The sequence below is a fragment of the Triticum urartu genome, chromosome 5A (assembly GCF_056163025.1).
Source record: "Triticum urartu cultivar PI428250 chromosome 5A, HENAU_Tu73, whole genome shotgun sequence".
Classification (NCBI taxonomy): Eukaryota; Viridiplantae; Streptophyta; class Magnoliopsida; order Poales; family Poaceae; genus Triticum; species Triticum urartu.
In genome coordinates, this window is record NC_141877.1 from 364,264,104 (window position 1) to 364,336,192 (window position 72,089).

Here is a 72,089-nt window from a genome sequence, read left to right on the forward strand (position 1 = left end):
GGCGCCGACCGGGCGGCGAGCAGCGGCGGGGAGCGGCCGGGCGGCGAGGAGCTTCGGCCGGGCGGCGGGGAGCCCCGGCCGGGCGCGAGGAGGCGGGTGGCGGCGGCTGGGCCCGGGGGGCCGGGGACGGGCCGAGCGGGCCCGCGCGGGGTGCGGCGGCGATGTGGGCACGCGGCGCCATGTGGCGGTCCGTGGATGGCTGGCGGTGGAGCGGACAATGTCCGGCCGTCCGGATTTTTGTCCGGCGGTCAGAGGAGGAGAGGGGCTAGGGTTTCGGGGGAGGAGACCCGGGATTTGGAATGGGGGGGGGTCTATTTATAGGCATAGAGGGAGCTAGGAGAGTCCAAATGAGGTGCGGTTTTCGGCCACGCGATCGTGATCGAACGCTCTAGATGATGGATCAGAGTTAGGTGGGTTTTGGGCCAAATTGGAGGGGTGTTGGGCTGCAACACACACGAGGCCTTTTCGGTCCCTCGGTTAACCGTTGGAGTATCAAACGAAGTCCAAATGACACGAAACTTGACAGGCGGTCTACCGGTAGTAAACCAAGGCCGCTTGGCAAGTCTCGGTCCAATCCGGAAACGTTTAACCCCCACACACGAAAGAAAGCTAGAAATGACCACCGGAGAAGGACGAAGCGCCGGAATGCAAAACGGACAACGGGGAAAATGCTCGAATGCATGAGACGAACACGTATGCAAATGCAATGCACATGATGACATGATATGAGATGCAAGACAACGACAACAACACACGGAGACAAAACCCGAACCCGAGGAAATAAATATAACTTAACGCCGGAAACGGCAAGAGTTGGAGTACAAATTGGGAAAGTTATATCCGGGGCGTTACACCAAGCCCCTGGCGCCTCCCTCTTTCCCCCGTAACACCTCTCCCTCTTGTTAGAGCTTGGCGAAGCCCTGCCGAGATCCCGCTGCTTCCACCACCACGCCGTCGTGCTGCTGGATCTCCATCAACCTCTCCTTCCCCCTTGCTGGATCAAGAAGGAGGAGGTGCCTTCCCAACCGTACGTGTGTTGAACACGGAGGTGCCGTCCGTTCGGCGCTCGGTCATCGGTGATTTGGATCATGACGAGTACGACTCCATCAACCCCGTTCTCTTGAACGCTTCCGCTCGCGATCTACAAGGGTATGTAGATGCACTCCTTTCCTCTCGTTGCTAGAAGACTCCATAGATTGATCTTGGTGATGCGTAGAAAATTTTAAATTCTGCTACATTCTCCAACACTTTGCTGCATCATCCCTTCCTCTTCGGGGAAAACCAACGCAGTGCTAAAAGAGGTAGCAAGAAGGATTTCTGGCGCCGTTGCCGGGGAGGTCTACGCAAAAGTCAACATACCAAGTACCCATCACATACCCTTATCTCCCGCATTACATTATTTGCCATTTTCCTCTCGTTTTCCTCTCCCCCCACTTCACCCTTGCCGTTTATTCGCCCTCTCTCTCTATCTATCCTCCCTCTATTTGCCTCTTTTTGTCCGCTTGCTTTTTGCTTGCTTGTGTGTTAGTTTTCTTGCTTGTCACGATGACTGAAGATAATACTAAATTTTGTGACTTCACCAATACCAACAACAATGATTTTATTAGCACTCCGATTGCTCCTCTTACCAATGCTGAATCTTGTGAAATTAATGCTGCTTTGCTGAATCTTGTTATGAAAGATCCGTTCTCCGACCTTCCTAGTGAAGATGCCGCTACCCATCTAAATAGCTTCGTTGATTTGTGTGACATGCAAAAGAAGAAAGATGTGGATAATGATATTGTTAAATTGAAGCTATTTCCTTTTTCGCTTAGAGATCGTGCTAAAGCTTGCTTTTCGTCTTTGCCTAAAAATAGTATTGATTCATGGAATAAGTGCAAAGATGTTTTTATCTCTAAGTATTTTCCTCCCGCTAAGATCATCTCTCTTAGAAACGATATTTTGAATTTTAAGCAACTTGATCATGAACATGTTGCACAAGCTTGGGAGAGAATGAAATTAATGATACGTAATTGCCCTACTCATGGTTTAAATTTGTGGATGATTATACAAAACTTTTATGCTGGATTGAATTTTGCTTCTAGAAATCTTTTAGATTCGGCCGCGGGAGGCAATTTTATGGAAATCACTTTAAGAGAAGCTACTAAACTCCTAGATAAAATTATGGTTAATTATTCTCAATGGCATAATGAAAGATCTACTAATAAAAAGGTGCATGCGATAGAAGAAATTAATGTTTTGAGTGGAAAGATGGATGAACTTATGAAATTATTTGCTAATAAGAGTGTTTCTTCTGATCCTAATGATATTCCCTTGTCTACTTTGATTGAAAATAATAATGAATCTATGGATGTGAATTTTGTTGGTAGGAACAATTTTGGTAATAACACGTATAGAGGAAATTTCAACCCTAGGCCTTATCCTAGTAATCCCTCTAATAATTATGGTAATTCCTACAAAAATTCTTATGGAAATCATAATAAGATGCCCTCTAATTTTGATTCTAATATTAAAGAATTTATTACTTCGCAAAAGAATTTTAATGCTATGATTGAAGAAAAATTTCTTAAGATTGATGATTTGGCTAGGAACATTGATAGAATTCTCTTGATGTTGATTCTTTGAAACTTAGATCTATTCCACCTAAGCATAATATCAATGAGTCTCTCAAAGCCATGAGAATTTCCATTGATGAGTGCAAAGAAAGAACCGCTAGGATCCATGCTAAGAAAGATGCCTTTATAAAAGCGTGTTCTTCTAGTTCCTATGAAAATTATGATGAAGATCTAAAAGTTATTGATGTGTCCCCTATTAAATATTTGTTTTGCAATATGAATCTTGATAATGATGGGACTGAATATGATCCACCTTTACCTAGAAGGCATTCCAAGAATTCTGAATCTTTTGATCTTGATGCTAAATTTGATAAAAGTGGGATTGAAGAAATTAAAACCCTAGATGTTGCTAAACCCACTAATGGATTTCAAGGAATTTAACTATGAAAATTGCTCTTTGATTGATTGTATTTCCTTGTTGCAATCCGTGCTAAATTCTCCTCACGCTTATAGTCAAAATAAAGCGTTTACTAAACATATCGTTGATGCCTTGATGCAATCTTATGAAGAAAAACTTGAATTGGAAGTTTCTATCCCTAGAAAACTTTATGATGAGTGGGAGCCAACTATTAAAATTAAAATTAAAGATAATGAATTCTATGCTTTATGTGATTTTGGTGCTAGTGTTTCCACGATTCCAATGACTTTGTGTGATTTGTTAGGTTTCCGTGATTTTGATGATTGCTCTCTAAATTTGCACCTTGCGGATTCCACTATTAAGAAACCTATGGGAAGAATTAATGATGTTCTTATTGTTGCAAATAGGAATTATGTGCCCGTAGATTTTATTGTTCTTGACATAGATTGGAATCCTTCATGTCCTATTATTCTTGGTAGACCTTTACTTAGAACGATTGGTGCAATTATTGATATGAAGGAAATATTAGATTCCAATTTCCATTAAGGAAAGGCATGGAACACTTTCCTAGAAAGAAAATTAAATTAACTTATGAATGTATTATGAGAGTCTCTTATGGATTGCCTACCAAAGATGGCAATACCTAGATCTATTCTTGCTTGTTATGCCTAGCTAGGGGCGTTAAACGATAGTGCTTGTTGGGAGGCAACCCAATTTTATTTTTATTCCTTGATTTTTTTATCCTGTTTAGTAATAAATAAATTATCTAGCCTCTGTTTTCCTTGTGTTTTTTTGTGTTTAATTAGTGTTTGTGCCAAGTAGAACCATTGGGAAGACTTGGGGAAAGTCTTGTTGAAAAAAAACAGAAACTTTACCGCTCACGAGAACTGCTGTCATTTTTATTTGGAGAGTTATATTTAATTAATTATTTTTGCAGATGACTAATAGATAAATTCCTCACGTCCAGAAATTTATTTTAGAATTTTTGGGGTTCCATATCTTGCGCTAGATACAAATTACTAAAGACTGTCCTGTTTTTGACAGATTCTGTTTTTCGTGTGTTGTTTGCTTATTTTGATGAATCTATGGCTAGTAAAATAGTTTATAAACCATAGAGAAGTTGGAATACAGTAGGTATAACACTCATATAAATAAATAATAAGTTCATTACAGTACTTTGAAGTGGTCTTTTGTTTTCCTTCGCTAACGGAGCTCACGAGATTTTCTACTTTAAGTTTTGTGTTGTGAAGTTTTCAAGTTTTGGGTAAAGATTTGATGGATTATGGAACAAGGAGTGGCAAGAGCCTAACCTTGGGTATGCCCATGGCACCCTCAAGATAATCTAAGGACACCTAAAAGCCAAAGCTTCGGGATGCCCCGGAAGGCATCCCCTCTTTCGTCTACTTCTATCGGTACCTTTACTTGGAGCTATATTTTTATTTACCACATGATATGTGTTTTGCTTGGAGCGTCTTGTATGATTAGAGTCTTTGCTTGTTAGTTTAACACAATCATCCTTGCTGTACACACCTTTTGAGAGAGCCATACATGATTTGGAATTAGTTAGAATACTCTATGTGCTTCGCTTATATCTTTTGAGTTATATAATTTTTCTCTAGTGCTTCACTTATATCTTTTAGAGCACGGTGGTGGATTTGTTTTATAGAAACTATCGATCTCTCATGCTTCACTTAGATTATTTTGAGAGTCTTAAATAGAATGGTAATTTGCTTAAAATCCTAATATGCTTGGTATGCAAGATTAATAATAAAACTTTCTTATGAGTATGTTGAATACTAAGAAAATTTGTGATATTAAAGTCATGCTAGTTGAGTAGTTGTGAATTTGAGAAATAATTGTGTTGAAGTTTGTGATTCCCGTAGCATGCATGCATGGTGAACCGTTATGTGATGAAGTCGGAGCATGATTTATTTATTGATTGTCTTCCTTATGAGTGGCGGTCGGGGACGAGCGATGGTCTTTTCCTATCAATCTATCCCCCTAGGAGCATGCGTGTAATACTTTGCTTTGATAACTTGTACATTTTTGCAATAAGTATATGAGTTCTTTATGACTAATGTTGAGTCCATGGATTATACGCACTGTCACCCTTCCACCTTTGCTAACCTCTCTAATACCGCGCACCTTTCGCCGGTATCATACACCTACCATATACCTTCCTCAAAACAGCCACCATACCTACCTATTATGGCATTTCCATAGCCATTCCGAGATATATTGCCATGCAACTTTCCACCATTCCGTTTATGACACACTCCATCATTCTCATATTGCTTAGCATGATCATGTAGTTGACATCGTATTTGTTGCAAAGCCACCATTCATAATTCTTTCATACATGTCACTCATGAGTCATTGCATATCCCGGTACACCGCCGGAGGCATTCACATAGAGTCATATTTTGTTCTAAGTATTGAGTTGTAATTGTTGAGTTGTAAGAAAAATAAAAGTGTGATGATCATCATTATTAGAGCATTGTCCCAGTGAGGAAAGGATGATGGAGACTATGATTCCCCCACAAGTCGGGATGAGACTCCGGATGAAAAATAAATAAAAGAGGCCAAACAAGCCCAAATAAAAAAGAGAGAAAGAAAAGAGGCCATAAAAAAAGAGAAAAGGCCCAAATAAAAAAATGAGAGAAAAAGAGAGAAGGGACAATGTTACTATCCTTTTACCACACTTGTGCTTCAAAGTAGCACCATGATCTTCATAGTAGAGAGTCTCTCATGTTATCACTTTCATATACTAGTGGGAATCTTTCATTATAGAACTTGGCTTGTATATTCCAGTGATGGGCTTCCTCAAATTGCCCTAGGTCTTCATAGCCTGTTGGATGCACACCCACTCAGTTTCTTTTTGAGCTTTCATATACTTATAGCTCTAGTGCATCCGTTGCATGGCAATCCCTACTCACTCACATTGATATCTATTGATGGGCATCTCCATAGCCCATTGATACGCCTAGTTGATGTGAGACTATCTTCTCCCTTTTTGTCTTCTCCACAACCACCACTCTATTCCACCTATAGTGCTATATCCATGGCTCACGCTCATGTATTGCGTGAAAATTGAAAAAGTTTTGAGAATGTCAAAAGTATGAAACAATTTCTTGGCTTGTCATCAGGGTTGTGCATGATTTAAATATTTTGTGTGGTGAAGATAGAGCATAGCCAGACTATATGATTTTGTAGGGATAACTTTCTTTAGCCATGCTATTTTGAGAAGACATAATTGCTTTGTTATTATGCTTGAAGTATTATTATTTTCTATGTCAACATGAACTTTTGTCTTGAATCTTTTGGATCTGAATATTCATACCACAATTAAGAAGAATTACATTAAAATTATGCCCAATAGCATTCCGCATCAAAAATTATGTTTTTATCATTTACCTACTCGAGGACGAGCAGGAATTAAGCTTGGGGATGCTTGATACGTCTCCAACGTATCTATAATTTCTGATTGCTCCATGCTATATTATCTACTATTTTGGACATTATTGGGCTTTATTATCCACTTTTATATTATATTTGGGACTAACCTATTAACCGGAGGCCCAGCCCAAAATTGTTGTTTTTTGCCTGTTTTAGGGTTTCGAAGAAAAGGAATATCAAACGGAGTCCAAACGGAATGAAACCTTCGGGAACGTGATTTTCTCATCGAATACAACTCAGGAGACTTGGACCCTATGCCAAGGCACGTAATAGGAGGCCACGAGGTAGGGGGGCGCGCCCTACCCTACCAGGCGCGCCCTCCACCCTCGTGGCCCCCTGTTGCTCCACTGACGTACTTCTTCCTCCTATATATACCCACGTACCCCCAAACGATCAGATACGGAGCCAAAAACCTAATTCCACCGCTGCAACTTTCTGTATCCACGAGATCCCATCTTGGGGCCTGTTCCGGAGCTCCGCCGGAGGGGGCATCGATCATGGAGGGCTTCTACATCAACAGCATAGCCTCTCCGATGAAGTGTGAGTAGTTTACTTCAGACCTACGGGTCCATAGTTAGTAGCTAGGTGGCTTCTTCTCTCTTTTTGGATCTCAATACAATGTTCTCCCCCTCTCTTGTGGATATCTTCGATGTAATCTTCTTTTTGCGGTGTGTTTGTTGAGACCGATGAATTGTGGGTTTATGATCAAGCCTACCTATGAATAATATTTGAATCTTCTCTGAATTCTTTTATGTATGATTGGTTATCTTTGCAAGTCTCTTCGAATTATCAGTTTGGTTTGGCCTACTAGATTGATCTTTCTTGCAATGGGAGAAGTGCTTAGCTTTGGGTTCAATCTTGCGGTGTCCTTTCCCGGTGATAGTAAGGGCACCAAGGCACATATTGTATTGTTGCCATCGAGGATAACAAGATGGGGTTTTCTTCATATTTCATGAGTCTATCCCTCTACATCATGTCATCTTGCTTAAGGCGTTACTCTGTTTTTACTTAATACTCTAGATGCATGCTGGATAGCGGTCGGTGAGTGGAGTAATAGTAGTAGATGTAGGCAGGAGTCAGTCTACTTGTCTCGGACATGATGCCTATATACATGATCATACCTAGATATTCTCATAACTATGCTCAATTCTATCAATTGCTCAACAGTAATTTGTTCACCCACCATAGAATACTTATGCTCTTGAGAGAAGCCAGTAGTGAAAACTATGGCCCCCGGGTCTATCTTTATCATATCAATTTCCTACTACTTAGTTATCTGCTTTGCTATTTACTTTGCCTTTATTTTACTTTGCATCTTTATCATAAAAATACCAAAAATATTATCTTATCATATCTATCAGATCTCACTCTCATAAGTGGCCCTATAGGGATTGACAACCCCGATTTGCGTTGGTTATGAGGATTTATTTGTTTTGTGCTGGTACGAGGGACTCGCGCATAGCCTCCTACTGGATTGATACCTTGGTTCTCAAAAACTGAGGGGAATGCTTATGCTACTTTACTGCATCATCCCTTCCTCTTCGAGGAAAACCAACGCAGTGCTAAAAGAGGTAGCACTGCCCCAGAGAGTTCTTCAAGCAACTCATCACCAATTGGCATTGGATGTTTGCTACCGTAACTGCATTAAGTTGCAAACAATCAATACAAAACCTCCACAATGCATCCTTCTTGCGCACAAGTAAGACTGTCAATGTAAGTGGACTAGAGCTCAATCAAATGGTACCATTGCACATCATCTCTTTGATTTGTCTTTGAATATTGTTGTGGGTTGTAACTATACGGTCGTACATTGATAGTATGTGAACCTAGAACCAATGTAATTTAATGATTATGGGGTAGCCGGGGAAGGGTGGTAGGGATGTAGGTTCCTAGAACAAATCACTAAGCTCATCCAAGACCTGCTGCATTGCTAGTGGAACTAGTTTTGCGGTGATTTCTGTTAATTCCATGGTGCAAAGATCCTGTTCCTGGTTAAGAATTCACTCCTAGTTGAACTACTTCTTGGCGTAATGGACCTTGAAGTTGTTCTCTTAGCAAAACCCTCTTGAACCTTGTCTGTATGCTACATGTGTGTGTGTGCGATGTGAATCTTGTTAGACCTTGTGGCTCTCTTGGTTTGCTTTATATATAAAAGCGGGGCGAAAGCCTTTTTAGGTATAGACCTTGAAGCTATACCAAGTAACATGAGGCATGTGGCTTGTCATGAACACCACCCATGTGATGTGATGCCCTTGATGAGTCAATCGCATCCAACGCTTGTACTAGTCAACCCACATAGGACTATGATCCTCCAACTAATCAGCACCAATAATCAAGTCATAGCAACCCAGAGGAAGCACTTTCACATCTTGCTGGAAGGCAAAACCCTGTGTCCACCGGGATAATTGGGCCACCGTTTTAGAATGGGTCATCTTAGCTCCTCCAACAACTACATGTGTAGTTGCATCAATGTCTTGAGTTGGAAGGGCTAGCTCCTCAACAAGTGCAGCATCTACAAACAAACAATTGACCCTTGAATCAACCAAGATCGGTGATAATCCATAAGTATAGGGGATCAATTTTAGTCTTTCTCGATAAGTAAGACTTTCGAACCAACGAGGAGTTAAAGGTAGAATTAATATTCCCTTCAAGTTATCGACCATCGATACAACTCTACGCACACTTAATGTTCGCTTTACCTAGAACAAGAATAAAACTAGAAGTACTTTGTAGGTATAAAGGGATAGGTTTGCAAGATAATAAATAACATGAAAATAAAAGTTAGGTGTTGTTTTACTAAAAGAACAATTAGGTTAGTATAGCGAGTGTGGGGAAGTGGTGGTAGGATTTGTGGAATTGTCCCTAAGCAATTGACTAAGTTACTAGACCGATAGCAAGTTTTATGTGGGAGAGGCCACTGCTAGCATCCCGTCCCTTATCTAGAATTCTATGCACTTATGATTGGAACAATTAGAAAGCATCCGCAACTACTAAAGTTCATTAAGGTAAAACCCAACCATAGCATTAAGATATATTGGCCCCCCTTCAATCCTGTATGAATCAATTTCTATGTTAGGAAGAAGCTTCTGTCACTCTTTCCCTCCAATGCGTAGTCCTATAAACATACAACTAACCCTAAGGTGTGATCCACATGTGCACGCATATGATGGGCACCAAAGGACAACAACATAGCCACAAGCAATTTAAACCAACCATAGCAATTCACCAATCACCCATAGGACAACAAAAATCTACTCAAACATTATAGGATGGCAAAGCATAAATCACCATGTTCAAGTAGAGGGTACAATGGGTTGCAGGAGAGTGGACCGCTGAATGTAGATGAAGGGAAGGTGATGGAGGTGTTGATGAAGATGACGAAGTTGTTGGAGTAGATCACTGTCACACAATGATTGCCTCGATGGCGTTCTGGCGCCACCGGGAGAGAGGGGAAGAGAGCCCTCCCCCCTTCTTCTTCTTCTTCTTCTTCTTCCTCTTCTTCTTCTTCTTCTTCTTCTTCTTCTTCTCCTTCTCCTCTTCTTCTTCTCCTTCTTCTCCTTCTTCTCCTTCTCCTTCTTCTGATTCTCCTCCTTCTTCTTCTCCTTCTCCTTCTCCTTCTTCTCCTTCTCCTTCTGCTCCTTCTTCTTCTTCTCCTTCTCCTTCTCCTTCTCCTTCTTCGTCTTCTTCTTCTTCTTCGTCTTCTTCTTCTTCTTCTTCTTCTTCTTCTTCTTCTTCTTCTTCTTCTTCTTCTTCTTCTTCTTCTTCTTCTTCTTCTTCTTCTTCTTCTTCTTCTTCTTCTCCTTCTTCTTCTTCTTCACATTGGCTTTTATTTCATAATTAGCCCGCGGTTGTGATAAAATGCTAATTCAGTTGCTTTAGTACTATGCTAAATTTCTACAAGAAACATTTGAAATCGTCACGATAGAATTGCTTCTGTTTTGGAACTAATCAAACAAATAGGAAGAACACAATATTCTTGCTATGATTCGCATCAAGAAACTTATAAAAATGGCAATACATGAGATCGGTTCTTACCACAAGAAGTGGATGCCTTCAGTTTTGACTCGTTGAGGTAAGGAAGCAGCATCACCTGCCAGCAGGGATTCGAGGATGGGCGAGATCGGAGGAAGCTGCGCCATGTGTGGAGGAGGGCTCATGGCATGACCTATCCACCTCGAGAATAACAACAAGCAAGCACGCACAACTGTTACCCCTGCCGTCGACCAAACCTCATTGCCTACTGGAAGGAGCGGCTATGGTGGCTCGATGGCATGGTTGTGCTGCATGTCATCCAACAGATTGGCGATGGTGCGATGCTAGTTCTCCCCAACCCTCACTTCTCTGTAACTCTTCCACGAATTGTGTTATCTGGAAGCAACACACAACCTGTTGAAGATACTCGGGGACGGCGGCCAGCTCGCACACAACCTCCAATGACGCAGGTGTGGCACTGGGAGGAGGAGGGCGTTGGATTATGCAGGAACGGCATCGGAGAAGGACTGCAAGGTCAGGAGGATCCGGCCTACCACACTTGTTGCCTCTCAATGTCCACCTCTTTAAGGAGAACATGAGCAAGGGAGAAAATCGGTGGCTACATCCTAGGAAAGGAAAGAGAGCGGGAGAGATGAAGGGGATTGACGTCCATGCATATGTTTCCTTTTCCTGGTTTGTTTTCCTTTTTCTTTTCTTCCCTTTTTACGTGTGTACCGAAGAATCTCTAATCAATCTCTGAAAAATCAAATCTAAATTAATCAACTATACCATAAGTTCCTCAATCGCATTAATTAATATTTTGGGCAAGGTATGGAAACGTTAATTAATGTAATTTTTGAGAAGTATGGAAATATTATTTAATGTGATTGAAGAACTTATGGTATAGTTGATTAATTTATATTTGATTTTTCAGAGATTGATTATAGATTAATCATAATTGATTTTTTCACATAAATACATTACGAATAAATGGAAGGAGTATCAGACGTGATTCGGTTTTAGCATGAAAGGGGTGGTGGGAGGTGAGACAAAAATAAACCAGACAAAAATAAACTGGACGAAAATAAACCAGGACTATTCAACCAACTCGTCCATTAGAAGTAGAGAAAACGAGATGCACTGTCAGTATTACACGACTGACTGATGTATAGCCGGCAGGTCCGCTCTGAATCCATGGATTCATTCACAGCCAGCTATCCGGGAGTCCAATGTTCTGGAACCTAATGGACGAGCCCTTGCCCCCTTGCCGGCCGTGATCTCCGGCCCGTCACCATCGATCTCCTCCTCGTCGCCTTCGGACGACAGCATGAGCAGCGGCGGCGCTGGTGGCGGGGGCAGGGCGAGGGCGCCCTCGTCCCACGTGAGGAAGTGCAGCGTGATGGGGCGGAGCGCGTGGCGGTGCAGCAAAAGCTTCTGGCTCAGCGGCACGGTGTCGTAGCACCTGACGTCGCCGGCGGTGGAGACCATCCACGACAGCACCTTCTCCCCTCCCACCCTCGACACCACCAGCAGCCTGCCCGCCCGCTTCGCCGCCCGGTGCAGCTCGAGCAGCCCCGACCGAGTCGACGCCACACCCGGCGTGCTCTCGTCCGCCACCGATGACACGTAGATGAACCCCTCCTCGGTCCGGCTGATGGTGAAGCCGAGCCTAGTGTCCCCCTGCCGCAGCGCGATCTCCACCGCCATCTCGCCGCCGGGGCCTGACGGCGCGTACCACAGCCGCACCGCGCGCACCATGCCGATGTCCACGCCGTGGTAGTCCTCGAACCCGTACAGGCTGACGTTGGACATGTTGGCCAGGTCGGACAGGGACCCCATGTTCACCGTGGACACCGCTGTCTCGCCGGAGATCTTGGTGAGCAGTGCCTCCGTCTGTACGCTGGCGAGCTCGACGGGGACGCCGGAGGCACGGGACGAGGCGAGCCAGGCGTCGGCGCGGGTGAGGGTGTCGTCGAACGTGTTGTAGCGGGTGTGGGTGCCGTCCGTGGCCTTGGGCAGTAGCAGTAGCGATAGGAATTGTTCCAAACCCTAATCTGTTTGACATGGTATCAGATGACGCGTTCGGTCCGTGCCGTGCTTCCATTTCCTCTGCCGCCGCCACGTCGGTCTTCGCCGCCGCGCCGCCTCCGTCAACCCTGGCGATGGAATCACTGTTCATGGTGTCTACCCCGCTCGCCTGGGCTCGTCCGTCCGCATCAGGGTCGCGTCCTCCAGCGCCCCGATCGCCCGCGCCTTAGATCGCCCGCGATGCCGCCATGGCGTCGCACGCCTTTGATCCCGCGCAGCCATCCAGAAATCCATCGCTCGCGTACGGTGCTCCCATGCAGGATCGCAGCGACCCATCCCTGGCGTACGTTGCCCACATGCAGGATCGATGCGATCCATCCCTGGCAGCCGTCAACGCTGGCTACGGTGCCCCCATGCAGGATCGGGATCGCGCCCCTGCGTAGCTGCCTTACGGCGCCGCTGCGAACTCTGCTGCGCCGCTGGCCTCAGTCCCTCGTGACACTCCCGTCCAGGTGCCGTACGGTGGGCCATATCCAGCGCCGTACGTCACGCCGTCGTCACCGTATGTCGCGCCGGCACCGTATGCTTCGTCCTCCACGGTGCCCTACGAGGCGCCGTATGGCGCGCCCTACGCTGCCTCTGTGCCGCATGTCACGTCGCTGCAGCTCTACGGCGTACCTCCTACACCGCCCTACGGTCTTCATCAACACTACCGTACGTCTCCGTCGGCCAATGCGCTGATTCCGTACAGTGCTCCTCCGACATACGACTCGCAGCTCTCCGCATCGGTGGCTGAACCAGGACCTTTCCACTTCGCTCACCTGGTGACGGTGAAGCTCTCTGCTGACAACTACCTCCTGTGGCGCGCTCAGGTGTTGCCGCTGATGCGTAGTCACTACCTTGAGGGGTATGTCGATGGTACGCTGCCGTGTCCCCGGCCATGGTTCCGGTGCCCTCGGCTGCTGGTGGCTCCGTCAAGGTGTCCAACCCTTCTCATCGTCAGTGGATCGCTCAGGATCAAGCTATTCTGGGTGCCATTCAGTCCTCGCCCACACCCTCCGTGGCCGGCATGGTGGTCTTTTCCGCGACGTCGAGGGATGCATGGGCCACGCTCGACTCCAGCTTTTCCTCGCAGTCGGTGGCCCGTTCCTCTGCCATTCGTAACCAGCTGGGTGAGGTCAAGAAAAATGACCTCTCCGTCACGGCCTTCTTCAACAAGGTCAAAAGTTTGGCTGATACACTGTCGTCTATTTGGAAGCCTCTTCGTGACGAGGAGTTCACTTCGTTCATTCTCAATGGGCTTGATCAGGACTATGATTCTCTCATTGAAAACATTAATGGATGTGACACACCGATGCCGCCTCGCGATCTCTATGCACGCCTTCTCAACACAGAACAGAGGCTCGCTGCTTGCCGCTCCATTGGCGTCTACACGGAGGGCCCTTCTGCGAACGCTGCTCTCCGCGGGGGCTCCCGCGGTGCCAAGCAGAAGGCGCCGCCGACCTCAGGCAACCAGCCCCGTCCGCCCGCTCCACCTCCGACGGCTGGTCGCAAGCGGCTCCACTGCGAGGCATGTGGTGGTGGGGTTGAGTGTCAACTTGCGGCATCGAGGGGCACTTGGCGTCTCGCTGCCATCGTCACTTTAAACGAGATTTTCTTGGCATTGGGAACAATGGGAAGGGCAATGAGAAGCAAGCTGCTCTCACTACAGCGGATCCCGGGTTCACTCCTTCATACTCGGTGGATCCTGCCTGGTACATTGATACGGGCGCTACGGACCATTTGACGAGTCAGCTTGACAAGCTGGCCACTCGCCAGCCCTACACCGGTCATGATCAGGTCCGCACGACCAATGGATCAGGTATGCCCATCTCACATGTTGGTCAGGCATCTCTTCTTTCATGTACCACTAAAACCTTGTGTCTGCTTGATGTCCTTTGTGTTCTGTCAGTCACACGTAGTTTACTCTCGGTTCCTAAATTAACTCGTGACAACAATGTGTTTGTTGAGTTTCACCCTTTCCATTTTTTGTTAAGGACCGGGGCACGAGGGACGTTCTTCTTAGTGGTCGAGCTCGCGATGGCTTATACACACTTGATGTGCCATGAGTCTCTCAAGTTTTCAGTGGTGTTCGGGTGTCGTCGTCGCAGTGGCACTCTCGCCTTGGCCACCCCGCTACTCCCATTGTGCACCATGTGCTTCATCGCCATCATCTTCCCGTTGAGTTGAATAATAAGGAGTTTCTAGTGTGTGATGCTTGTTAACAAGGCAAGAGTCATCAGTTGCCTTTTTCTGTATCAAGTCATGTTGTCACGGCTCCTCTTGAACTTGTGTTTTCAGACGTGTGGGGCTATGCCCAAACTTCTGTTAGTGGTCACAACTATTATGTCAGTTTCATCGATGCTTTCAGTCGCTTTACTTGGATTTATCTTATTAAGCACAAATCTGATGTGTTTCATGTCTTTATGCAATTTCAAGCACATGTTGAACGATTTCTTAAGCACAAAATTATCCATGTTCAGTCAGACTGGGGGGCGGGGGGGGGGGGGGGGGTGAGTATCATAACCTTAACACCTTCTTTCAGAAGCTTGGCATCTCACATCATGTGTCTTGTCCTCATACACATCAGTAGAACGGTGCAGCTGAGCGCAAACACCGTCACATAGTTGAAACTGGCCTGACACTTCTTGCACATGCCTCTATCCCGTTTCGGTTCTGGAGCGATGCTTTTGTTACTGCCTGTTTTTTGATAAACAGGATTCCCACACGACGCCTTCACATGAAGTCTCCGCTCGAAGTGTTGCTTAATGAAACTCCAGATTACTCCCTCCTTAAAGTGTTCGGCTGTGCGTGTTGGCCGCATCTTCATCCGTACAATAAGCATAAACTTGAGTATCGATCTAAACAATATGTGTTTCTTGGGTACAGTCCTCTCCACAAAGGTTACAAGTGTCTTCACATCCCGTCAAATCGTGTTTACATTTCTCGTGATGTTGTGTTCGATGAGACTGTCTTCCCGTTTTCCACGCTCACATCACCCACCGATACTCCCGTCAGCGAGTTGCACTCTTTTCCAGTTTTGCCTAATCAATTTGTGGATGCTGCATATTCTCCTCTGTTGTTGCCTAACCATGGTGCAGGGACTAGACGAGGCGCTCGACTTGAGCTTCTGGATGATGATATGGCCACAACTGGGCCAGTTGCTGTTATGCCGGATGAGGCGCTCGACGAGGCTGCCCCCGCCACTACCCCGCTTGACCCCGACGTCAATCACGCGTGCATGCCCCATGCACGAGGATCCAATGGGGTGACCGATTCGCTAGGGCCAGCGGCCTCGCTGTCGCCTGGGCCGGCCGAACCTGCGGAGCTGTCGGCCAGGCCGGCTGGACCCGCGGCGCTCTCCCCTGAGCCGGAGGCCTCGCAGGTCACCGAGTCTTCGTCGCCTGGTCCGTTGACGCCGGTCACGCCCGGTCTGTCTTCACCGACCCTAACCGTGCCACCGGATGCGCCTGTTGACTCGCCCGCCGGTGCGTCCTCCTCGCCGTTGATGGATAGTGGCTCCTCTGGTATGGCAGCTCCAGCGCCACCTCCGCCTGTCGTCCTGCGTCCCCATACTCGCAGCAAAAGTGGCAGCTTCCAACCGAAGAAGCGCACTGACGGCACTGTCGCGTGGCTTGTGGCCTATGTGGCACATGCTGAGGCTGACCCTACGACTGAACCACGACATTTTCGAGCAGCGCTTGGCACCCCACATTGGCGTGCTGCGATGGAGCAGGAGATTCATACCCTTCAAAGAAACAACACTTGGCGTCTTGTTCCACCTCCATCTGGTGTTAATATCATTGAATCTAAATGGGTATTCAAGGTGAAGAAACATGTCGATGGCTCCATTGAGAGGTACAAGGCACGCCTGGTTGCCAAGGGATTCAAACAACGGTATGTCATTGATTATGAAGACACATTCAGTCCTGTTATTAAACCAACTACTATTCATGTTCTTCTCTCTTTGGCTGTTACTCACGGATGGTCGCTTCGACAACTTGATGTTCAGAATGACTTTCTCCATGGAGTTCTGGACGAAGAGGTTTATATGCGTCAGCCGCCAGGTTTTGTTGACCCTGCTCAGCCACATCATTTGTGTCGCCTTGTCAAAGCTCTCTATGGTTTGAAGCAGGCCCCACGTGCGTGGCATGCCCATCTTGGTGCTGCTCTTTGTGCGCATGGGTTTGTTCCTTCTACAGCAGACACGTCTTTGTTTATTCTACAGCGACCCGAGGTGACTATGTACATTCTGGTCTATGTTGATGACATCATCCTTGTCAGTTCGTCTGCTTCTGCTACAGATCGGCTTGTGTCCTGTCTTGGTGCTGAGTTTGCTGTTAAGGATCTTGGGAGACTGCATTATTTTCTGGGCCTAGAGGTTCTTCATTCTGATGGTGGCTTGACTCTTACTCAGAAGAAGTACTCTCAGGATCTCCTGCGTCGTGTCGGTATGTTGCAGTGCAAGTCTGCTATGACTCCCATGTCTGCTGCAGACAAACTGACAGCTCTTGCTGGTGACTTGCTTTCTCCTGAGGATGCCACAGAGTACCGCAGCATTGTGGATGGACTGCAGTACTTGCTCATTACTCAACCAGACATATCATTTGCAGTTAACCGTGTGTGCCAGTATCTTCATACACCACGTGATTCTCACTGGTCAGCTGTTAAGCGCATCTTGCACTATGTTCGTCACACTAGTTCATATGGTCTCCATCTTCAGCCTGAGTGTTCTGGACTGATCTCAGCATTTTCTGATGCCGACTGGGCTGGTTGTCCTGATGATCGGCGATCCACGGGGGAACATGCTGTGTTCTCTGGGCCTAACTTGATCGCCTGGCAAGCTCGCAAGCAAACTATGGTGTCTCGGAGTAGTACCGAAGCTGAGTACAAAGCTGTTGCTAATGCCATAGTTGAGATCATGTGGGTGCAGTCATTGCTTCGAGAGTTGAAGGTCTCCCCAACTCAGCCACCTGTTCTTTGGTGTGATAACATTTGTGCAACATACCTTTAATCCAATCCAGTATTTCATGCCCGAACGAAGCACATCGAAGTTAACTATCATTTTGTGAGGGAACGTGTTGCTCAGAAGCTCCTTCAGATTAAGTTTGTTTCTTCGAAGGATCAGCTTGCTGATATTTTCACTAAACCCTTGCCCTTGCCTTCTTTTGAAGGATGTCGTCGCAATCTTAACCTTCTGAGTGTTTCAGGACATAGTTAAGATTGAGGGAGGGTGTTAGACTAAGTATATATTAGATATACTTGTTGTAATATAACCGGTATTTGTACGGTTCCCTCTTATAAATATATGACAGCCGTACCCACCAAGGGTATCGAGCATTGTTCCAAACCCTAATCTGTTTGACACTCTGGCACCGGCAGCAGCTCCTTCATCTTCTTCTCCCACGGGAACGTCTCGTACGCCGACGCGATCTTCCAGTCCCGCAGCGCCGCTAGCATCTTGTCGTTCTTGGAACCTTCAGTTCACATCATCAAATCTTTCCAAAGTTAATCTAATTTGCACCCCAATTTACTTTCATCTCATGTGAGAATGTTTCACTAAATGTAAATTCGATTCAAACAGTGCAAATCTGACAAAAGAATGTGAGGTGACAGATAGAACCAGCTGCCCAAATGGACCTAGAATGGAATAGTTCCGTGGTATTCATTTAACAAACAATCAGTAGTTTACTGGAGCAGATGCAATGTTGGTATTTGGTTCTTTGGCATTCACAAGTGATATGTCAAACAACCATATGCTTGCAAGTGGCACTTTAATTTAAATTCTGAGCTGCAAACGTTGCAACAAGCATGAGAGATCGTGCCGATGTGTTGGAGATCTGCGAGGGTTCGTAAACAAAATCATGTTGACAGAAATATAATTGTGTTGGGCAACAAGAACTTCAATGGTCTATCTTCAGCTGTAAATTTTTGCGACATCTCCACATGCATCATCCAGATGCAGAGGCTGGGGTATATTCTTTTTTTAAAAGCTATAAACTAGAAAGGATTTTGGTTTATGACACGACGTCTTGTGATTGCCATGGCCATTTCTTGGCTCCTCGTTTGGAAGTGGAGAAGGGGCTATTGCTTAATCGTTGGTTACCATGTCAGCTAGTCACTGGAAATTATGATGATAAAAAATCATAGCCACGTTGGAATGATGTCAGTACGCTATATTGCGCTATGACAAAATTTGATAGTTAAACAAAGAATTAGGCCAGCGAACGTAAACGAAAATCAGAAGAGCCCTGAAATTAGCCCATACTACCGGGGCCACAAAAAACCGGTTGAAAAATTATTCATTTTTTTTGCTAATTCTCAATCAACTGAGATTCTCTTAATTCTCCGTTGATGCCAGGAACTGTCGATGAATCGTTGTGATCCATGCTTTAACGTTTTCTAAATTTTAAGAACAAATACTACATTTTTCTTGTACTAGATAAACAAATTATTCCGAGAAGGTATATACCTTATACTCCCTCTGTAAATTAATATAAGACATTTTAGATAACTAGAGGGAGTAAGAGCCTGTTCGGAATTCTGCCAGCTCCGTGAAATCTAGATACAGTAGATCAACAACACCTAAAGAGTTGGTTTAAGGGCATAGGACAGTGGGGACACCAAGACACTCGGCAACGTAAAGAAGCAACTTACTTATCCTACTGGGGAAAATAGCAGGAGTACCATTTGTAACACAGTTTAATTGCATCATGTTACTGGAGGCATTAGATTAACAATAACACTGGTTAGACATGTGTCACAACCTGATTTTTGGCCCTTTCCTTTTCTTTTGATTTTCTGAGGTTTTTGCTTGAGTTTTCTTTTTCCGTGGCTATGTGGTCTGGAAACTGAAGAAGAAGCCATCTTCTTTCTTTCCATAGTGGCTTGTCATCCCCATCTCCATTCCTATACCTTGCCATTTTCATCCTAGCTAAACCCCAATATTCTTTTCCTTGGGAATATTCTTTTTCTATTAAAGGAATAACCCAATTTGCCCTAGGTTGTGAAGCAACCTATATTTCTATCACTCCCAAAATTCCCAAATAATTCTGATTCATTGTTTGGGTCATATCTTCTTCAAATATTGCAAAATATTTCATTTTCCATGTTCCTCATCATGCTTAATTAATTCCTTTCCTATTCTATCCTGAATGTCAGATTGTGAAGCAGGTGCCATTTATCTTTGCCCAATTGACCCCAAACTTTTTGGACACCTTTTCATGTCCATATAATTGCCTCATGCCTAAATTCAACTTAATTTGCCTAGTGAATATTCCTGAGCAATTTTTCAAAGTTCCTGTCTGAAGGAATTGTTTGTGAAGGAAGTACTAGCTAGGTTAATCCTATTGATTTGAAAATTTTGCATGGTCCTTCATTTTATCAAATGAAAGGCCTCCTCAAGATTTGAGATCATGCAATGCATCCATGTGAGCTGAGCATCAATTCTTTGGTTCTGTCCAAATTTTCAGTTAATGAAGCAAGTATATTTTATCTTGCTCCATTACATTTGAAAATTTTCCCAGGCCTTCTCCTACCCATATAACTCATCTCCACAAGATTTGGAAATATTTCATCTAGCCATTTTCCCTCAGGATTTTTCCTAAGTTTCTATATAGAGAAGTGCTATATGAAGGAAGGACTAATTTGGCTTGGTCAAATGGCATGAAATTTTTATGGCACTCTCATATGCCCAAATAATCCTTCCGTGCCCATTTTCATCAATTCATCACTCTATGTGAGTGCCTCTTCATGTTCTTGTTTCTGGACCAAGTTATGTGGTTGTTAAGAAACTATATTAAATACTGGTCCAAATCATCTCATAATTGACAGGATTATAGTCCTTCCTAACCTAAACTCCCCAGATATCCTATGTGGCTCTAATCTCACCTCAGTTGATAACTGTTTCATGATCAAGTTTGCAACAGGAAACTTCAGAGCTCACTTACCATTTCACCACGGAGTCTTTGACCGAGCTACCACCGCAGTTGAAAGCTACCTAGGAAGGACTAAACCCCAGACATCATTTGGCATGGCTTGTGGCACCGTGTGCACCAGTGCATGTGGTGACCACCGCTTTGGTGTGCAATGGCCACGTCCAGAAAGTTGCCTAGCTCCGGCCCCTCCCCCTCTCGTCGTCTTTGCGCGCGTAAACATGTCCAACAGTTTCACCAGGTCGTCGCCATCCCCCTGGACTCCTCTCCCCCTCCGTAAGCCTCTCCGTCAGCGCTCGTTGCCGCACACCCACGGGTGAGCAGTGCCGACATGCATTAATGGCGCTTGGCTACTCCCCCCTCGACCTCTTCTGCTCCGTGAGCTCTACGGCTCGTCCGCACCCCCCTTCGCCGCGTTCCCGAGCCTTCCCGTGATCGCTGCGCGTCGCAAGAGCTTTGGCCGAGCTCGAGCGGCGGCAACCGGCTTGGCACCTCGCGCCACGGCCATTTAAGTTCCTCCCCTTGGCCTCTTCTGTCTTGTGAGGTTCGTCCGCTCCCCGTCGTCATGATCCCGCGCCTCCCCGTGATCGTTGGCCGTCGCCAGAGCATAGCCGGATGCGAGCGGCGGCACCCGAGCCACGGCCACACGTCCACGGCCTCCCCTCCTCGGCCATGCCTATATAAAGGCCACCCCGAGCCACTCCGAGCTCATCAGCCTCCTCACCGCGCTTGTCTAGGCCCTCCCCACCTCCTTCCCATGATCGCTGCGCGTCACCAGAGCTTCTCCTCCACCCCCATGACCACAGTGCCTCTTACCGGAGCCCGGCTAAATTCGCGGCAGCCGGCGCCCCTCCCTCCTTGTCTCCACCTCTAGTAGGTCCCTCAACTTTGGCGAACCCCTCCAGAACCCTGCCGCTCCTTGTCCTACAGCATAGCCCCGACACCATCACCACCCGAAGCTCCCCTCCGCCACAGCCGTGGCTCCGCCCTTCCCCGTGCTCCTCGGCGACCATTCTGCCCACAGACGGGTGTGGATGCCTCCCCTGAGCACGCCGGTAGGTCGAGAGTCACGAGAGGTGGCCGGAGTCACCGGGAATCTGCGTCGGGCCGCCGGCCTCGTCTCTGCATCGTGGGTGAGAGGGAGGAGGAAGAAGGAGACCTGCCAGTGGGGCCCCCCTCCCCGTAGACTCCACCTGGCAGCGAGATAATCCCCGGCCCCGCCTTTGATGACGTGGATAAGTGGAAGCGTCAACCCACAAAGTATGTGTTCGCTTTCAGAAAACGCATTCTACTTTCACTTCGGCCCGAAATGCGTTTTCTCCGATCTGAAGGCGTATTCCTCTAAATGCGCTTTCTATTTTTCAGCTCAGGGGCCTGTTTGTAGAACTCTTTTTATAGAATGGTCCCTAAACTTCGTCGGGCTATAACCTTTTGCTCGAGACTCCGATTGAGGTGAATCCAATGCCCACATCTTTGTCTCATCGAGCTTGTTCTGTTGGTATCATTTTCACTATGGTTTGACATATTGGAAATGACCACTTTGCCCTTGCCCGTAAACAGCCCCCTCCGCGAGAGAACTGTTTCCGGCTATTCTTTCCGCGGCTTCACCGCACTTCTCCCCGGAGCCTTCTTCATCCCCATGCAAGCCACAACTACCATTTGCATGATAGCCATGCATTAGCATTGATTTTCAACTTGAATCTTTAATAACTGTATGTTTGTTTTGTTACTGTTGTTATTTCGGTTATTCTTATGGATCGGTGATTACCGTCATGCTATGTTTTCTTGCACTCTGTTATCATGTTCTACTTGCTAGTATTATTTTCATATTTCCATGCTTGATAGTAGTACATGTTGGGTTGGTCATGTTCTTCGGTGCATGACTAACGTCGGTTACCGAGTACCACTGAGGCAGTCCTAGTTTAGGGGGTCTTCGGACAGCCGGACTATATCCATTGGCCGGACTATTAGACTATGAAGATACAGGATTGACGACTTCATCTCGTGCCCGGATGGGACTCTACTTGGCGTGGAAGGCAAGCTAGGCAATACGCATATGTATATCTCCTCCTTTGTAACCGACCTTGTGTAACCCTAGCCCCTCCGGTGTCTATATAAACCGGAGGGTTTTAGTCCGTAGGACAACATACAATCATACCATAGGCTAGCTTCTAGGGTTTAGCCTCTCCGATCTCGTGGTAGATCTACTCTTGTACTACCCATATCATTAATATTAATCAAGCAGGACGTAGGGTTTTACCTCCATCAAGAGGGCCCGAACTTGGATAAAACATTGTGTCCCCTGCCTCCTGTTACCATCCGCCTTAGACACACAGTTCGGGACCCCCTACCCGAGATCCGCCGGTTTTGACACCGACATTGGTGCTTTCATTGAGAGTTCCTCTGTGCCGTCACCAGAAGGAAGGATGTATCGTCTCATCTTTAAAGACAGTACTACTATTGGGGGAGCTTTGGCTGTCGGCCAAACTATCGGGCTAGGCGGGTTCATCATGACCGCATGTACGGCCGCCGCGCCGACGATGAATTCTCGGGTCATCAAAAACAGCCTCCACGTCAAATCGGCACTCACCGAACAGATAAATCCAATGGAGCTCTCCTCCTTAAACGAGCTCTTGGATCGCATCGCCGGCTTGGGAGTCACTACGAACTATGATAGGATTGGGCTTAAACCCGATCAAAGGGAGATTAACTCTCCATCGGTCACCCATCATATTGCAGTGGTGGAGGACCGATGCGGCGACCTTTCCTCTATCTTGAGGACCAACTATGTCCGGATTTCCGAGCTCCCCGAGCCGGACGCCCGTTTGCGGGAGGACAACATCCAATCCCTGAACTTAGAGTCAGACAGCGGACCAGGATTAGCAGGTAACATCCCGGAACCGGAACTTCCAAAATTGGAAACTCCTCGGCCCCTGGATCCCAGATCGGGTAGGGGTTTGGATTCAATTCCACCCACCCACCCAAACACAAGCGACCTTTCCCATATCAGGCAAGAGCCCCAAGAAAGAGTACATCATTACTAGGCCAGATTCCTCCTTGCGATGAACAAGGTTAAGGACTGTCGCGAGGAAGACACAATCTTATTTTTCTGTAATAATTGCATGGACAAGGGAATACTTAACGCCATAAATCGCCGTGAGATAACACACTTTGCTGACTTGGCGTCCATAGTACGAAAGTACTGTGCGATGGAAAGTTCCTAGAAAACCGAAAGAAACTTTTGGGATAATCCGGCCCTGAACACAAACCCAGTCCGAAATAAAAGGGTGCATTATCACAATACACCCAGGATAACTACCAAAAAGAAAAAACCCTCTACAGGGCAAGGAACCGTACTGGAGGGATGGCTCAACGGACCCTGCAAAATTCATAGCACAGCAGATATAATACCAACGCACAGCCTTAGAGCATGTTGGATACTCCGGCAGGTGGCCAAAAGTGGTGAGGATCTTCTTATCCCACATACCACAGAGCACCATCCAGTGGATAACAATACAGTGTTAACAATGTTCGAGACCTTTGTGTCAAATAATAGACACAAGTGAACACTCCGCAGCACGGCCGAAATCTGCCACGTAGCAGCAACAAATCCATGGAGTGACACGGCCATTACCTTCAATGCCAGTGATGAACCCAAATTCCGAACAGCCCGAGCACCAGCTGCATTGGTCCTCAGTCCAATAGTGGACGGCTTTCGACTCACCAAAGTACTCATGGACGGCGGCAGCGGACTAAACCTCATCTATGAGGAAACCCTTCAAAAGATGGAAATAGACTGGAACCGCATCGAGCAAAGTAGCACAACCTTTAGAGGAATTATCCACAGTCAGGAAGCACGCTGTGCTGGGAAAATCACACTAGATGTGCTATTCGGCACGCAGAAAATTACAGGTCCAAAGAAATTACATTCCAAGTGGCCCCGTTCAGCAGTGGCTATCACACTCTTTTAGGACAGGAGGCGTTCACAATCTTCCAAGCCGTACCCCATTATGGGTACATGAAGCTTAAAATGCCCGGGCCCAACGGAATCATCACTCTCGCTAGTGATCCGGACATAGCACTCCGCGCCGAAAACAAAACAGCAGCATTGGCCCTCGAAGCATTATCCGAAGCCCTCTCGGCCGAGGAGTTAACCACGCTACGCTCCACAGTGGACGGGGACGATGTGATACTCGACAAAAGATCCAAGTCCACCTCTTTTAAACCAGCGGATGAAATAGTCAAATTCCAAGTCCACCCAATGGACCCTACCAAAATAGCCTCCATCAGGGCATAGTTAAACCCCGCTTGGACTCCGCACTACGAGAGTTCCTGCTCGAGAATTGGGACATATTCGCCTGGCATACCTCAGACATGCCAGGAATCCCACGCAGGCTGGCCGAGCATAGCCTCAATATCCTAAAGGGATTCAAGCCGGTCAAGCAAGCTCTTCGGCGTTTCTCCGAACCTAAGAGACATGCCATGGGAGAAGAACTAGCCAAGTTATTGGAGGCCGGATTCATCAGAGAAATAAAACATCCGGACTGGCTAGCAAACCTGGTGATGGTACCAAAGAAGGACAAATCCTGGCGCCTTTGCGTAGATTTCAAAGACCTCAATAAAGCTTGCCCAAAGGATCCCTTCCCCCTCCCACGCATCGATCAAATTATTGACGCTACCGCAGGACATGAGTCATTGTGTTTCCTCGACGCTTACTCCGGTTACCCCCAAATCAAGATGGCGGAGTCTGACCAAGCCGCAACGGCATTCATCACACCATACGGCCCCTTCTATTTTAACACAATGCCTTTTGGACTCAAAAACGCCAGCGCAACATATCAGTGCATGATTCAGACATGTCTGGAGAAACAAATTGGCAAAACAGTAGAGGCATACGTAGACGATGTGGTTGTCAAAACCAAACACGTCGACTCTTTGATAGACGACTTGAGGCTCACGTTCGACAATCTCTGAACATATGACATCAAGCTCAACCCGGAAAAATGCGTTTTCGGCGTACCAGCCGGAAAGCTCCTGGGATTCATTGTCTCCAGTAGAGGTATTGAAGCTAATCCGGCCAAAATTCGAGATTTGTCACAGTTGGCTACCCCAACAGACCTCAAACAAATCCAGAAGTTAACTGGATGCGTGGCGGCTCTAAGCTGCTTTATCTCCCGCTTAGGAGAAAAGGCTTTACCCCTTTATCGCCTCCTTCAGCGCACCGAACACTTCGAGTGGACGGACGCGGCCACAGCCAGATTGGAAGAAATAAAGGCAATTCTAGCAACCAACCCGATCCTGGCCATGCCAAACATCGACGAACCAATGCTGTTGTACATTGTGGCAACTCATCAAGTTGTAAGCGCGGTGCTCGTTGTCGAACGGGAAATGGACGAACACAAATTCCCTCTTCAAAAGACGGTATACTATGTATCCACTGTCCCCACTCCATGCAAATCACGGTACCCACATTACCAAAATATAGCATATGCGGTATTCATGGCATTGCGGAAACTACAACACTACTTTCAAGAGTGTTCGATTACAGTAGCCTCGAAAGTGCCACTTAATGATATTATCAACAACCGCGACGCTACGGGCTGGATTGCCAAATGGGCCATTGAGCTCCTCCCATTCGACATAACATACAAACCTCGCCTAGCCATCAAATCGCAAGTACTGGCCGACTTCGTCACCGAATGGACGTAGGCCGAACTCCCTAAAGAGTATGGCGCATACTCCAATTGGATCATGCACTTCGACGGTTCTAAAATGCTGGCCTGTCTAGGGGCTGCCGTCGTCCTGATGTGCCCAACCGGAGATACCGTCCGGTACATACTACAAATATTATATACAGACTCCAACAATGCAGCCAAATACGAAGCTCTGTTGCATGGTCTTCGGATGGCAGTCTCCATGGGCATTCAACGCCTGGAGGTGCGTGGGGATTCAAACCTCGCAATATCCCAAATAAACGGAGATTTTGACGCCAAGGATCCGAAAATGGCGGCCTATCAAAATGCCGTCCTAAAAATGTCAGCTCGGTTCGAGGGACTCGAATTTCACCATGTGGCTTGGGAAAACAATCAGGCGGCGGATATCCTCGCCCCGGCGCAAAACGCGACGCCCCCCCAACATATTTTTGGAAAGGCTTTTCAAGCCATCCGTAGTATGGGAAGGGGACACCGGTAACAGCAGTCCGGACCCGGCCAAAATACCCGATACCGAACTCTCTGACACAATTGGAGGCTCCACCATCGAAATAACACCGTCAGCCCACGAAATAATGGCCATTATTGCCCCCGTGGACAGAACCATTCCTGGCCTACCTAACTAGACAGGAACTTCCGAAGGACCAAAATGAGGCACGCTGCATAGTGTGGCGATCCAAGGCCTACAGGGTCCATGAGGGAGAATTGTACAAGAAAAGCACTACCGGAGTCCTTCAAAGGTGCATCTCCAAAGAGGATGGGCGGAATCTTTTGGCAAAAATTCATGTCGGACTCGGCGGTCATCACGCTGCAGCCCGGGCCCTTGTAAGCGCAAGGCCTTCCGTACATGATTCTATTCGCCAACGGCCCGAGTAGACGCACAGGACTTGGTCCAACATTGCGCCGGTTGCCAGCTCTTTGCAAATCAAAGCCACATGCCACCCACTGCCCTCCAAACAATCCCCATTACATGGCCCTTTGCAGTCTGGGGGCTTGACATGGTTGGACCCCTTAAAGGGGGAACCCACAAGAAAAAATACTTGTTGGTCACGGTGGATAAATTCACCAAATGGATAGAGGCCAAACCAGTTAAAACAGCCGAATCCGGACCGGTGATAGATTTCATATCCGGGGTTATACACGGTTATGGCGTCCCCCACAGTATCATCACTGATAATGGCACGAACTTCATGGCCGACGAGGTAAAACTCTGGTGCAGCAAAATGGGCATCAAGCTCGATTATGCCTCAGTCTATCACCCACAAACCAACGGTCAAGTCGAGAGAGCAAACTGTCTTATAACGAGCGGCATTAAACCTAGACTAGTGCGTTCCTTAACAGAGTCTAACACACACTGGGTAGGGGAGCTCGACTCCGTACTCTGGGGGCTGCGGACCACGCCGAATCATAGTACCGGATATACACCCTTCTTTATGGTGTACGACGCAGAGGCAGTCTTGCCCTGTGAAATAATTCATGACTCACCTAGAGTGCGCATGTACGAAGAAAGAGAAGCGAACTCGATCGACATGACAGTCTGGACACCTTGGAGGAGGAGCGCGACGTAGACAAAGCCCGTTCAACATTTTACCAGCAACAGGCTCGCAGATACCAAAGCAGAGAAGTATGGGCCAAAACTTATAACATTGGTGAACTAGTTCTACGCCTGCCGGATAAGAAAAAGAACAAGCTCGAGCCCAAATGGGAAGGTCCCTTCATTATCGACCAAGTTCTGACTGGTGGAGCATACCGACTGCGGGATGCATCGACTAGTCGACTCGAGCCGAACCCATGGAATGCGGCCAGGCTCCGAAGATTCTATGTCTAGCACCGGACTCTATGTTAGTCCCCTCTCTTTGTCCATTTTTTCACAAATATATTATCTGTCTTGTTTTCCTTTCTTTCTTTCTTTTCTTATTTCCCTAGGCCTTCAAGGGTCACCTTGTGCCTTGTTTGCACATTACAGATGCGCTAGCCGCACTCTTCATACCTGGGGGCTTCTTTCACAAAAGCTTAAATTATTTATCCGGGCTTCATCCCAACACATGTGTTATACTTCCGCATGTACCTTTTTTCACCATTATATGCATCGATATGACTTAAGTTTTGGCCAAGCTAGGTTGTCTAGCTCTTGTATTTATGCCCTACGTTCCCGTTAATTCGGCTAGGGCATAAGGGGAGCACCTCTGCGATTGTTACTGCCGGGTCAGCCGGATGTGTACCTTAGACTGGGTGAAGCCGAAAGCTAGCGTTCTTAAGGGAATATTCGGTCGGTGAACAAAAGATGATTTTTATTTTTCATATCTGCCCCCAGATGTTTTTCCTGTGTTTCCTATCGCAGTCCGGACATGCACGTTAGGGCATGCTTGCCCAGGGAAAGGAACCCTTAACGGAACTATTCTCCCTGGAAGATGTTTCTTACTACCCATGTAATATAACATAACTAGTTGGGCACTTGTCTGATAAAGCACTAATGAACCCTATGCCTAGTGTCCACGCATACCCCGGTTCTTATATAACTGAGCGGGTATTCGGATACACTCCGGACTATTGGGCCCGGAGGCTGAAGCGAAAATGTCCACAACGACAAATGATCTACAATCCAGCTAGAAGGCATTATACATGTCACTTCAATTACATAGTCATGCAGACTGACTAAATTCTTCTTCTATACCATCCAACAGGCGGTCTAGCTTACAATCCTGTTGGGAATACTCTGCGGCTAATTCTACTTGACCATAAACTAAGCTAACGGGAATTTCTTTTCCGTTGGGCCCCGCAGGTCCGACCTCGGCCATGTGATTTGGGTCTGCTTTGGTATACCGCGTCTTCACCATGGCCCAGGCTTCTCTGGCACCTTGTCGGCAGGCGGATATCTTCCATAATCGGAAGCGCCGCCGCGCTCCTTTGAGCTTGTCCGCAAGCTCCGCAACACCCTCTGGAAGGGAGATGGATGACCACAAAGCCTGGGCAACACCCTGCATCACCTGCCGAACTTGTTCGTGCAGATGTGACAGCTCGGACAGAAGATCACCCGCAGACCCGGGCATTTCCTCCGCGGGACGACCTGTCAGCATGCCTACGGACATAACACTGTTAGTTGGCTTCTTCGCCGAATACCTTTAAAGGATTCATTCAAGCACTTACTAAAAATGCCGCATCGAAGCCTCTTATTCTCCTTTTCGGAGTCTGCAAGCTGGCCCCGAACGTCTTTTAGTTCCACGTTCAGCCTTATATTGGCGTCTTCGAGATTGTTTTTCTCCCGCCTAACCTCAGTCAGTACGCGTTTGCCAGCTTCTAGTTGCGGCATAACATGCTGGTCTCCCGGATTTTCTCCGGATTCATCTACAAAATCTATTGTTAGATCTGCAGCCACGCGCGCGCACTATATGGTAACCATCATTCTTTAAAATGTTATGAGCGGGGGGCTTTTTCTGTTCCTGCAATGCGGCAATAGCGGCCCGCAGTTGGGTCTTGCATTCCTCCAGCTCCCAGGACAGCCTAGTATTCTTCTCTGTAAGAACCTGCACAAGAAGGATGATCCTTAAATCAGTTCTGGTAACTGTTTCAAGTCTCAGGGGCTACTGATACATATAAATTGTCAGATTCACTCACCCATACATCCTTTACATACTGATCCGTGGCTCTGGCTAGACCATCTTGAGTGGCACAGAGGTACGCTTCTCTAGAATTGAAGGTATCAAACGCCTCTGGTGAGAAACAAGCGTCACGGAGTACGGCCCGGCGGCGCCTATGATTCATGGCGCTTTCCACTTCTGAGTTTGTAGCAGATAACCTATCCGCATCCTCTGTAGGGGGATTATCCGGTGCCTGCCCCATATCGGCTTCTGCCTCCGTGTCCGGTCCTGGTGCCCGACTGGTGGAAGCGTGATCGGCGACATCACCGGACATATTCCGGCGAGCGTTTTTTCTGTTAAAGAAACACATGCGTCATTATACTTTGAGAAATACGACAACCACGGAGCGGGGTTTGTTGTACCTTTGTGCCGACGTCTCCGTCCTAACCGCCTTCCTTTTTGGCCTACCTGGCCTTGGCGGCTCCTGTTGGCATGTTGCTGCAGGGCGTCCCGAATGCCTTCCCTGTAAAAAGGCCATGTGAATATGGTGGGTGAAGTGTCTAAAAGGGGATCCTACTTTTTTGAGTTGGGACTTTTTGGTTTTTTTACGTGCGATGCAGGGAGCAGTCCGGGATAGTCGGCCGTAATGGCCACCATGGCATCATCGCAGCTCAACTGATAGAACTGCCGGTTTATCAGCTCCACGGAGATAACCGGATCTTCCTTGAGTCCGGAGTCGAGGGCCCGGTCATGGTCCTCCGGTTGTGGAGAAGGGCTGCAGACCTCCTTTATGGCCTTTCGCAGTTCCTGCCGTAAATTGGCAAGGTGAATACTTACAACAAAAAACGCGGGAAGATGGAAGTAAGGGGGTATAGCTTACCCAGCTTGGAGGATTGTACATGGAGAATCCGTCCCGTGGCTTGATGCGGGTGAACTCCTCCTCCTCTCCCTTGAACAGTTCGAATAGCATTTTGGCTAATGCGGCAGCATCGCCCGAACCCTTACGACCATAGAGGGTGGCGTCATCCTCCCCGTTGAAACACCATAAGGGATGCCCACGATATTGAAGTGGTTGCACTCCCCGCATTATGCAAATCGACATAACTTCAGTTATTGTCAAACCTGACTAAGCCAGTGCCTTAATCCGGTTCATCGGATAGAGGACTTCTCTGTCGTCTTCCGCCTGGGGCTCCACGGGCACCAACTTCGGCGCTTATTTAGAGGAGCATTGTTGAACTCAGGGAGACCCTGCCGAACAGGGTCCGGAAGGGGAACGTCCTCCATATAAAACCATTCCGAAGGCCAGTCTTCGGACGACTTCTTTGGGGTACCGGACAGATATCCGGTATCGGCGATGCGCCATACTTCGGCTCCACTCACTTGATAAAGTGGTTCCCTTTGTGTGCGAGGGACAAGGAAAAATAGCCTTTTCCACAGCTCGAAGTGAGCCTCGCAGCCCAGGAACAACTCGCAGAGAGCAACATAGCCGGCGATGTGTAGGATGGAGGTAGGGGTGAGATTGTGTAATTGGAGGCCGTAGAACTCCAGGAGCCCGCGGAGGAACGGATGAATTGGAAATCCGAGTCCCCTTAGTAAGTAAGGAACAAGGCAAACCCGTTCCCCCATGGAGGGACAAGGAAAGTTCTCCGCTTGCTCCCCGCCATTATAGGTGGCGAGCCCGGCTCGAACGGGCACCATGTATGCCAGAGGAAGAAATCCTTTGGTCCGTAGTTCGACCAATCGATTATGTGGAACTGAACACCTCTCCCAATCACCGAGCTTAGGGCTATGGGGGCGGGAGGAGGAGCTGCGGAGGTTGGCCATGCTGGAATGGATCTTTCCGGAATGCGCTCTGATGGATTCTCGCTGAGGGGAGGATGGTGTGGATCGGATCTAAGAATCCCAATCCCTTTAATAGAAAATTTATTTATCTGGCTAGGGGGTGAATATAAAAATGCCCTGGTGCCTAGTATTCAATCGAGAAATTTCCCTTATTGGGCGCAGAAGCCAAGAGGATCAACATTTATGGGGCCGGATACTGTTTACAAACATTTGGAAATTGGAGAAGAACCCGCCTTGCAATGCCGAAGACAATACTGCGCGCCGGACTCGTCGTCATTGAAGCCTGGTTTGGACGCTACTGAGGGAGTCCTAGATTAGGGGGTCTCTGGACAGCCAGACTATATCCATTGGCCGGACTGTTAGACTATGAAGATACAGGATTGAAGACTTCATCTCGTGCCCGGATGGGACTGTACTTGGCGTGGAAGGCAAGCTAGGCAATACAGATATGTATATATCCTCCTTTGTAACCGACCTTGTGTAACCCTAGCCCCGGTGTCTATATAAACCGGAGGGTTTTAGTCCATAGGACAACATACAATCATACCATAGGCTAGCTTCCAGGGTTTAGCCTCTCCGATCTCGTGGTAGATCTACTCTTGTACTACCCATATCATTAATATTAATCAAGCAGGACGTAGGGTTTTACCTCCATCAAGAGGGCCCTAACCTGGGTAAAACATTGTGCCCCCTGCCTCCTATTACCATCTACCTTAGACGCACAGTTCGAGACCCCCTACCCGAGATCCGCCGGTTTTGACACCAACAACTGCTGATATGCATTGTTCCTTTGCTGTGTGTTGGTTAAGTGTTTACTTGGTAATGTTATTGATGTGTTCTTGAATGGTATTTATTGTTGATGTTAGTGGTCATGTTATGCTATGAGTAGTTTTGTACCTGTGATATTCATGCTCGTCATTATGCCATGCTCAGTTGGATATGATTCATTGTTGATATGGTTGATAGTTATGTTGTACCCTCATGCTCATGTTGATATCATGCTCATCCATTGTAATTGCATCATGTTATTTTATCATGGCTCGGCATATTGCATTCAAGTTTAACCGGATTAAATTGAACTTGAACAACTGTTGGCTGAGTCATGGTGCCACCATATTGAGCTGACCAGTGCAACCACACTTGCCTTTATGGGAGGGTCCTAACTGGGTCTATTGTTGTGCCTCTCATCGATGCCTCAAATGAGGGAAGGTTATGAGCGGGCGCTACCTTGGCCAGGTAGGACGACATAAGCCTTGTGGCCTGAGTTTGGTTATGTGCACATGTCCCCCTTTGGGACCGTTTTTGTTTTGCCACGACGGTGACCGTGAAGCCTTTGGTAGGCACTGGGCCACCCAGGACTGAACCCCAAGGGGGTGTTGGTCAGAGTGGCCGGGAGAGTGTCATGGCAGTAGGACGTTTTTGTCAGAACGCTGTTGGTCCACCCTAATGGGAGTGCGAGGCCATGGGTTCTGTGGTGTGGGTAAAGTGCGCTACCTCTGTAGAGTGTATATTAAATCTATCGATGGCCGCGTCCGCAGATAAGGGCCCAGTTCGTAGTTGGTCGCACTATGGGTCAACAGTAATAATAATAACTTGCTTAATAAAAACCCTGGTTCGATGATTAGAAAGAGATTGGTTGTGATCGTGAGATGATCTCCGCGGTATCGAGGATACCGAGTTGATGGATATTTGTGATTGTGATTGTGAGATGATCACCGTGGTATCGAGGATACCGAGTTGATGGATGTTTGTGATTGTGATCGTGAGATGATCACCGTGGTATCAAGGATACCAAGTTGATGGATATTTGTGGTGTTATGTGAGAGTCAAGGGTAAAGATCAAGCTCCTTGTGGTCATGTAATGATTACTACGGTATGGTTAATACCAAGCTTGATTGGATGCTGACATGATCGTATGATATCCGTGTTGGTTACAAGGTAACCCGAAGAGAGTAAGTTGGTGCATGATAACATCATCATGTTGCATGATAGTGCATCATGTTTATATGTTCATGCCATGCTCGTATTGTTATAGTTGTATCATGTTTTTCATGCCATGTTGTTCTGATAGTATCATGTGAACCCTTGTTAACCTGTAATTGCCATGCTATTGTCTGTCTTGATTGCTTTGGTTGCTGTGGGCTTGCAAGTACATTCAATGTACTGACCTGGTGTGTCATGCCAGTTTGCAGGTCATGCCGGATTTGATTACTTGTTTGCCGTGGATCCCTTGTTTGCGAGCTAGGATAAGCGTTCCAGCTAGAGTCCCTGCGGAGTGGAGTTCATCACTGTCATCGTTGTTCCGCTGCTAGAGTTATTCCGCTGCATCGTGTTGTTCCGCTGCTTGCATGGAGAAACCGTGGCAGGCGTAGTGTCACGGTGCCGATGTAATCCCCTTGTATCCATATAGCTTGTAATAAAAAGCTGATTTGTTCTATGCTAAGCAGTGCCGTATTCCAGAAGACTTCTCCTCGATCTCTGGGCTAGAATATGGGGCGTTCCGGTTTCTCTGAGCCGGGGTGCCACAGGCTTGGTATCAGAGCAGGTCTGGCTGTAGGATGCCCAAGCCCGCGCGAACGTTAGAAAGTGGTAGTATGGAGCCTAGTTGGTTTGTTGCATTTGTTTGTCGCATAGCATGCATATAGATTATTATTTAGTCGCTAACAATTAATCTTGTGAGTGTAGGTGGCATCAGTTTCGATCCACTACCTGCACCCTCCTTCTTAGCATGTCTACTCTTCGGTGTTTGGCGTCATCTCTGTCCCAGCAGAGTGATGTCCTGGTGCCATGTGTTCCAGACACCATTCACAGGAATAATGCTCAGGTATCGCATCGATATCTTTCCATCACCCACCCATATTATTTCAGTGATAGACTTGTCTCTATCCCGAATCGTGCCATCCATCTTGTCCTTTCGGCAACCCTTACTGCTATTTGTTATCAGAAAAGGGCAATGCCAGCAAAGCCTTGCTTTTCCTCCCCTATTTTTCCCTGTCATTCCAGTCTTTGGACATGTGGTCATGACCTTTGTGTTCCACCACATAATCACCAAGTCTGTCCTCGCCTCCGTATCCATCCGGTTGCGACCGGTGTTCAGCCAGTGCTTGCTGTAGCCTTGGCTACGCCAACTCCTTCCACATGTAGATTCACTTTTCGTGCACACCGTCACAACATATTAGACCGTAATACCAGAGTTTCCGCAAGATTTGGGTGATTAGGTATGCATGCATATTATTGTTGTGAGTAGTAGTAATATGTGACATTGCTTGATTTATATTATTTGTATGCTCTGTGTGTTTTTGCTTTCGTTGTTTCTTTTTCTTCTTTCTTTGGGCCCTCGGTGTTACATATTTTCCCCTCATTAAAGTTGCTCGTCAACCGACGTTGGACCCAAAGAGTCAGCAAGGAATGCATATATTTGGAAATTCAGCTGAACAGAATGAAATTCTCAGCCGACTGTAGTGAAATGAGAAATATCTGATTGTGATGATGATAATCAAGTTTGCATTAATGTGCACTTCTCACAACAGTACGGATAATCAAGTCACCCCCAATGTTCATCCTTCATAGCAGAAATGACCAAATCATCGAGAAGATAAATTGTGTGCAAGATTGATGGTATATTCTCAGTCAAAGGTATGATTCAGATGCAAGCTTTGATTCTTTGTTGAGGATGGTTTTGAAACCCAATATACCTGGAAGAAAGCAAGAATGTGCAATGTATTCGATATTCAGAGAGGAGGATAGTCCAGCAAAGCCCCGGTTCATACAAATAATCCACAGCAGAAATATTAAGATGGTATGTATATCTGGTAATCGGTCTGCATATCACAATGAGAAAGCTTCTGGGGTAAGCAACCTAGTCTTCCCTCGCAAGCTACCAGAGAAGCTTCCAACGCCAGATTCCTCTATCTTCCTCAGTATGCTATAAGGATGACTTCCCGTGCAAGGTAACCTATCTTCTTCAGGAAGCAACCGCAAAAAATTTCGGCATAAGGCACCGAGTCTTCCCTAGCAAGTCTTTAAGGGGGGAAGCTTCTAAAGCACGATACCCAGTCTTCCTTAGCAAGATACTCTCGATGGTCTCCAACATAAGTCATCCAATCTTCCTCAGTACGACATTGGTACAAGATATGACACGACAAATTGACAACATATGGCCGTGAATCCCAAGAATCAGGTTCGCGACAGTTTGGTCAGAAGCAAGAATCAGTTAGGAAACAAGTCTGCCTCAGGAATTAAATTCTCATTTATATTGTGAGCATGCTGCCAAGCTCTTGCAAGTCAGTAGTATGATGATGACGGCAAGGTGAGAATCCGGAAATCTCATGAGTCATGTCAGAATAAGAAAGTCCATTATACACCTCAGTTGGTGATGCAAGAACCGACAAGTGTTGGAGAAAGACAACATGGGACAGCAAATTTTGTCAGTACTCAGTCAGGCTAGATTTCTCATACCCGACAAGGTGATATCATTCGTCACCACTTGGTATGTTTTACAACAAAAATGAGTTAGATGCAAGCACATGTGAACCCGGTATAGTTCCCACGGTACATGAACAAGGATAAGTTATGCTTGCCAAAGTATTGCACCCGATAGTCCCTATGGCCACACGAAGAATGCGATATGATCAAGCTATTCCAGCAAAGAATCCACAATAAGAGCATAGTAATGAAGGAGCAAGACCGGCAATGCAGGTATGAAAATTGTTGCATAACCCACATGGTGCAGATACCCTGGACAGTCTGAGTCACTATGGATTGCCATGAATATTCATCAAGGGGGTCCACTTAATTTTGGTAAAGACGCCATATCAAGGAAATACCCACTCAGTTAATAGTATATGCTCAGATTTATCGGTATCGGATATCTAGGTCTGTCAAGTCAGACCAAAGGTCAATCCATGTTGATTCCAGTGACTATGGTAAAACATCACACAATCTACTATCCTCATGGATATACTGACAAAATGAATGATCAGCATGAGGAATAACAGTCTCGAAGCATGTGCCCTCACTTATGTGAATCACCAAAGGATAGCCTAGCTGGAACAAAAAAATTCCGCCAGAGTCACCGTCAGTCAAGGATGAGGATACTATCATATAAGGCCATACCCCTTATGCAGGCCACGTCATGCGACAATAAAATATTTGGTATGAATCTAGGACTCAAGACAGTGGAGCCAGTCAGAATGATTCAGAAATTCCTGCGATAAGTCAGAATCTGTCAGGAAAACGGTTATGACTCACCTCACTACTTTGAACCCAGAAAACCTGTATTTTGTGGAAGAACCCAGTGCAAGGAGTAAGAGCTTGGGTGTTCATCACGAAAAATCTGATCAACAATTCATGGAAGTTTGCCATTACAACCACAACAATCGAAAATCACTCTCGGATTTGTGAGACGAACATATGTTCCAGTCATAATAATCAATCACACTCAGCTAAGTCAGCGGATATGAAAAGAATTGGAGCCAGTATAAGCATGAAAATGTGAGGTAGGATATGTCAGGATATGGATACAGTGAAGCAAACCACCCCAGAGCTAGTCAGGTAAGTCAGATGAAGAATTTAATGTGAACAATCAATAAAGGAAAAAGGATACCTGAGTTGGAAACAGTCTCCTTAAGTTAGTATATGCATACTTGTTCCCTGAGCAACCAAATATCGAGGACGATATTTCTTTAATGGGGGAAGAGTTGTCACAACCTGATTTTTGGCCCTTTCTTTTTCTTTTGATTTTCTGAGGTTTTTGCTTGAGTTTTCTTTTTCCGTGGCTATGTGGTCTGGAAACTAAAGAAGATGCCATCTTCTTTCTTTCCAGAGTGGCTTGTCATCCCCATCTCCATTCCTATACCGTGCCATTTTCATCCTAGCCAAACCCCAATATTCCTTTCCTTGGGAATATTCCTTTTCTATTAAAGGAATAACCCAATTTGCCCTAGGTTGTGAAGAAACCTATATTTCTATCACTCCCAAAATTCCCAAATAATTCTCATAAATTGTTTGGGTCATATCTTCCTCAAATATGGCAAAATATTTTATTTGCCATGTTCCTCATCATGCTCAATTAATTCCTTTCCTATTCTGTCCTAAATGGCAGATTGTGAAGCAGGTGCCATTTATCTTTGCCCAACTGACCCCAAAATTTTTGGACGCCTTTTCATGTCCATATAATTGCCTCATGCCAAAATTCAACTTAATTTGCCTAGTGAATATTCCTGAGAAATTTTTCAAAGTTCCTGTCTAAGGGAATTGTTTGTGCAGGAAGTACTAGCTAGGTTAATCCTATTGAGTTGAAATTTTGCATGGTCCTTAATTTTATCAAATAAAAGACCTCCTCAAAATTTGAGCTCATGCAATGCATCCATGTGAGCTGAGCATCAATTATTTGGTTCTGTCCAAATTTTCAGTTAATGAAGCAAGTATATTTTATCTTACTCCATTATGTCCAAAAAATTTCCTAGGCCTTCTACTACACATATAAATCATCTCCACAAGATTTGGGCATATTTCATCTAACCAATTTTCCTCAGCATTTTTTCTAAGTTTCTGTCCAGAGAAGTGTTGTATGAAGGAAGGACCAATTTGGCTTGGTCAAATGGCATGAAATTTTTATGGCACTCTCATATGCCCAAATAATCCTTCCATTCCCATTTTCAGCACAATTCATCACTCTATGTGAGTGCCTCTTCCTGTTCTTGTTTTTGGACCAAGTTATGTGGTTGTTAAGCAACTATATTAAATACTGGTCCAAATCATCTCATAATTGATAGGATTATAGTCCTTCCTAACCTAAACTCCCCAGACATCCTATATGGCTCTAATCTCACCTCAGTTGATCACTGTTTCATGATCAAGTTTGCAACAACAAACTTTAGAGCTCACTTACCATTTCACCACGGAGTCTTTGACCGAGCTACCATCGCAGTTGAAACCTACCCAGGAAGGACTAACCCCAAGACATCATTTGGCATGGCTGGTGGCACGGTGTGCACCAGTGCACGCGGTGACCACCGCTTTGGGGTGCAATGGCCGCGTCCAGAACGTCACCTAGCTCCGGCCCCTCCCCCTCTCGTCGTCTTCACATGCGTAAACATGTCCAACAATTTCACCAGGTCGTCGCCATCCCCCTGGACTCCTCTCCCCCTCCGTAAGCCTCTTCGTCAGTGCTCGTCGCCGCGCGCCCACGGGTGAGCCGTGCCGACATGCATTAATGGCGCTTGGCTTCTTCTCCCCCCTCGACCTCTTTTGCTCCGTGAGCTCTGCGGATCGTTCGCACCCCCTTCGTCGCATTCCCGCACCTCCCCGTGACCGCTGCGCGTCGCCAGAGCTTTGGCCGAGCTCGAGCAGCGGCAACGGCTTGGCACCTCGCGCCGCGGCCATTTAAGTCCCTCCCCTTGGCCTCTTCTGTCTCGTGAGGTTCGTCCACTCCCCGATCTCATGATCCCGCGCCTCCTTGTGATCGTTGGCCGTTGACAAAGCGTAGCTGGATGCGAGCGGCGACACCCGAGCCATGGCCACGCGTCCACGGCCTCCCCTCCTCGGCCACGCCTATATAAAGGCCACCCTGAGCCACTCCGAGCTCATCAGCCTCCTCACTGCGCTTCCCTAGGCCCTCCCCACCTCTATCCCGAGCTCCAGAGCCTCTCCTCCACCCCATGGCCGCAGTGTCTCTCGCCGGAGCCCAACTAAATTCGCGGTAGCCGGCGCCCCTCCCTCCTCCTCTCCACCTCCAGGAGGTCCCCTCAACTCCGGCGAACCCCTCTCGAACCCTGCCGCTCCGTGCCCTCCACCGTAGCCCTGACTCCATCACCACCCGAAGCTCCCCTTCGCGGCCGTGGCTTCGCCCTTCCTCGTGCTCCCCGGTGACCGTTCTGCCCACAGACGAGTGTGGCTCCCTCCCCTGAGCACACCGATAGGTCAAGCGTCGCAAGAGGTGGCCGGAGTCATCGGGAATTTGCGTCGGGCCGCCGGCCTCATCCCTGCATTGTGGGTTAGCAGGAGGAGGAAGAAGGAGACCTACCAGCGGTGCCCCCTCCCCGCGGACCCCACCTGGCAATGAGATAGGCCCCGCCCCTGCCTCTGATGACATGGATAAGTGGAAGCGTCAATCCACAAAGTACGTGTTCGCTTTCAGTAAGCGTATTCTACTTTCACTTCGGCCCGAAATGCGTTTTCTCTGATCTGAAGGCGTATTCCTCTGATGACCCACAAGTATAGGGGATCTATCGTAGTCCTTTTGATAAGTAAGAGTGTCGAACCCAACGAGGAGCATAAGGAAATGATAAGCGGTTTTCAGCAAGGTATTCTCTGCAAGCACTGAAATTATAGGTAACAGATAGTTTTGTGTTAAGATAATTTGTAACAAGCAACAAATAACAAAAGTAAATATAGTGAAGCAAGGTGGCTGTCGGTGTCAAAACCAGCGGATCTCGGGTAGGGGGTCCCGAACTGTGCGTCTAGGCCGGATGGTAACAGGAGGCAGGGGACACAATGTTTTACCCAGGTTCAGGCCCTCTTGATGGAGGTAAAACCCTATGTCGTGCTTGATTGATATTGATGATATGGGTAGTACAAGAGTAGATCTACCACGAGATCAGAGAGGCTAAACCCTAGAAGCTAGCCTATGGTATGATTGTATGTTGTGGTTATTGTCCTACGGACTAAAACCCTTCGGTTTATATAGACATCGGAGAGGGTTAGGGTTACACATGGTCGGTTACAAAGGAGGAGATATCCATATCCGTATTGCCTAGCTTGCCTTCCACGCCAAGTAGAGTCCCATCCGGACACGAGACGAAGTCTTCAATCTTGTATCTTCATAGTCCAACAGTCCGGCCAATGGAGATAGTCCGGCTGTCTGGAGACCCCCTAATCCGGGACTCCCTCAGTAGCCCCTGAACCAGGCTTCAATGACGATGAGTCTGGCGCGCAGTATTGTCTTCGGCATTGCAAGGCGGGTTCCTTCTCCGAATACATCACAGAAGAACTTGAAAACGAGGATAGTGTCCGACCCTGCAAAATAAGTTCCACATACCACCGTAGAGAGAATAATATTTTCGCAATTCTAATTTGCTGACTTGTCTTGACAGTATGACGTTATGTCATGGCCCGGTGATTATTCAAACCGTTCCCTTTAACCAGCCCCGCACATAACGCGAGGCAGTTTTTCCACACGTCTTGTCAAAGCAGAGATCGTGTCCCCTTATTACGGGATTCTCATCAATACGGTCGTGGGTAACCCAACCGTGTCTAGGACTCCTAGATTATAGGCAAGTCCCAAACGACTACGGAGAGGACGCTTGATATTCACCCTCTTTATAAAGGGACAAGGTTTTCTATTTTTCCCTCTCGTGCTCAATCGAACCCTTGCTCCGCCTCGAGTTCTAACATCCAAAGCCCAGGTCAGGTGCTCCGGATCTTCAATCATGTCCGGATCCAGCCTTCAAGGCCGGTGGATGCCCTCCTCCGTCACGGAAGAGGATATCAAGAAGTTGAGGGAGGCCAGATACCTGACCGCCGAGGTTTCGCATCGGCTGCCTGCTCGAGGGCAGGTTGTCCCTACTCCCGAACCCGACGAGAACGTCGTGTTCGTCTCCCACTTCCTTCGAGGCCTAGGCCTCACTCTGGAGCCCTTCGTCAGGGGTTTGATGTTCTACTACAGGCTAGATTTCCACGATCTAGCTCTGGACTCCTTTCTCCACATCTTGACATTTATTGTCGTGTGTGAGGCCTTCCTCCGCATTACCCCTCACTTCGGCCTGTGGCTCAAGATCTTTGAAGTGAAGCCGAAGATGATCGAGGGGCAACATGCAGCGTGTAGAGGAGCGTCAATAGGAAAGATGGAAGGAGCCCCGTGGCCAAAAGGTTCCTTCCCAGAGGTGTCCGAATTATGGCAACGGGAGTGGTTTTATGTCACGGCTCCCAGGAGTGCCAAGTGGGCGGCTGCCCCCGCTTTCCGCTCAGGCCCCCCACCACAATTGATGTCATGGATTAGCAGAGGTCTGAGCTGGGGCCCAGCCAAGGACGTGCCCATACTGCAAAGCCGCATTCAAGATCTCTTCGAGGGAGATTTTAATTTGGTTGTGGTAATGCAAGTTATGCTGGTTCGTCGAGTCCAGCCTTGCAAACGCCGACCCCTTCGCTTATGGGAGTTCAACCCAAAAGGGTCGTGTGCCATTCAATGTTTCCTCGGCCTGACGCACGAGGAGATGTACAAGTCATTCTTCGGACCTCAAATAGAGTGTCCGGATACTACCGAGGACGTGGACCTGAGTAGTAACCGTGCCGCCGAACAAGTAAGAAATCCTCTAGCCAAACACACCGTCTTTTATTCATGAAGTTATTTTCGAGAGATCGCTCTTTGACCAGGATTGGCTAACGAAGGCGAAGATGATTCGGTGTCCGACCCCCCTTCCTGAGGGTTTGGAAAATCTGGTTTTGGAGAAGATGCTCGAGTTTGCACCTTGCCCGGAGCCCTCGAGGGAAGATACAGGGGGAATAATATGGGCAGAAGTGGGCCCCCATCGCTGCCCGTTCCAACCGAGGGAAGGAGCGCCTCCATAAAGAAGGATAACCGGGGGAGGAAGAGGACTGCTTCCGAGGATCCGGAAGCCGAGGCCTCCAAACGGGAGAAGAGGTCTCCAATAGAGGGTCCTGCCTCGGGGGGTGCTCTTACCGCACAAAGTCGGGGGGATGAGCCCTCCAACGAGTCGTAAGTGATCCAAAATACTTTAATAGTGAAGGTATACTATCTTTTTTTTGAGAAAATAACCACCGCATATATCTTGCAGTTTGGGCCTTAGCCCCTCTCAGCTGAGCTCGTCTTCGGGGGATCTTCTTCCAGAGATGATGGAGAGCGAAACGCCTCCCCCGGACTCCTCTGCTCAAGAAGCGGGCGACCCCGCAGTGTCGTCACGGAGGGCCTCTCCGGATCCGGTGAGGCCAGAAGATAATCCCATAGACCCCCGAAGTCCCCAGCGTCCAGCTCCCGAAGAGAGCAAACAAAAGAGTCCGGCACCGTCTGGTATGCGGTCGGACGTTCTGAGGGAGCTGGTGGGGCGAGCGGCCATCTCAGAAGAACACCGTACGATGATGGGTACGGTGATGGAGAGAATTTCGTCCGCCGAAAGTGGATTACATGAAGCCTTTATGAGTCTACTGATAGGCTTTGAGGTACGTGAGATAATATGTGATAGTACCGCACATGTTAGGTGTGCCCTGTGTAGATAGTAGCCCCTGAGACTCTGGTTGTCGCCGAGAATAGCGGCGAACAGAGGATCATAGTCCCAGGCAATAACCAGACTGCCCTTATGTGCATGTGGTGGAAGCTCCAGTGGCTAGCCGGACTAGTGAGTTTAACGAATTAAAACGGCAACTGGATGCGGCAGACGCCGACATCGAGCTTGTTAACAAGAGGCTTGACGAGGCACAGGGTAAGTGTTATTATCTGGTGAACGCCACATAGTAAGAGCATCATGATGCCAGTATCTTTAATACGTTGTGACTGCAGATGGAGCTGCCACTTGGGAAACCTTGCGGGCAGAACTTGCCCGAGCCAAGGAACAAGCGAGGATTAGTAATGCGGCTGCTTTGAAGGTGGTCGAAGAGTTGAAAGCCGAGAAGGCCGCACATTGCGAGAGCCAAGAGAAGATGGCCAAGATGGCCGTAGAATTAAAAGATACTGCCGACCATTGCTATCTCCTTGAAAAAGAAAACCGAGCGAAGGCAATGGACCTTGAGAAGGCCACGATGGCGGACAAAGACACCCGATCTGCTATGAGAGCGAAGAAGGAGGAGCTGTGGGAAGCCGGGGATATTTTGGCTGGGAAGCCCTTCATGCTACGGAGGAAGTTCGGAGATCCACGGTATGCCCCTCTGGATCGGCTGTGGAGTTTAGCAGATGCGTATATGGACTTGGCGGCGAGCGCTGCCAATGCTGCCAAATACTTCCAAGATCAAACATATCATGAAGTGGACAAGCTGTTCTGTCGCAATTCAACGCTCCAGAGCGTCCGCTATCATTGACTGATCAGCTAGCCGAATGGGCCGAACTAAATAGGTTATCCGGACTCGCCATGAGGTCTGTCGTGGATCAGCTATGGCCGGAAAAGCCAAAGCCGAACAACTATTTCAGTTTAGTGCAGCGGTTCCTTGGTGCGGTGCCGCGCATTAATGCGATGAAGAGGTTGGCGTGCATAGAAGGCTCGCGGATGGCCCTTGCCCGTGTTAAAGCATACTGGGCGGAGATGGACGCTACCACTGTTGCGGCGCAGGGTTCGGCCATAGGCCGAGTGGCTGCCGAGCACTATTTCGAGGAAGTTCTCGAGGATGCTCGTTTGATAGAGGCCCAGTGCTTGAAGAATATTATGTTTGAGTGATATGTATTCTCATTGTAAACACAATGCTTTTATGAAATTTTATAAGGCTATGTTTATACTTTTGCCTGAAAGTAGTATGATGCCTCCTGTGCGGCCGTTTATGTATACATGTGTATAACCTGAAAGATTGCAGTCGTCGGCTTCGACCCCCACGCATATAATGCGGAGGTGCTCGCCAAAAACACGCGTTCACACTTAACCCAACGTCTTGGCCCTATTAAGGAGGTGATAGCGTAGCGAACGAGGCAACCGGACTATAATGCTTTAACACTTTCACTTAGCCATAGGAGTTTGACAGTGGGGCTACTAGATAGCCCCTGGTGGCTCCACACTCTCCTGATCTCGGGGTGCGTACATGCCTGGCCGGAAAATGGCCCTTCGTTAAGGCAGAGGAATTCTAACATTCTGATAGGTCATCGAGTGGTTGACCAGTCTCATGCTATATCATGACAGTCAGTTTTTGTCTTTCTCTACTGTGGTGCTCGTCCGGATGAACCAAGGCACAATCGCAGTAGTTCTCCTAGTGCTGCCTTAGCCAATAAAGCGGAACGTAAGGCACCAAAACACAGGAGCCGGGCAAACCCAACATTTGACCAAAGACAATGATTCAGAGCTGATGCATATAAGTCCAAACTCGCGACGCCGAACACTCCCTAATGTATTCGGTCTTTATGGTATAAACCGGGCCTAAATAGTGCCCTTTGTAAGAAGCCCCATGTGTCCAGGTACGTGCATTATTCTGACGTGTCCACATGCCAAGACGTCAGCATCCTTCTCAATTGTGCTGAGAATTCGGTGGCTGTGTATCAACAAGAGACAGTAAAAAAGGTTTACGCAGGGTCTTAATCTAAAAAGAATCCTTGGAGCGGGTCCCTGCTGCACGTCTGCGCTTGTGTCTCCGTTGTGCCGTATCCTGGACGGGTGTAGCACAATGGTCATCTGTAAAAGAGAGGAACTTAGGTGAAAAAGTTGTCGTGCAAAAAGGTGATTTTTTAAAGAGACCATGTATAACTAGAAATGAGTAGAAATTGCCACTTGTCTGCGCGCGTTGAGCCCCTTGTATTTGTAATAGGGGTGTGGTCATCAATCCGGTATAAATTACATATAGCAGCGCCGGACTCGTCTAAACGCGTCCGTGGTCTTGACGACCTATCAAATACTTTAGTTGGCGAGGCCGTTTTTAGTATGCGGCTGCGAAGGCAGTTGCATTCTGTTCGGCGCGCAAGGATCGCTTAATACTTCCGTTCACTGTAATGATGCCGCGTGGACCGGGCATCTTGAGCGTCAGGGAAGCGTAATGTGGTATTGCATTAAAGCGAGCAAAATCTTCGCGTCCAAGTAGTGCTTGATAACCGCATTGGAACGGAGCAATGTGGAAGGTTAAATGTTCGCTACGGGAGTTATCGGAGAAGCCGAATATAACCTTTAGTAGCAGGGAGCCCATGCAGTGAGCCCCTGGGCCTGGCATTACTCCTTTAAAGGTAGTGTTGCTATGGCAAATTTTCGTTGGGTCTATCCCCATTTCGCGGATTGTATCCTGGTATATCATGTGTAAACTGCTGCCACCGTCCATCAGGACTCGTGTAAAGTGGTATCCTTCAATTATTGGGTCTAATACCAGGGAAGCCCATCCTGCCCGCCGGATACTTGCTGAGTAATCACGATGGTCGAAAGTGACCGGTTGAGACGACTAGTGGCAGGGTTTTGCGGTGATAGGCCCTTGGGCATATTTATCTGGGAGGGCCGCTTTGCTTCCCTTGATCACGTGTAATACGTTGACTGTTTTGACTTCTGATGGGAACTTCTTTTGTTCCCCAGCGTCTTGCTTGAGAGGCTCATCCTCATCTTCGCTTGGTGTATCCTCCCCCTTGTGTACAGCGTTGAGCTTGCCGGACTGCTTGAAGACCCAACATTCTCTGTGGGTATGATTAGCGGGTTTACCAGGGGTGCTATGGATCTGACATACTTGGTCCAGAATTTTGTTTAGGCTAGATAGTTCATCTCTGGCGCCTTTAGAGGGCGGCTTTTGCTGACCTGGCCGAGAGCTTCGGAATCCGGCGTGTACCGCCATGCTCTTCGGGCTATCTTCTTTATTCCGACGTTTATTATTTTTGTTGCGTCGTGATTTCCCATTTTCATCTCTAACTTCGGATGTGCTTGGGTCGCTGGTGCTGCATCTGGCTAGCCAGCTGTCCTCACCCGCGCAAAAGCGGGTCATGAGGCTTGTTAATGCTGCCATTGTTCTCGGCTTTTCTTGGCCGAGGTGTCTCGCAAGCCATTCGTCGCGGACGCTATGCTTAAAAGCTGCCAAGGCTTCGGCGTCCGGGCAGTCGACTATTTGGTTCTTCTTAGTTAGGAACCTGTTCCAAAGCTTTCGGGCTGACTCTCCGGGCTGTTGAGTTATATGGCACAAATCGTCCGCATCCGGGGGTCGGACATAAGTCCCTTGAAAATTTGCCCGAAAAGCATTTTCGAGCTCTTCCCAGCTTCCAATGGAGTTTTCGGGGAGGCTTTTAAGCCAGTGCCGAGCTGGCCCTTTGAGCTTGAGGGGTAAGTACTTGATGGCGTGGAGATCGTATCCTCGAGCCATATGGATATGAAGGATATAGTCCTCAATCCAGACCCCAGGGTCTGTTGTTCCGTCATATGACTCTATGTTTACGGGTTTGAATCCCTTTGGGAATTCATGGTCCAACACCTCATCGGTGAAACATAGGGGGTGTGCGGCACCCCTGTAGCTGGGTGTACCGCGTTGTTCTGATGCTTGTTGTGTTACATCATATGCTGGGGCGCGCTTGCGTGGTCCATAGATGGATCTGGTTACGCCGTCCTTTTGGTGCGAGCCCTCGTGTGGATCGCTTATTGTCTTGTGAGTGGAGTTGTTTACCGCTCCATGTTGGCCGTGAGGTCATCTATCCGGCCAGGTGGCCGTTTTGATTTTTGGTTGTGGGGGATCTAGGGCCTCCTCATCGAATTCGGGTAGCAACTTCCGCTTCGGGTAGCTCTTGGTGGGGCAATTACCACCATACTTCACTGCTGTGTTGAGTACTTTACTCCATCTGATTTGGAGTGTGTCCTGCGCAGCCTTGAGCCTTTGCTTCTGCTTTTTCAGACTCCTCGCAGTGGCAACAAGCCTTTGACGAGCATTCTGCTGCTCCAGGTGCCTGTCCGGCGTTATGTCATCCGGACTTTTATCTTTGACAGAATTGGTTTGTTCGGTTTGATTTTTCGTATTGCCGTGGTCCGGCAGTAGTTCGCCCTGCTCCAACGTTGGGTCTGCATGATCGTTATTTCTGCTGAGGCGGGATTTGGGGCGGCGCTTACGCCGCCGCTTTGACTGCTTCTCGAGGGGACAAGCCTTCGTTGCGTCCTTCCGTTCCTCATCGTCGTCTTCTTTTGGTGTGTCCACCATGTATACGTCATATGATGAGGTGGACGTCCAGTGCCCTGTGGGCGGTGGTTCCTCTTCGCCTCCCGCATCGTCGTCTATACCGTCGATGTCTTCGGAGTCGAAGTCGAGCATGTCGGGTAAATCATCGACAATGGCTACGAAGTGGGTGGTGGGTGGGCGTCGAATTTCTCCGTCGTCCGCATCCCAATCCTGTTGGCCATAGTCCGGCCAGGGCTCTCCTAACAAAGAGATAGACCTTAGTGAATTCAGAATGTCGCCGAAGGGCGAGTGCTGAAAGATATCCGCGGCGGTGAATTCCATGATCGGCGCCCAATCGGATTCGATTGGCTGGGGCGCGGATGGTTCGGAGTCCAGAAAAGAGTCCGGCACCTTGGAGTCACGGTCTTCACAGAGGATTAGGCTGTTGTTTGGCTCGATCGCCGTTGAGACTGCAGCCCCTGAGGCGGTGTCTAGCCACCCGTCCTCGATTGGCGCAGTTGGCTCCGAGCTAAGGGTCGGAGCTGATGCGGGCGCGGCCTCTGGGTACTGTTCGGCGGTAGAGCTAGGTCATAACCGTCGTGATAGTGCGGCGCGCCCGGCTGTGGCTCGAATCCATTGAAGATAAAGTCTCCACGGATGTCGACCATGTAGTTCAAACTTCCAAATCCGACCTGACAGCCAGGGGCGTAGCTTTCAATCTGCTCCAGATGGCCAAGCGAATTAGCCCGCAGTGCAAAGCCGCCGAATACGAAGATCTGTCTGGGGAGAAAAGTCTCGCCCTGGACCGCATCGCTATCGATGATAGTAGGAGTCATCAAGCCTAACGGCGAGGACACAGAGGAACTCTCAATGAAAGCACCAATGTCGGTGTCAAAACTGGCGGATCTCGGGTAGGGGGTCCCGAACTGTGCGTATAAGACGGATGGTAACAGGAGGCAGGGGACACAATGTTTTACCCAGGTTCGGGCCCTCTTGATGGAGGTAAAACCCTACGTCCTGCTTGATTGATATTGATGATATGGGTAGTACAAGAGTAGATCTACCATGAGATCAGAGAGGCTAAACCCTAGAAGCTAGCCTATGGTATGATTGTATGTTGTGGTTGTTGTCCTACGGACTAAAACCCTTCGGTTTATATAGACACCGGAGAGGGTTAGGGTTACACAAGGTCGGTTACAAAGGAGGAGATATCCATATCCGTATTGCCTAGCTTGCCTTCCACACCAAGTAGAGTCCCATCCGGACACGAGACGAAGTCTTCAATCTTGTATCTTCATAGTCCAACAGTCCGACTAATGGAGATAGTCCAGCTGTCCGGAGACCCCCTAATACAGGACTCCCTCAGTGGCCCAATCCTTTTTGTAGCAAAGGACAAGCCTAGACAAACTCTTATATAGAGAAAAGTGCTCCCGAGGACATATGAGAATTATCGTCAAGCTAGGTTTCATCACGATCATATGATTCGCGTTCGGTACTTTGATAATTTGGTATGTGGGTGGACCGGTGCTTGGGTGCTGTCCTTACTTGGACAAGCATCCCACTTACGATTAACCTCTATTACAAGCATCCGCAACTACAACAAAAGTATTAAGGTAAACCTAACCATAGCATGAAACATATGGATCCAAATCAGCCCCTTATGAAGCAACGCATAAACTAGGGTTTAAGCTTCTGTCACTCTAGCAATCCATCATCTACTTATTACTTCCCAATGCCTTCCTCTAGGCCCAAATAATGGTGAAGTGTCATGTAGTCGACGTTCACATAACACCACTAGAGGAGAGACAACATACATCTCATCAAAATATCGAACGAATACCAAATTTACATGAGTACTAATAGCAAGACTTCTCCCATGTCCTCAGGAACAAACGTAACTACTCACAAAGCATATTCATGTTCATAATCAGAGGGGTATTAATATGCATATAGGATCTGAACATATGATCTTCCACCAAATAAACCAACTAGTATCAACTACAGGGAGTAATCAACACTACTAGCAACCCACAGGTACCAATCTCAGACTTAGATACAAGAATTGGATACAAGAGATGAACTAGGGTTTGAGAGGAGATGGTGCTGGTGAAGTTGTTGATGGAGATTGACCCCCTCCCGATGAGAGGATCATTGGTGATGACGATGGCGATGATTTCCCCCTCTCAGAGGGAAGTTTCCCCGGTAGAACAGCTCCGCCAGAGCCCTAGATTGGTTCCGCCTCGTGGCGACGGAGTCTTGTCCGGAAAGCTTGCTTATGATTTTTTCCTCAATGAAAGACTCCATATAGCATAAGATGGGCATCGGAGGGCCACCAGGGGGCCCACGAGGCAGGGGGCGCGCCAGGGTGGTAGGGCGCGCCCCCACCCTCGTGGCCAGGGTGTGGCCCCCTTTGGAACTTCTTGCGCTCAGTATTTTTTATATATTCTGAAAATGACTTTCGGGAAGTTTCAGGACTTTTGGAGCTGTGCAGAATAGGTCTCTAATATTTGCTCCTTTTCCAGCCCAGAATCCCAGTTGCCGGCATTCTCCCTCTTTATGTAAACCTTGTAAAATAAGAGAGAATAGGCATAAGTATTGTGACATAATGTGTAATAACAACCCATAGTGCAATAAATATCGATATAAAAGCATGATGCAAAATGGACGTATCAACTCCCCCAAGCTTAGACCTCGCTTGTCCTCAAGCGAAAGCTGAAATCGAAAAATATGTCCACATGTTTAGAGATAGAGGTGTCGATAAAAATAAAATATGAACATGAGGGCATCATGATCATTCTTAGAACAGTAACTTATATAATTCTTGTCATATGGTCTCTTATACTAGAGTAACAATTCAATCACAATTTCAAGTATGAATCATAAACTTCATTGAAAACTAACAAACTATAATCTCAGTCATTGGAGCAATTGCAATTTACCATAACATAGGAAAGAGTCAATATAAGAGCTTTTCAGCAAGTCCACATACTCAACTATCATATAGTCTTCCACAATTGCTAACACTCACGCAATACTTATGGGTATGGAGTTTTAATTAGACACAGAGAAAGGTAGGGGCTTATAGTTTTGCCTCCCAACGTTTTACCTCAAGGGTAATGTCAAGAATAATAGTTCATGAAAACTCACATCCAATTAGCCATATATACCAGGATCTTTCCAACATGTTGTGCTTGCCAAAAGATAAAATGTAAAAAAGGAAGGGTGAAGATCACCAAGACTCTCATTCAAGGGATAAAAGTAAAAGATAGGCCCTTCGCAGAGGGAAGCAGAGGTTGTCATGCGCTTTTATGGTTGGATGCACAAAATCTTAATGCGAAAGAACGTCACTTTATATTGCCACTTGTGATATGGACCTTTATTATGCAGTCCGTCGCTTTTATTTCTTCCATATCACACGATCGTATAAAGCTTATTTTCTCCCACACTAATAAGTCATACATATTTAGAGGGCAATTTTTATTGCTTGCACCGATGACAACTTACTTGAGGGATCTTACTCAATCCATAGGTAGGTATGGTGGACTCTCATGGGAAAACTGGTTTAAGGGTGTTTGGAAGCACAAGTAGTATCTCTACTTGGTGCAAAGAATTTGGCTAGCATGAGAGGCAAAAGGCAAGCTCAATCATGTTGGATGATCCATGACAATATAATTTATCTCAGATGTAAGAAAACATAACCCATTATGTTGTCTTCCTTGTCCAACGTCAACTCTTTAGCATGTCATATTTTAATGAGTGCTCAGAATCATAAAAGATGTCCAAGATAGTGTATTTATATGTGAAGACCTCTCTTTCTTTATTACTTCCTATTAATGGCAATGATGACCAAAACTATGTTTGTCAACTCTCAACAACTTTTATTCATCATACTCTTTCTATGTGAGCTCATTACTCTCCATAAGATCCATATGATCTCTTTGTTTCTTTTTATTCTTTCTCTTTTCTTTTATTCACTCAAGATCATGGCAAAATAGTCAAGCCCTTGACTCAACACTAATCATTATTATATAGCTCACAGACTCGATTACATAGAAGGATCATAAAGCAAAACTCACAACTAGATCATACTAAGAACTTTTATTCTACTAAATCAAAATATTATCAAAAGGATCGAACTAAGAAAAACGGTAAAGATAGAAGTGATGGTGATACGATACCAGGGCACTCCGCCAAGCTTGGCAGTTGCCAAGGGGAGTGCCCATACCAGATACTCAGTTCTTCTTTGTTGGTGAAGAAGGTGGAGTTGTTGATGATGGATAGTCGCACATCGAGCGTAGGAGGTCTTCTAACTTGCGGATAATGCCTTTGAGTGCGATGATATGCTCCTTCAACAAAATATTTTCACGTGTGAGATACTTATTTTGTATACGAGCTAACTCAATCATCTTGAAAGCTTCGATCTCAGTTGGGGTAAGAAGATTGTGATCAAGTTGAAGGATGTCTTCTGTTGCCGGAACTTGGTCCTCCATGGCCTTCTTGATCCCTTCATCCTTGTTGATTTCCATGGGTTCTTCTCTCTTCAGCTCTATCTTCATTAGCCAAGCATCATTGCCCTCATTGTTGGAGGAGGAGGGAGACGAGATGACGCTTGGCTTTGACAACCCTGGCAGAAAACAACTCGAAACAAGAACAGGAGATTTTTACGTGATACAGGAGTCAAAACCTTCGGGAGATTATATAATGAATTTTTACCAACCAAAATAAGTATCATGCAAGAAAATGGAGTCTAGAGAGCACACGAGGTGCCCATGAGGTAGGGGGCGCGCCCAGGGGTAGGGCGCGCCCTCCACCCTCGTGGAGCCCTCGTGTCCTTCCCGGACTGCTTCTTATTTTTCTATTTTTCTAAATATTCCAAAACAGAGAAAAATGCCATTAGAACTGTTTTGGAGTCGGTTTACTTACTGTGCCACATACCTCTTCCATTTCGGAGTCTGAAAGATTCTGGAAAGTGTCCCTTATGTATTCCTCCAGGGCTACGGTTTCAATAACATTGGTTTCAATATTTATAGGATTACCTGAGATATAATGTTTGATTCTTTGACCGTTCACCACCTTTGGATTTTTGCCTTCGAAGTTGTTAATTTTTATGGCGTCGGAACGATAGACCTCCTCGATAACGTAAGGACCTTCCCATTTAGAGAGAAGTTTTCCTGCAAAAAATCTTAAGCGAGAGTTGTATAACAATACATAATCACCTACATTAAACTCACGCTTTTGTATCCTTTTGTCTGCCATCTTTTAACTTTTTCTTTAAACAATTTGGCAGTTTCATAGGCTTGGGTTCTCCATTCATCGAGTGAGCTAATGTCGAATAACCTTTTCTCACCGGCAAGTTTGAAATCATAATTGAGTTCTTTAATAGCCCAATAAGCCTTATGTTCTAGTTCGAGACGTAAGTGACATGCTTTTCCATAAACCATTTTATACGGAGACATACCCATAGGATTTTTATATGCAGTTCTATAGGCCCATAATGCATCATCAAGTTTCTTGGACCAATTCTTTCTAGATCTATTGACAGCCTTTGCAAAATTAATTTGAGTTCTCTATTACTCAATTCTACTTGACCACTAGACTGTGGGTGATAAGGATATGCAATTCTATGATTAACATCATACTTAGGAAGCATTTTACGGAAAGCACCATGAATAAAATGTGAACCACCGTCAGTCATTAAATATCTAGGGACTCCAAACCTCGGAAAAAGAACTTCTTTAAGCATCTTAATAGAGGTGTTATGATCAGCACTGCTAGTTGGTATAGCTTCTACCCACTTAGTAACGTAATCAACAGCAACTAAAATATGTGTATATCCATTAGAGGCAAGAAAAGGTCCCATATAATCAAAGCCCCAAACATCGAATGGTTCAATAACAAGTGAATAATTCATAGGCATTTCTTGACATCTACTAATATTACCAATTATTTACATTCATCACAAGACAAGACAAACTTACGGGCATCCTTGAAGAGAGTAGGCCAATAAAAACCGGATTGCAATACCTTGTGTGTAGTTCTATCTCCAGCATGGTGTCCTCCATAAGCCACGGAGTGACACTTGCGTAGGATCTGCTCCTGTTCATGCTTAGGTACACAACGTCTAATAACACCATCTACTCCTTCTTTATAGAGATGTGGGTCATCCCAGAAGTTATGTCTTAAATCATAGAAAAACTTTTTCTTTTGCTAGTATGTGAAACTAGGTGGTATAATTTTAGCAACAATGTAATTAGCATAATCAGCATACCATGGAGCAGTATGAGAAGCATTTACGACATTTAATTGTTCATCAGGAAAGCTATCATCAATAGGTAGTGGGTCATCAAGAACATTTTCCAACCTAGACAAGTTATCTGCAACGGGGTTCTCAGCTCCCTTTCTATCAATAATATGAAAATCAAATTCTTGTAGCAAGAGAACCCATCTAATAAGTCTAGGTTTAGCATCTTTCTTTCCATAAAATTTTGTGCCCCAAGACAATACCTTCATTAACCATAAAGTGACATTTCTCCCAATTCAAGACAAGGTTAGTTTCTTCACATCTCTGCAAAAATCGATCAAGGTTGCTTAAGCAATCATCAAAATAGGATCCATAAACGGAGAAATCATCCATGAATACCTCACATATCTTTTCACAAAAATCAGAAAATATAGCCATCATGCATCTTTGAAAGGTAGCAGGTGCATTGCATAAACCAAAAGGCATACGTCTATAAGCAAAAGTACCAAAAGGGCAAGTAAAAGTAATCTTAGATTGATCATCAGCTGACACATGTATTTGGGAGAAACCAGAATAACCATCTAGAAAGAAAAAATGTGTATGTTTGGATAATCTTTCTAGCATTTGATCAATAAAAGGTAAGGGGTAATGATCTTTTTTAGTAGCCTTATTTAATTTGCGGAAATCAATTACCATCCTATAACTTGTAATAATTCTTTGCGGAATCAATTCATCTTTATCATTAGGAACTTTACTAATACCTCCCTTCTTAGGAAAACAATGGACATGACTTACCCACTGACTATCAGCAACGGGATAAATTATACCTACCTCAAGGAGCTTTAGTATTTCTTTTCTTACCACTTCTTTCATCTTAGGATTCAGTTGTCGTTGGTGATCAATAACTGGTTTGACATCCTTTTCCAAGTTTATTTTGTGTTGACATAGAGTGGGACTAATGCCCTTAAGATCATCAAGAGTATATCCAACAGCAGCACGGTGCTTCTTCAGAGTTTTCAATAATCTTTCTTCCTCCTTGTCTGAAAGGTTAGCACTAATAATAACAGGATATATCTTCTTTTCATCAAGATAAGCATATTTAAGAGTATCAGGCAATGGTTTAAGCTCAAACACGGGATCACCCTTGGGTGGAGGAGGATCCCCTAAGATTTGAGCTTATTGAAATCTTAGGGGATCCTCCTCCACCATTTGAACAGGGACCTATTTAACTTGCACAAGCCAATATTAGAACCCATATTACACAAGCCATGATAACAATGATCTCCTATTTTAACAGAAATAACAGGCATGCCTACCATAGGTCTATGTTTATCTTTAGCACAAGGTTTAGCAATTCTAGCAGTTTCATCACAAAAATAAATAACATGCCCATCAATATTATTAGCCAAGAGATCCTTAACAGTAGCAATATTAGGTTCAAATTTAACTTGCTCAGGAGGTGTATAGGTTCTAATATTGCTTTTACGAACTAAAGTTTAAGCTTTAGCATGATCTTTATCCTAACAGGAAAAGGTGGTTTCTCAACATAAGCGGTAGGAATAATAGGATCATTATAAGTGATAGTATTTTCTTCAACTTTAATAGGTGCAGCTACTTTTACTTCTATGGGAGGATGATATTTAAACCACTTCTCTTTAGGGAGATCAATATGAGTAGCAAAATATTCACAGAAAGAAGCTACTATTTCAGAGTCAAGTCCATATTTAGTGCTAAATTTACAGAAAACATCGGTATCCATAAAAGATTTAACACAATCAAACTTAGGTGTCATACCTGAATCCTTACCTTCATCGAGATCCCAATCTTCAGAGGTGCGTTTAATTATTTCCAATAAATCCCATTTGAATTCAATAGTCTTCATCATAAAAGAGCCAGCACAAGAAGTGTCGAGCATGGTGCGGTTATTATCAGAAAGTCGAGCATAAAAATTTTGAATAATCATTTCTCTTGAGAGCTCATGATTGGGGCAAGAATATAACATTGATTTAAGCCTCTCCCAAGCTTGAGCGATGCTTTCTCCTTCGCAACGGCGCCAGAAAAGAATCTTGATGACCCACAAGTATAGGGGATCTATCGTAGTCCTTTCGATAAGTAAGAGTGTCGAACCCAACGAGGAGCAGAAGGAAATGATAATCGGTTTTCAGCAAGGTATTCTCTGCAAGCACTGAAATTATAGGTAACAGATAGTTTTGTGATAAGATAATTTGTAACGAGCAACAAATAACAAAAGTAAATATAGTGCAGCAAGGTGGCCCAATCCTTTTTGTAGCAAAGGTCAAGCCTAGACAAACTCTCATATAGAGAAAAGCGCTCCCGAGGACACATCGGAATTATCGTCAAGCTAGGTTTCATCACGATCATATGATTCGCGTTCCGTACTTTGATAATTTGGTATGTGGGTGGACCGGTGCTTGGGTGCTGTCCTTACTTGGACAAGCATCCCACATATGATTAACCTCTATTGCAAGCATCCGCAACTACAACAAAAGTATTAAGGTAAACCTAACCATAGCATGAAACATATGGATCCAAATCAGCCCCTTACGAAGCAACAAATAAACTAGGGTTTAAGCTTCTGTCACTCTAGCAACCCATTGCTACCTCTTGAGCACTGCTTTGGTTTGCCCCGAAGAGGAAGGGATGATGCAGCCAAGTAGCGTAAGTATTTCCCTCAGTTTTTGAGAACCAAGGTATCAATCTAGTAGGAGGCTACGCGTGAGTCCCTCGCACCTGCACAAAACAAATAAATCCTCGCAACCAACGCAATAAGGGGTTGTCAATCCCTGGACGGCCACTTACGAGAGTGAGATCTGATAGATATGATAAGATAATATTTTTGGTATTTTTGTGATAAAGATGCAAAGTAAAATAAAAGCAAAGTAAAAGCAAAGGAAATAACTAAGTATTGGGAGATTAATATGATGAAGATAGACCCCGGGGCCATAGGTTTCACTAGTGGCTTCTCTCGAGAGCATAAGTATTCTATGGTGGGTGAACAAATTACTGTTGAGCAATTGACAGAATTGAGCATAGTTATGAGAATATCTAGGTATGATCATGTATATAGGCATCACATCTGAGACAAGTAGACCGACTCCTGCCTGCATCTACTACTATTACTCCACTCATCAACCGCTATCCAGCATGCATCTAGGGTATTAAGTTAATGAAAACAGAGTAACGCCTTAAGCAAGATGACATGATGTAGAGGGATAAACTCATGCAATATGATGAAAACCCCATCTTGTTATCCTCGATGTCAACAATACTATACGTGCCTTGCTGCCCCTACTGTCACTGGGAAAGGACACCGCAAGATTGAACCCAAAGCTAAGCACTTCTCCCATTGCAAGAAAGATCAATCTAGTAGGCCAAACCAAACTGATAATTCGAAGAGACTTGCAAAGATAACCAATCATACATAAAAGAATTCAGAGAAGATTCAAATATTGTTCATAGATATACTTGATCATAAACCCACAATTCAACGGTCTCAACAAACACACAGAAAAAGAAGATTACATCGAATAGATCTCCACAAGAGAGGGGGAGAACATTGTATTGAGATCCAAAAAGAGAGAAGAAGCCATCTAACTACTAACTATGGACCCGTAGGTCTGAGGTGAACTACTCACACTTCATCAGAAGGGCTATGGTGTTGATGTAGAAGCCCTCCGTGATCGATGCCCCCTTCGGCGGACCTCCGGAACAGGCCCCAAGATGGGATCTCGTGGATACAGAAAGTTGCGGCGGTGGAATTAGGGTCTTGGCTCCATATCTGATCGTTTGGGGGTATGTAGGTATATATAGGAGGAAGGAGTACGTCGGTGGAGCAACAGGGGGCCCACGAGGGTGGAGGGCGCGCCTAGGGGGGGGGGGGGAGGCGCGCCCCCTACCTCGTGGCCTCCTCTTTTGTGTCTTGACGTAGGGTCCAAGTCTCCTAGGTCTTGTTCATTGAGAAAATCACGTTCCTGAAGGTTTCATTCCGTTTGGACTCCATTTGATATTCCTATTCTTCGAAACCCTAAAACAGGCAAAAAACAACAATTCTGGGCTGGGCCTCCGGTTAATAGGTTAGTACCAAAATAATATAAAAGTGGATAATAAAGCCCAATAATGTCCAAAACAGTAGATAATATAGCATGGAGCAATCAAAAATTATAGATACGTTGGAGACGTATCAAGCATCCCCAAGCTTAATTCCTGCTCGTCCTCGAGTAGGTAAATGATAAAAACAGAATTTTTTATGCGGAGTGCTACTTGGCATAATTTTAATGTAATTCTTCTTAATTGTGGTATGAATATTTAGATCCGAAAGATTCAAGACAAAAGTTCATATTGACATAAAAATAATAATACTTCAAGCATACTAACAAAGCAATTATGTATTCTCAAAATAACATGGCCAAAGAAAGTTCATCCTACAAAATCATATAGTTTAGTCATGCTCCATTTTCGTCACACAAGAATGCTCTCATCATGCACAACCCCGATGACAAGCCAAGCAATGTTTCATACTTTAGTAATCTCGAACCTATAAACTTTCACGCAATATATGAGCGCGAGCCATGGACATACCACTTTGGGTGGAATAGAATATAATGAGGGGGTTATATGGAGAAGACAAAAAAGGAGAAAGTCTCACATCAACGAGGCTAATCAATGGGCTTTGGAGATGCCCACCGATTGATGTTAATCAATGGGCAAGGAGTAGGGATTGCCATGCAATGGATGCACTAGAGCTATAAATGTATGAAAGCTCAACAAAAGAAACTAAGTGGGTGTGCATCCAACTTGCTTGCTCACGAAGACCTAGGGCACTTGAGGAGGCCCATTATTGGAATATACAAGCCAAGTTCTATAATGAAAATTCCCACTAGTATATGAAAGTGACAAAACAAGAGACTCTCTATCATGAAGATTACTGTGCTACTTTGAAGCACAAGTGTGGCAAAGGAGAGTAACATTATCCCTTCTCTCTTTTCTCTCATTTTTTTATTTGGCCTTTCTCTCTTATTTTTTATATATCGCCTTTCTTGCTCTTTTTTATAATTCCTCACTTGGGACTATGCTCTAGAAAATGATGATCATCACACTTCTATTTATTTACAACTCAGTGACTACAACTCGATACTAGAACAAAAGATGACTCTATATGAATGCCTCCGGCGGTGTACCGGGATATGCAATGGACCAAGAGTGACATGTATGAAAGAATTATGAACGGTGGCTTTGCCAAAAATACTATGTCAACTACATGATCATGCTAAGAAATGTGACAATAATGAATGTGTCATGATAAACGGAATGGTGGAAAGTTGCATGGCAATATATCTCGGAATGGCTATGGAAATGCCATAATAGGTAGGTATGGTGGCTGTTTTGAGGAAGATATAAGGAGGTTTATGATACGTCCATTTTGCGTCATGCTTTTATATCGATATTTATTGCATTATGGACTGTTATTTCACTTTATATCACAATACTTATGGCTATTCTCTCATATTTTACAAGGTTTACAGGAGGAGGGAGAATGCCGGCAGCTGGAATTCTGGGCTGGAAAAGGTGCAAATATTAGAGACCTATTCTGCGCAACTCCAAAAGTCCTGAAACTCCACGGAACGTCTTAAAAGAAATAAAGAAAAATACACGCCAAAGATGAAGGCCAGGGGCCCACACCCTTCTCACGAGGGTGGGGGGCACGCCCCCCCGGGCGCGCCCCCTACCTCGTGGGCCCCCTGGTGGCTCTCTGATGCCCATCTTCTCCTATATGAGGTCTTTCGATGAGAAAAAAATAAGGAGGAACTTTTTGGGACGAGACTCCGCCGCCACAAGGCGGAACCTTGGCGGATCCAATCTAGAGCTCCGGCAGAGCTGTTCTGCTGGGGATACTTCCCTCCCGGAGGGGGAAATCATCACTATCGTCATCACCAAGGCTCCTCTCATCGGGAGAGGGCAATCTCCATCAACATATTCACCAGCACCATCTCATCTCCAAACCCTAGTTCATCTCTTGTATCCAATTCTTGTCTCAAAGTCCGGGATTGGTGCTAGTAGGTTGCTGGTAGTGTTGATTACTCCTTGTAGTTGATGCTAATTGGTTTAATTGGTGGAAGATCATATGTTCAGATCCTATATGCATATTATTACCCCTCTGATTATGAACATGAATATGCTTTGTGAGTAATTACGTTCATTCCTGAGGACAAGGGAGAAGTCTTGCTATGAGTAGTCATGTGAATTTGGTATTCGTTTGATATTTTGATAAGATGCATGTTGTCTAGCCTCTAGTGGTGTTATGTGAACGTCGACTACATAACACTTCACCATTATATTGGGCCTAGAGGAAGGCATTGGGAAGTAATAAGTAGATGATGGGTTTCTAGAGTGATAGAAGCTTAAACCCTAGTTTATGCGTTGCTTCGTAAGGGGCTGATTTGGATCCACATGTTTCATGCTATGGTTAGGTTTACCTTAATACTTTTGTTGTAGTTGCGGATGCTTGCAATAGAGGTTAATTATAAGTGGGATGCTTGTTCAAGTAAGAACAGCACCCAAGCACCGGTCCACCCACATATCAAATTATCAAAGTATCGAACGCGAATCATATGAGCGTGATGAAAACTAGCTTGACGATATTCCCATGTGTCCTCGGGAGCGCTTTTCCTATTATAAGAGTTTGTTCCGGCTTATCCTTTGCTACAAAAGGATTGGGCCACCTTGCTGCACTTTATTTTCTTTTGTTACTTGTTGCTCGTTACAATTTATCCTATCACAAAACTATCTGTTACCACTTATTTCAGTACTTGCAGAGAATACCTTGCTGAAAACCGCTTATCATTTCCTTTCGCTCCTCGTTGGGTTCGACACTCTTACTTATCGAAAGGACTACGACAGATCCCCTATACTTGTGGGTCATCAAGACTCTTTTCTGGCGCCGTTGCCGGGGAGTGTAGCGCCTTTGGTAGGTGGAATTTGGTAAGGAAAAATTTATATAGTGTGCTGAAATTTACTGTCACTTGTTACTATGGAAAGTAATTCTCTGCGGGGCTTGTTCGGGGTATCTTCACCCCGTCCAGTAGAGAAAAGAGTTGCTCCTCAACCTACTGAACCTATTGAAAATGGAATTCCTTATGAGTATCCTTCCGGTATGATAGGAAAATTGCTAGCTGATCCTTTTACAAGAGAAGGAACAAAGCATCCTGATGAGCACTTAATATATGTGGATGAAGTTTGTGGATTATTTAAGCTTGCAGGTATACCCGATTATGTTGCTAAGAAGAAGGTCTTCCCTTTTTCTTTGAAGGGAGACACATTGGTATGGTATAGGCAATGTGATGATATGAGATCATGGGACTATAAAAGATTGAAGTTGGAATTTCATCAAAAGTATTACCCAATGCATCTTGTTCATCGTGATCGCAATTATATATATAATTTCTGGCCTCGCGAAGGAGATGCATCGCTCAAGCTTGGGGAGGCTTAAATCAATGTTATATTCATGCCCCAATCATGAGCTCCAGAGAGAAATAATTATGCAAAGTTTTTATGCTCGCCTTTCTGAAAACAATCGCAACATGCTCGATACTTCTTGTGCTGGCTCTTTTATGATGAAGACTATTGAATTCAGATGGAATTTATTGGATAGAATTAAACGCAACTCTGAAGATTGGGACCTCGACGAAGGTAAGGAGTCAGGTATGACACCTAAGTTTGATTGTGTTAATTCTTTTATGGATACTGATATTTTCCGTAAGTTTAGCACTAAATATGGACTTGACTCTGAGATAGTAGCTTCTTTCTGTGAATCTTTTGCTACTTATGTTGATCTCCCTAAGGAGAAGTGGTTTAAATATCATCCTCCCATAGAAGTAAAAGTAGCTGCACCTATTAAAGTTGAAGAAAAGATTTTCACTTATAATGATCCTATTGTTCCTACTTCTTATATTGAGAAACCACCTTTCCCTGTTAGAATAAAGGATCATGCTAAAGCTTCAACTATTGTTTGTAAAAGCAATATTAGAACTTATACACCTCCTGAGCAAGTTAAAGTAGAATGTAATATTGCTATTGTTAAAGATCTCTTGTCTGATAATATTGATGGGCATGTTATTCAGTTCGAAGGTGAAACTGCTAGAATTGCTAAGCCTTGTGCTAAAGATAAACATAGACCTGTGGTAGGCGTGCCTGTTATTTCTGTTAAAATAGGAGATCATTGTTATCATGGCTTATGTGATATGGGTGCTAGTGCTAGTGTTATACCGCATACTTTATATGAAGAAATTAAGAATGAAATTGCACCTGCTGAGTTAGAAGATATTGATGTCACAATTAAACTTGCCAATAGAGATACTATTTCAGCAATGGGAATTGTTAGAGATGTTGAAGTCTTGTGTGGGAAAACTAAATATCCTGCTGATTTTCTTGTTCTTGGTTCCCCACAGTATAGCTTTTGTCCCATTATATTTGGTAGACCCTTCTTAAATACTGTCGATGCTACCATAGATTGCACAAACAATGTTGTTACTATTGGCTTGGATGATATGGTTCATGAGTTTAATTTCTCTAAATTTAGTAAACAACATTGTGAGGAAGAATTACCTAGTAAGGATGAGATTATTGGCCTTGCTTCTATTGCCGTACCTCCTAGTGATCCTTTAGAACACTATTTGCTAGACCATGAAAATGATATGTTCATGAATGAAGGAAGGGAAATAGATGAAGTTTTCTTTAAAGAGGAACCTATTCTAAAACACAATTTGCCTATTGAAATTTTAGGGGATCCTCCTCCACCCAAGGGTGATCCCGTGTTTGAGCTTAAACCTTTGCCTGATAATCTTAAATATTCTTATCTTGATGAAAATAAGATATATCCTGTTATTATTAGTGCTAACCTTTCAGAGAATGAAGAAGAAAGATTATTAAAAACTCTGAAGAAGCATCGTGCTGCTATTGGATATACTCTTGATGATCTTAAGGGCATTAGTCCCACTCTATGTCAACATAAAATAAATTTGGAAGTAGATGCCAAACCAGTTCGTGATCCTCAACGACGTCTGAATCCTAAAATGAAAGAAGTGGTAAGAAAAGAAATACTAAAGCTTCTGGAGGCAGGTATAATCTATCCCGTTGCTGATAGTGAGTGGGTAAGTCCTGTCCATTGTGTTCCTAAGAAGGGAGGTATTACTGTTGTTCCTAATGATAAAGATGAATTGATTCCACAAAGAATTATCACAGGTTATAGGATGGTAATTGATTTCCGCAAATTAAATAAAGATACTAAGAAAGATCATTACCCCTTACCTTTTCTTGATCAAATGCTAGAAAGATTATGCAAACATACACACTATTGCTTTCTAGATGGTTATTCTGGTTTCTCTCAAATACCTGTGTCGGCTAAAGATCAATCAAAGACTACTTTTACATGCCCTTTTGGTACTTTTTCTTATAGACGTATGCCTTTTGGTTTATGTAATGCACCTGCTACCTTTCAAAGATGCATGATGGCTATATTCTCTGACTTTTGTGAAAAGATTTGTGAGGTTTTCATGGACGACTTTTCCGTCTATGGTTCCTCTTTTGATGATTGCTTGAGCAATCTTGATCGAGTTTTGCAGAGATGTGAAGAAACTAATCTTGTCTTGAATTGGGAAAAGTGCCACTTTATGGTTAATGAAGGTATTGTCTTGGGGCACAAAGTTTCTGAAAGAGGTATTGAAGTTGATAAAGCCAAGGTTGATGCTATTGAAAAGATGCCATGTCCCAAGGACATCAAAGGTATAAGAAGTTTCCTTGGTCATGCCGGATTTTACAGGAGGTTCATTAAGGACTTCTCAAAAATTTCTCGGCCTCTGGCTAATTTATTGCAAAAAGATATACCATTTGTCTTTGATGATGATTGTGTAGAAGCATTTGAAATACTTAAGAAAGCATTAGTATCTGCACCTATTGTTCAGCCACCTAATTGGAATTTACCCTTTGAAATTATGTTTGATGCTAGTGATTATGCTGTAGGTGCTGTTCTAGGGCAAAGAGTTGATAAGAAATTAAATGTTATCCATTATGCTAGTAAGACTCTAGACAATGCTCAAAGAAATTATGCTACTACTGAAAAGGAACTTTTAGCAGTTGTATTTGCTTGTGATAAGTTCAGATCTTATATTGTTGATTCTAAAGTAACTATTCATACTGATCATGCTGCTATTAAATATCTCATGGAAAAGAAAGATGCTAAACCTAGACTTATTAGATGGGTTCTCTTTCTACAAGAATTTGATTTGAATATTATTGATAGAAAGGGAGCTGAGAAACCCGTTGCAGACAACTTATCTAGGTTAGAAAATATTCTTGATGACCCACTACCTATTAATGATGACTTTCCTGATGAACAATTAAATGTTATAAATACTTCTCGTAGTACTCCATGGTATGCTGATTATGCTAATTATATTGTTGCTAAGTTTATACCACCTAACTTCACATACCAACAAAAGAAAAAGTTCTTCTATGATTTGAGATATTACTTTTGGGATGACCCACATCTTTATAAAGAAGGAGTAGATGGTGTTATTAGACGTTGTGTACCTGAGCATGAATAGGAACAGATCCTACGCAAGTGTCATTCCGAGTCTTATGGAGGACACCACGCTGGAGATAGAACTACACATAAGGTATTGCAATCTAGTTTTTATTGACCTACTCTCTTCAAGGATGCCTGTAAGTTTGTCTTGTCTTGCGATGAATGTCAAATATTTCGTAATATTAGTAGATGTCAATAAATGCCTATGAATACCACTTGTTATTGAACCGTTTGATGTTTGGGGCTTTGATTATATGGGACCTTTTCCTGCCTCTAATGGGTACACACATATTCTAGTTGCTGTTGATTACGTTACTAAGTGGGTAGAAGCTATTCCAACTAGTAGTGCTGATCATAACACTTCTATTAAAATGCTTAAGGAAGTTATTTTTTCGAGGTTTGGAGTCCCTAGATATTTAATGACTAATGGTGGTTCACACTTTATTCATGGTGCCTTCCGTAAAATGCTTGCTAAATATGATGTTAATCATAGAATTGCATCTCCTTATCACCCATAGTCTAGTGGTCAAGTAGAATTGAGCAATAGAGAGCTCAAATTAATTTTGCAAAAGACTATTAATAGGTCTAGAAAGAATTGGTCTAAGAAACTTGATGATGCATTATGGGCTTATAGAACTACATATCAAAATCCTATGGGTATGTCTCCGTATAAAATGGTTTATGGAAAAGCATGTCACTTACCTCTCGAACTAGAACATAAGGCATATTGGGCTATTAAAGAGCTTAACTATGATTTTAAACTTGCCGGTGAAAAGAGGTTATTTGATATTAGCTCACTTGATGAATGGAGAACCCAAGCTTATGAAAATGCCAAGTTGTTTAAAGAAAAAGTTAAAAGATGGCATGACAAAAGGATACAAAAGCGTGAGTTTAATGTAGGTGATTATGTATTGCTATACAACTCTCGTTTAAGATTTTTTGCAGGAAAACTGCTCTATAAATGGGAAGGCCCCTATGTTATCGAAGAGGTCTATCGTTCCGGTGCCATAAAAATCAACAACTTCGAGGGCACAAATCCAAAGGTGGTAAACGGTCAAAGAATCAAACATTATATCTCAGGTAATCCCATAAATGTTGAAACCAATATTATTGAAACCGTAACATCGGAAGAATACATAAGGGACACTTTTCGGAATGTTTCAGACTTCGAAAAGGAATAGGTATGTGGTACGGTAAGTAAACCGACTCCAAAACAATTTTTAATGCAATATATCTCCATTTTGGAATATTTAGAAAAATAGAAAAATAAGTAGCAGTCCGGGAAGGACACGAGGGCCCCACGAGGGTGGTGGGCGCGCCCTACCCCCTGGGCGCGCCCCCCTACCTCGTGAGCGCCTCGTGTGCTTTCTGGACTCCGTTTTCTTGCACGTTATGTATTTTGGTCGGTAAAAATTCATTATATATTGTCCCGAAGGTTTTGACTCCCATATCACGCAAAAATCTCCTGTATTTGTTTCGAGCTGTCCTGTTGCAGAGTAAATCAACATGTCTTCCCAGGATTTGGAAGGAGAAAGCTATGTGGATGATTACTTAGCAAATCCAAAGGTCTATGGAGGTGTGGAACATGATGGATGGACCACGGAGGAAGAAGAGGACTATGAACCCAAGGAGAAGGAGGAGAAGAGCTCAGATGAAGATGAAGCACCATTACCTCAACCTGGGGACATGCACGTGGAGTTTAAAAAGTCAAGTCTCCCTAATAGGGTAAAGAAACCCAAGTTCGAGTTTATCCCTTTTCGTCTCTTGCAGGAAAATAAGCAGGACCTATGCAAAAAGATATTAACCCTGGAGTGGGAAATTGATGATCTAAGAGATCAAAATGTCGTCCTCAAGCGCAAATTAAGGGAGAAGACTAAGCCATCAACTAAGCCAACAACACCACCACCTTCTTCACCGACAAAGGAGATATAATCACATGGGTATGCGCACTCCCCTTGGTAATTGCCAAGCTTGGGGGAGGTGCCCCGGTATCGTATCACAATCAAAACTCCTATCTTTACTGTTTTTCTTAGTTCGATCCTATTAGTAGTATCTTGATCTAGTAGAATAAAGTTTATGGCATGATCTAGTTTTGAGTTTTGGTTTATGATCCCTCTATGTAGTCGAGTCCGTGAGCTATATATAATAAAGATTAGTGTTGAGTCAAGGGCTTGATCATTTTGCCATGATCTTGGTTGAATAAAATAAAAGAGAAAAAGAATAAAAAGAAACAGAAAGTTCATATTGATCTTATTGAGAGTAATGACTTCACATAGAAAGAGTATGATGATTAAAAGTTGTTGGGAGTTGGCAGACATAGCTTTGGTCATTGTTGCAATTAATAGGAAGTAATAAGGAAAGAGAGGTTTTCACATATAGATATATTATCATTGACATCTTTTATGATTGGGACCACTCATTAAAATATGACATGCTAAAGAGTTGATGTTGGACAAGGAAGACAACATAATGAGTTATGTCTTTCTTATATCTGAGATAAAGTATGTTGTCATGGTTCCTCTAACTTGTTGAGCTTGCCTTTCCCCCTCATGCTAGCCAAATTCTCAGCACCAAGTAGAAATACTACTTGTGCTTCCAAATATCCCTAAACTAGTTTTGCCATGAGAGTCCACCATATCTACCTATGGATTGAGTAAGATCCTTCAAGTAAGTTGTCATCGGTGCAAAGCAATAAAAATTGCTCTAAATATATATGATTGATTGGTGTGGGAGAAATAAGCTTTATACGATCTTGTGATGTGGAAGTAATAAAAGCGACGGACTGCATAATAAAGGTTCATATCACAAGTGGCAATATAAAGTGACGTTCTTTCACATTGAGATTTTATATATCCAACCATAAAAGCGCATGGCAACCTCTGCTTCCCTCTGCGAAGGGCCTATCCTTTATTATTATCCTCTACCTTATGCAAGAGTCACGGTGATCTTCACCTTTTCTTTTTCATTTTATCCTTTGGCAAGCTCAGCATGTTGGAAAGAACATGATATATATATATATATATATAATTGGATGTAGGGGAGCATGAACCATTATTGTTGAGATTACCCTTGAGGTAAAAGGTTGTGGGGCAAAACTATAAGCCCCTATCTTTCTCTGTGTCCGATTAAAACTCTGTAACCACAAGTATTGCGTGAGTGTTAGCAATTATGGAGGACTAAATGATAGTTGAGTATGTGGACTTGCTTTTTAGCTCTGACATAGACTCTTTCCAATCTTATGATAAATTGCAATTGCTTCAATGACTGAGATTATAGTTTGTTGGAACCCAATAAGGTTTATGATTTATACTTTTGCATTGTGAATAGATCATCACTTGAACATAAGTAATCATATGACAAAACCTATATATGTTGTTATAAGAATAATCATGATGCCTTCATGTCCGTATTTTATTTTTATCGACGCCTCTACCTCTAAACATGAGAACATATTTATTGTTATCGGCTTTTCGCTTGAGGACAAGCGAGGTCTATGCTTGGGGGAGTTGATACGTCCATTTTGCATCATGCTTTTATATCGATATCTATCGCATTATGGACTGTTATTTCACTTTATATCACAATACTTATGGCTATTCTCTCTTATTTTACAAGGTTTACATAAGGAGGGAGAATGCCGGCAGCTGGAATTCTGGGCTGGAAAAGGAGCATATATTAGAGACCTATTCTGTGCAGCTCCAAAAGTCCTGAAACTTCACGGAACGTCTTAAAAGAAATAAAGAAAAATCCACGCCAAATATGAAGGCCAGGGGGCCCACACCCTTCTCACGAGGGTGGGGGGCGCCCCCCTAGGGCGCGCCCCCTACCTCGTGGGCCCCCTGGTGGCTCTCTAATGCTCATCTTCTCCTATATGAGGTATTTCGATGGGAAAAAAATAAGGAGGAACTTTTCGGGACGAGACTCCGCCGCCATGAGGCGGAACCTTGGCGGATCCAATCCAGAGCTCCGACAGAGCTGTTCTGCCGGGGATTCTTCCCTCCCGAAGGGGGAAATCATCACCATCGTCATCACCAACACTCCTCTCATCGGGAGAGGGCAATCTCCATCAACATCTTCACAAGCACCATCTCATCTCCAAACCCTAGTTCATCTCTTGTATCCAATTCTTGTCTCAAAGTCCGGGATTGGTGCTAGTAGGTTGCTAGTAGTGTTGATTACTCCTTGTAGTTGATGCTAATTGGTTTAATTGGTGGAAGATCATATGTTCAGATCCTATATGCATATTATTACCCCTCTGATTATGAACATGAATATGCTTTGTGAATTACGTTCGTTCCCGAGGACAAGGGAGAAGTCTTGCTATGAGTAGTCATGTGAATTTGGTATTCGTTTGATATTTTGATAAGATGTATGTTGTCTAGCCTCTAGTGGTGTTATGTGAACGTCGACTACATAACACTTCACCATCATATTGGTCCTAGAGGAAGGCATTGGGAAGTAATAAGTAGATGATGGGTTTCTAGAGTGACAGAAGCTTAAACCCTAGTTTATGCGTTGCTTCGTAAGGGGCTGATTTGGATCCACATGTTTCATGCTATGGTTAGGTTTACCTTAGTAATTTTTTTGTAGTTGCGGATGCTTGCAATAGAGGTTAATCATAAGTGGGATGCTTTTTCAAGTAATAACAGCACCCAAGCACCGGTCCACCCACATATCAAATTATCAAAGTATCGAACACGAATCATATGAGCGTGATGAAAACTAGCTTGACGATATTTCCATGTGTCCTCGGGAGCGCTTTTCCTATTATAAGAGTTTGTTCCAGCTTTTCCTTTGCTACAAAAGGATTGGGCCACCTTGCTGCACTTTATTTACTTTTGTTACTTGTTGCTCGTTACAATTTATCCTATCACAAAACTATCTGTTACCACTTATTTCAGTACTTGCAGAGAATACCTTGCTGAAAACCGCTTATCATTTCCTTCTGCTCCTTGTTGGGTTCGACACTCTTACTTATCGAAAGGACTACGATAGATCCACTATACTTGTGGGTCATTTGTTTATGTGTGAAAGAGTGTATCATATCACGGGGTTTGGATGCACCGGCGAAGTTTGCGCCAACTCTCAATGTGAGAAAGGGCAATGCACGGTACCGAAGAGGCTAGCAAGGATGGAAGGGTGAGAGTGTGTATAATCCATGGACTCCATATTAGTCATAAAGAACTCACATACTTATTGAAAAAATCTACAAGTCATCAAAAACCTCGGCACTACGCGCATGCTCCTAGGGGGATAGATTGGTAGGAAAAGACCATCGCTCGTCCCCGACCGCCACTCATAAGGAGGACAATCAAATAACACCTCATGTTTCAAATTTGTTACATAACGTTTACCATAAATGCATGCTACTGGACTTGCAAACTTCAACACAAGCATTTCTCAATTTCACAACTACTCAACTAGCACGACTTTGATATTATTACCTCCATATCTCAAAACAATCATCAAGCATCAAACTTCTCTTAGTATTCAAAACACTCATAAGAAAAATTTACTAATCTTGAATACCTAGCATATTTGAATTTTAAGAAAATTACCATGCTATTTAAGACTCTCAAAATAATCTAAGTGAAGCATGAGAGGTCAATAGTTTCTATAAAACAAATCCACCACCGTGCTTTAAAAGATATAAGTGAAGTACTAGAGCAATACTATATAAATCAAAAGATATAAGCGAAGCACATAGAGTATTCTAACAAATTCCAAATAATGTATGGCTCTCTCAAAAGGTGTGCAGAGCAAGGATTATTGTGGTAAACTAAAAAGTAAAGACTCAAATCATACAAGACGCTCCAAGCAAAACACATATCATGTGGTGAATAAAAATATAGCTCCAAGTAAAGTTACCGATAGAAGTTGATGAAAGAGGGGATGCCTTCCGGGGCATCCCCAAGCTTTGGCTTTTAGGTGTCCTTAGATTATCTTGGGGGTGCCATGGGCATCCCCAAGGTTAGGCTCTTGCCACTCCTTGTTCCATAATCCATCAAATCTTTACCCAAAACATGAAAACTTCACAACACAAAACTCAAAGTAGAAAATCTCGTGAGCTCCGTTAGCGAAAGAAAACAAAATACCACTTCAAGGTACTGTAATGAAATCATTCTTTATTTATATTAGTGTTAAAACTACTGTATTCCAACTTCTCTATGGTTTATAAACTATTTTACTAGCCATAGATTCATCAAAATAAGCAAACAACACACGAAAAACAGAATCTGTCAAAAACAGAACAGTCTATAGTAATATGTACCTAGCGCAAGATATGGAACCCCAAAAATTCTAAAATAAATATATGGACGTGAGGAATTTATCTATTAATCATCTGCAAAAAGAATTAACTAAATATCACTTTTCAAATAAAAATGGAAGCAGTTCTCGTGAGCGCTAAAGTTTCTGTTTTTTTACAGCAAGTGTAACAAGACTTTCCCCAAGTCTTCCCAACGGTTTTACTTGGCACAAAAACACAAAAAACACAACCAAAATAGAGGTTATATAAATTATTTATTACTAAACAGGAGCAAAAAGCAAGGAATAAAAATAAAATTGGTTTGCCTCCCAACAAGCGCTATCATTTAACGCCCCTAGCTAGGCATAACAAGCAAGGAAAGATCTAGGTATTGCCATAATAATAAGATAGATCATTAAAACTCATTTCATATTCTCTACATTCGAAGGCAAGTTTTCTTTGAGGAAAGCAAAATTAATCAAAAGGGCTAAATTTAATGGGACAAAAGTCCCCAAGATCAACCTTAGGAGGTATAGGTTCCTCCTTTGGTCCTTCGTATTGCACAACCAATTCATCATTGTAAGCATTCTTTTGACAGAACTTTGTGAGCCTATATTCAAGATAATATCCTAGTTCATTATTTAGAATAGCCAAATCATCATTAAGTTCAGAAATTCTACCAACTAAACATTGGTAGGAATGTTTTTTCTAAGATTTTCATTGAAAGCAACATAGTCTAGAGATTGAAAACACATTATTTCTTCTTGATCAAAGAGGATGGCCTCTATGGGAGGACGACAAGCATCCACCCTATAATGTGCAAATATTTCTTTGGCCTTTTTTATTATGAATCTAAACTCATGAGCCAAAAAGATAGTAGCGACACGCTTAACAGAAGAATGTTCAATATTAGAAAATTCTAGGAAAATCCTTTGTATGCAAGGGTGCATGTGCATGAATTGTCTTTCAAGTTCAACTACAAGCATGGCAATAGCGTTCGCAAGACTACTAGTTCTATGAAGGATAGAACTACCCATAGAAGGTAAAGCATCGGCACAAGTAAAGAAATCTTGAATAACTCCTTTTCCAATAATATTACCACTACCAACACGGATTTTTTTTGTATGTAAGATGGGTGGTTCTTTAGCAGGAGCATCAGAATTTTTCATGATATTATTATTGTCCATATCGACAATAATTTCCCCAATTTCAGACATAGAGATAGAAGGTAAGGGACTAGCCATAACGACAAGCAAACGAACTAACGTACAAGCAAACAAAAAGCAAGCGGGCAAAAGGAGGCAAATAGAGAAAGAGAGGGCGAATAAAATGGCAAGGGTGAAGTGGGGGAGAGGAAAACGAGAGGCGAATGGCAAATAATGTAATGCGGGAGATAAGGGTACGTGATGGGTACTTGGTATATTAACTTTTGCGTAGACCTGCCCGGCAACGGCGCCAGAAATCCTTCTTGCTACCTCTAGAGCACTGCGTTGGTTTTCCCCGAAGAGGAAGGGATGATGCAGCAAAGTAGCGTAAGTATCTCCCTCAGTTTTTGAGAACCAAGGTATCAATCCAGTAGGTATCAATCCCTCAGTTTTTGTCGCACCTGCACAAAACAAATAAATCCTCACAACCAACGCGATAAGGGGTTGTCAATCCCTACACGACCACTTACGAGAGTGAGATCTGATAGATATGATAAGATAATATTTTTG

General features: G+C 44.8%; 1 pseudogene; it reads right to left on the reverse strand.

Moving 5' to 3' along the window:
* Positions 1 to 11,605: 11,605 nt before the first annotated feature.
* On the reverse strand, positions 11,606 to 21,415 carry LOC125507031 (uncharacterized; annotated as a pseudogene).
* Positions 21,416 to 72,089: the final 50,674 nt, after the last annotated feature.